General features: G+C 48.3%; 2 protein-coding genes across 4 annotated transcripts in view; one reads left to right on the top strand and one right to left on the bottom strand.

Annotated features, from left to right (window-relative positions):
- Nucleotides 1-19,688: 19,688 nt before the first annotated feature.
- Nucleotides 19,689-47,716, top strand: SLC37A2 (solute carrier family 37 member 2). 2 transcript variants are annotated; one of them, XM_040255800.1, is made up of 19 exons: nucleotides 19,689-19,845; nucleotides 34,627-34,708; nucleotides 35,195-35,288; nucleotides 35,404-35,482; nucleotides 37,642-37,777; nucleotides 38,158-38,234; nucleotides 39,154-39,320; nucleotides 39,840-39,877; nucleotides 40,113-40,265; nucleotides 40,592-40,682; nucleotides 42,154-42,216; nucleotides 42,506-42,591; nucleotides 43,055-43,103; nucleotides 43,273-43,346; nucleotides 43,632-43,710; nucleotides 43,830-43,927; nucleotides 44,157-44,221; nucleotides 44,430-44,486; nucleotides 46,446-47,716. In XM_040255800.1, the coding sequence occupies exons 1-18, from the start codon at nucleotides 19,787-19,789 to the stop codon at nucleotides 44,455-44,457; spliced, it is 1,518 nt and encodes a 505-aa protein (XP_040111734.1). In that variant the 5' UTR covers nucleotides 19,689-19,786; the 3' UTR covers nucleotides 44,458-44,486; nucleotides 46,446-47,716. The 2 variants fall into 2 exon arrangements, with proteins under 2 accessions (XP_040111734.1, XP_040111735.1); XM_040255801.1 differs by lacking the exon at nucleotides 44,430-44,486.
- Nucleotides 47,717-56,823: 9,107 nt separating this feature from the next.
- The window catches only part of TMEM218 (transmembrane protein 218), a 15,037-nt gene continuing 1,365 nt past the window's right edge, over nucleotides 56,824-70,495 (bottom strand). For both annotated transcript variants that reach the window (XM_040255803.1, XM_040255802.1), the window contains exons 2-4: nucleotides 63,171-63,363; nucleotides 61,991-62,093; nucleotides 56,824-58,103 (exon numbers count right to left, since the gene is read on the bottom strand). In XM_040255803.1, the coding sequence (XP_040111737.1) occupies nucleotides 57,969-58,103; nucleotides 61,991-62,093; nucleotides 63,171-63,280 (348 nt within the window). In that variant the 5' untranslated portion in view covers nucleotides 63,281-63,363 and the 3' untranslated portion in view covers nucleotides 56,824-57,968. The remainder of the gene's footprint in view (nucleotides 58,104-61,990; nucleotides 62,094-63,170; nucleotides 63,364-70,495) is intronic.

Here is a 70,495-nt window from a genome sequence, read left to right on the forward strand (position 1 = left end):
ATTCCCTTTATAGGAGATAGGGAGAGAGAGGGAAATGAATTCTACCATGAGAAAGCGGTTATCTAGAGGAGAGACCACTCTATAGGAAAATTCACCCAATTTCTTCAACAAGTTAATGGCTTGAATTTGAAAAATGGGAAGGTAGCTCTACATTAAGACAGATTCATAGAAATTACAACCCTCAAATATAATGTATGGACCTTGCTTAGATCCTGATGTAAAACAAAACAAGAGAGTCTGAAAAAGGTGTGTATGAAGCAATTTTGAATAGTCTAAGCTATTCATTTTGTTAAGATAACAGTAGTATTATAAGAAAATACCTATACAGGAATGGATACTGAAGTATACAGGGATGAAATAAAATTATGTTTGAGATTTGCTTTAGAATAATTCAGCAAAATGGGACAAAAGATACAGATAAAGTGCAGCAACACTTTGATAATAGTGAATCTAAGGGGCAGGTATATTAAGTTTTTATTATACTGTTCACTCTATTTTTGTATAATTTTTAAAATAATTTAAAAAAAACCTTGAGACTAAAATAAACTTATTAGCCTTATAAAATGTCCTTTCCTTTCCCCTTACCCTTCCACTGCCCTCCCCAATAATAGGAAGTTTAGGTAGGGAAGTAATATCCCTTAGTTGCATGACTTTTTAAAAATTAATTTTTATAGTTGTGTGACTTCTGACATGATCATTATTTTCAGGTGGTGATTAGAACCTAGAGGCTGCAGCATTTTGTGGTCTTTTATTTAAGATTTTTTTCTTTTTTTGATGTGGACCATTTTTAAGTCTATTGAATTTGTTACAATAGTGCTTCTGTTTTATGTTTGGTTTCTTGGCCACAAGGTATGTGGGATCTTAGCTTCCTGACCAGGGATTGAACCCCCTGGATTGGAAGGCAAAATCTTAACCACAGGACTGCCAGGGAATTCCCATTTTGTGGTCTTTCTATAAGAAAGACTGGGCAGTCAGTCACTTGGTTTTATTATTTGGTAAATTCCCAGGCATATAAAAGTTGGGAAAATCAGGGATGTAAGACCATGGAAAATAGAGTTGTTGTTCAGTCGATAAGTCGTGTCTCACTCTTTGTGACCCCGTGGACTGTAGCACTCCGGGTTCCTCTGTCCTCCACCGTCTCCCAGAATTTGCTCAGATTCATGTCCATTGAGTCAGTGATGCTATCTAACCATCTCATCCTCTGACAAAAACCTTCTCCTTCTGCCCTCAATCTTTCCCAGCATTAGGGTCTTTTCCAGTGAATCAGCTCTTCACATCAGGTGACCAAAGTATTAGCGTTTCAGCTTCAGCATCAGTCCTTCCAATGAATATTCAGGACTGATTTCCTTTAGGATGGACTGGTTGGATCTCCTTGCAGTCCAAGGAATTCTCAAGAGCCTTCTCCAATACCACAGTTCAAAAGCATCAATTCCTCAGTGTTCAGTCTTCTTTAGGGTCCAACTGTCACGTCTGTACATGACTACTTGGAAAACCATGGCTTTGACTAGATGGACCTTTGTCAGCCGAGTGAAAATAGGGTAGAAATTTTAAAAATTACAAAAGGAAATACGGTATAAATAACAAAAAGAACAAAATGGTAATTTAGTAAAAGAAGCTTTGAAATCTTAGGATAAAATGGGACTAAGAATATTTATGTGCTGTAAATCAGAGATGGGACAAGTCATTTATATTTCTATCCTGCCTCTGGATAGGATTTGCTAGAGATTGTCACACTGTTTTTTTGTAGTCAGATCCCTTTCTTGCTCTGTCTTCATAGGCCCTACTTCTATGGGATAGTTTGGGCTGTGGTTAAGGTCACAGTCACAGGTTCAATTCTTGTGGTACCACGTATCAGCTGTGTGACCTTAAGCAAGTTACTTGAGTTCTCTGGGCCTCCATTTCATCACCTGCAAAATGGGAATAATAATAGTACTTACTTCATAGAGTTGTGAAAATTCAATGGGATGGTTCAGACATTTCATTTGACTTTTCATATTAATGCTTAAGTGAAAAGATTTTCTAAGTCCCATGGTTATGATGACATTTACCTTTATTTGAAGTGAAGTGAAAGTTGCTCAGTCGTGTCCAACTCTTTGCGACCCCATGGATATACAGTCCATGGCATTCTCCAGGCCAGAATACTGGAGTGGGGAGCTGTTCCCTTCTCCAAGGGCCCTTCCCACTCCAGGGACGGAACTCAAGTCCCCTGTCTGCAGGTGGATTCTCTACCAGCTGAGCCACCAGGGAAGCTTTTGGGTATTTGATTGTATTCATTATTCCATCCTCCTGTGAGCCTGCTTACCACTGAAGCCAATTTTTTTTTTTTTTTTTTTTTGAGGTAGAGAATCAAGGAAAGAGAGTTTGCCTAGTTGCCAGATGGATGGGTGTGCCATTTAAGTTGTAAATTAGCACGCCTTGTTTATTGCTCAACCCAAGATGAGATGATGCCTACCTTGAAATCCTTCCTAGCTTAGCACTGCAGGTACCTCCTCTCACAGGATTTGGCCACCTTATCACACTGGCAAGACTGAGTTGCAGTTCAGCTGGAGAAGGAACATGTCTTACCCTGTTTACCCAGATGGATTGTGTGTTTCCTCGAAGGAGTTCAAAGCAATTGCCATTGAGCTGACTAACAACGCATCTCTTCCTGTCACTATTGAGACTTTATAGCCTACACATAAAACCTGACTGTCACACAGCTCAGTCTTTAAGCATTCAGCCTCATGAATCTTTTTTCACGTAAGTTAACTCTTTGTTCTTTTCTTACCAGTAACTTGGGTCAGGGATGGTAGACAAGGGCCTTTCTGCCTGTGAACCCTGCTCTGTAAAAAAACAAAAACATGGGAAAGGAGTTTGGGGGAGAATGGATACGTGTATATGTATGGCTGAGACCCTTTGCTGTCCACCTGAAACTATCACAACATTGTTAATCGGCTATACTCCAATATAAAATTAAAAAAAATTTTTTAAAGGAAGAAAACAATGGCAATACAACTAGAAATTTTTTCTAAAACAAAAGAAATTTAAATGACAGATGTACTCTATTTAGGGACTTCCCAGGTGGCACTAGTGGAAAAGAACCCTCCTGCTGCAGGAGACATGAGACTCGGGTTCAATCCCTGGGTTGGGAAGATCTGAAGGAGGAAATGGCAACCCAAACCATGAATCGCAGCACGCCAGGCCTCCCTGTCCATCACCAACTCCCGGAGTTCACTCAAACTCACATCCATCCAGTCAGTGATGCCATCCAGCCGTCTCATCCTTTGTCGTCCTCTTCTCCTCCTGCCCCCAATCCCTCCCAGCATCAGAGTCTTTTCCAATGAGTCAACTCTTCACATGAGGTGGCCGAAGTATCGGAGTTGGCCTGCATTAAGCTCCTAAAGAAGGCTGAGCACTGAAGAATTGATGCTTTTGAACTGTGGTGTTGGAGAAGACTCTTGAGAGTCCCTTGGACTGCAAGGAGATCCAACCAGTCCATTCTTAAGGAGATCAGTCCTGGGTGTTCTTTGGAAGGAATGATGCTAAAGGTGAAACTCCAATATTTTGGCCACCTCATGCAAAGAGTTGACTCATTGGAAAAGACTCTGATGCTGGGAGGGATTGGAGGCAGGAGAAGGGGACGACAGAGAATGAGATGGCTGGATGGCATCACCGACTCAATGGACATGAGTTTGGGTAGACTCTGGGAGTTGATGATGGACAGGGAGGCCTGGCATGCTGCAGTTCATGGGGTCGCAAAGAGTCAGACATGACTGAGCGACTGAACTGAACTGAAACTTACCTTAAGTCCTATTACATTTTCTGAACTCCTTACTTACCTCTTCCTCTTTACCATTGTCAAAACGGAAATGTATGGGTTAAAAGTCATTAATGAAACTAATTTGACTCCAGGAGTAAGCTGCAATTAGATCCATCCATACAACTACATCCCTGGCCTACGGATCTCAGTTACATCATGCCTCACACTCCTGCCAGGAGTCTTTCATCAGCTGAGCAGTGGGACTGTAAGCCTTGCCAGGTCAGATATACAGGGAGATTCCCTGATATTGTTTCCAAATTGGGAATTGCTCCTACATGAATCTCACAGGATTGAGTCTGGCCTTTCCTTGGGACACAAGGGTGCTGGGTCCTGACTCATAACATTTGGGTCAGGAGAATCCCTTAGGATTACTAGTCATTTTGTTTATTCTTCCAGTTCTCAGTCTTAAAATTTTACTCACCCTTAAAGCCAAGTATTACCTCCACGGGCATGCTTAATTTCGTACGACTTTTTGAGACCCGATGGACTATAGCCTGCCATGCTCCTCTTTCCGTGGGATAGTTCAGGTAAGAATACTGGAGTGGGTTGCCATTTCTTTCTCCAGGGGATCTTCCTTACCCAGAGATTGAATCCCTGTCTCCTGCATTGCCAGTGGATTCTTTACCTGCTGAGCCGTCAGGGAAGCCTATTACTACCACCTGCTCTATGAAGACATATCTCTTTTCTCTCAGTTCAGTTCAGTTCATTTCAGTCGCTCAGTTGTGTCTGACTCTTTGAGACCCCATGGACTGCAGCATGCCAGGCTTCCCTGTCCATCACCATCTCCTGGAGCTTGATCAAACTCATGTCCATCGAGTCAGTGATGCCATGAAACCATCTCATCCTCTGTCGTCCCCTTCTCCCACCTTCAATCTTTCCCAGCATCAGGGTCTTTTCCAATGAATCAGTTCTTCACATCAGGTGGCCAAAGTATTGAAGCTTCAGCATCAGTCCTTCCAATGAACACTCAGGATTGATTTCCTTTAGGATGGATTGGTTGGATCTCCTTGCAGTTCAAGGGACTCTCAAGAGTCTTCTCCAACCCCACAGTTCAAAAGCATCAATTCTTCAGTGCTCAGCTTTCTTTATAGCCCAACTCTCACATCCATACATGACTACTGGAAAAACCATAGCTTTGACTAGATGGACCTTTGTTGGCAAAGTAATGTCTCTGCTTTTTAATATGCTGTCTAGGTTGGTCATAACTTTCCTTCCAAGGAACAAGCGCCTTTTAATTTCATGGCTACAGCCACCATCTGCAGTGATTTTGGAGCCCCAGAAAATAGTCTGTCACTGTTTCCATTGTTTCCCCATCTATTTGCCATGAAGTGATGGGACCAGATGCCATGATCTTAGTTTTCTGAATATTTAAGCCAACTTTTTCACTCTCCTCTTTAACTGTCTTCAAAAGGCTCTTCAGTTCTTCTTCGCTTTCTGACATAATGGTTGTGTCATCTGCATATCTGAGGTTATTGATATTTCTCCAGGCAATCTTGATTCCAGCTGGTGCTTCATCCAGTTCAGCATTTCTCATGATGTACTCTGCATATAAGTTAAATAAGCAGGGTGACAATATACAACTTTGATGTACTCCTTTCCCAATTTGGAACCAGTCTGTTGTTCTATGTCCAGTTTTAACTGTTGCTTCTTGATCTACATACAGATTTCTCAGGCAGGTCAGGTGGACTGGTATTCCCATCTCTTTAAGAATTTTTCACAGTTTATTGTGATCCACACAGTCAAAGGGTTTGGCATAGTCAATAAAGCAGAAGTAGATGTTTTTCTGGAACTCTCTTGCTTTTTTGATGATCCAGCAGATGTTGGCAATTTGATCTCTGGTTCCTCTACCTTTTCTAAATCCAACTTGAACATCTGGAAGTTCACAGTCCATGTACTGTTGATGCCTGGCTTGAAGAATTTTGAGCATTACTTTGCTAGCGTATCAGATGATTATAATTATGTGGTAGTTTGAGCATTCTTTGGCATCTCCTTTCTTAGGGATTAGAATGAAAACTGACCTTTTCCAGTCCTGTGGCCACTGCTGAGTTTTCCAAATTTGCTGACATATTAAGTGCAACACTTTAACAGCATCATGTTTTAGGATTTGAAATAGCTCAGCTGGAATTTCCATCACCTCCACTAGCTTTGTTCTTAGTGATGCTTCCTAAGGCCCACTTGACTTCACATTACAGGATGTCTGGCTCTAGGTGAGTGATCACACCGTCGTGATTACTGGGTCGTGAAGATCTTTTTTGTACAGTTCCTCTGTGTATTCTTGCCACCTCTTCTTAATCTCTTCTGTTTCTGTTAGGTCTTTTATTTCTGTCCTTTATTGTTCCCACCTTTGCATGAAATGTTCCCTTGGTATTTCTAATTTTCTTGAAGAGACCTCTAGTCTTTTCCATTCTATTGTTTTCCTCTATAATCAGAAGCAAATATTCCTCCTGTCCAATTATGGATGTGTGCCTGCTAAGTCACTTCAGTCATATCCTATTCTTTGCGGTCCTATGGACTGTAGCCTTCCAGTCTCCTCTTTCCATGGGTTTCTCCAGGCAAGAATACTGGAGTGGGTTGCCATGCCCTCCTCCAGGAGATCTTCCCAACCCAGGGATTGAACCCACGTCACTTACGTCTCCTGCATAGGAGGCATGTCCTTAACCACTAGCGCCACCTGGGAAGCCCATCGTAGTATACTACTTGTAATTTTATGTAGTACATATTGTTCTCCCTTACATGGTAATTGTTTATATACATTAAAAGGCAATTTTCAGGAAAAAGTAAACTTATGCCTCTTATACAGATAATAAAATGAGCATGTTGATATTAAAATGAGCATGTGTTACAGACTGAAAATCCAAGGGAAATAAGCAGATGTTATAGCTAATTCCAAGAAAAAGTAAATGAAAAAAAAATTTATATGAATAAAAGAATGTTGTGAAATTTCAAATGGAGACAAACCTGATTTCTTTCTAAATAGTTATTTAAAATTTCCAGAACTGTAAATTAAATTGACTATAGGCTAAAATCAGATAACCGGAAGTCCTCTAAACCATATATAATTTTCCACTGAAGCATAACACTTTTTTCTACAGCCTCGTATGCTTTGATCAAAAATAGCCCTGAAGAAGGACTATTCTTGATCATAACCTAAAGCTCGTTTCGTTGGATTGTGTCTAGTTATTTATATAGGTACAGTAAGAGTGTTAATTCATGATCCAGGTATCCTTAAGATTGCTTTGTTGGTAGTTTTTATAAGGAATTTCATATTTGACTTTTTAAAATTTTTGTTAATTAACCAGACTGAATATTCATTCATAGTTCATCTGTTTTCATCCTGATTGTACTTTTAAATTTTGAGCCTTCTGTGTCTGTGCGTCCTTTGGGCTTCCCATGTGACTTTATCAGCTGAGCCACCAGAGAAGCCTGACTTGATGGACTTGACAAGGTAACACAAAGACTTTGAAAGAAACCGATGAATTGTCTGTTTTACTTTTTTTCTTTTTCCCAGAGATGTCTGGGCATACCCACCCCTACAACCAGTTGAAGCTCTGTCATTCTAAACTAGAAAGACCTACACAAAGTCATTAGTAGGAAAGTGGGGGAAAACGTTTAGAAACAGGGCTCAATCAATAGAAGTTGCTAGAGCACATTTTAGCATATGGTGAGCATTCAGATGATATTTGATTCTGAAAAGGGGAAGAATCAAACCCAGTTTTGGGGTTTAAAATAAGAGTTTCTGTGGGATTTCCCTGGTGGTCCAGTGCTTAAGATTTTGAGATTCCAATACACAGGCTGTGGATTCAAACCCTGGTTGGGGCAAGAAGATTCCACATGCCACAGGGTGCAGCCAAAAGATGAAAATAACCTAAGAGCTTCTCAGAAGCACGAGGATTCGGGCTGTCCCAGGAATTTCAGTCTCAAACACAATTCCTGCCTGTCCTTTACATATTTTACAAGGAATGCCAACAGTGTGCTAGGAACTAGGGATCTGACACCCGTAGGAAAGACTTTTGTGGGGAAACTGTAGGATGAAGGTATTTCTGGGCCAAAGGAGGTATAAGAGAGTTTGTCCAAATGTGGGGCCTGCCTTTGCTGCCATGGGCACCTAAGAGTAGCAAGAACATCTCCAGTTTTTATTGTATGAGACTAGTTTGTTTATCCAGGCTTCCTTTAATCTTACTAGTAAACTTTTCCCTAAAAGACCTTCCAATTCTTGTCTGCAAAAAGCATCATAGTTCTTTGAAGTCACATGCTTCTGATTTCTAAATCCAACTTCCAGTTTTCCTTTGTCCAACCTGTTCTCCCTGTTTCATTCCTCTAGTTTCACAACGATGCAGTAAAACTGTATTCCCAAGTATAGATTTAAGAGAGTAGCGGTGGAAGGCAGGAAGGCATCCCACAGTCACCCCAGGGGCTGAGAACAAAGGAATCTGATCTCCATATATTCGGAGTGGCCCTGGGGAACAGTTGATATCTTCTCTTGCCACCACCATCATCATGTGATTCAGTACATGCCTTTTTTCTTCTATAAGCTTAAATTTTCTCATCTTTGGAATGGGGAGGAGTATAATCTCCTAGCTGTGAAGTGGTACAGACAAAAGTGTTAGATAAAAACAGACCTGGAATCATTTGGAATCAAAGGAATAATGCTGAAATCATGAATAAGGAAAGTTAAATGTTAACTTGGATTAGCATGGACAGCTGACCTTGACACTCCACAGCATATTCTCAAAAGAAAAGATTTATATTAAAAGGTAAATTCATGGGACTTCCCTGGTGGTCCAGTGGCTAAGACTCCACGCTCCCAGTGCAGGGGGCCCAGGTTCAACCCTTGGCCAGGGAACTGAGATCCCCCACGCTACAACTAAAGATCTTGTGTGCTTACAACTAAGACCTAACATAGCCAAATAAATATATAAATATATATGTAGTTTTTTAAAAAGGTAGTCATACCATCCCATTTCCAGAATTAGCAAACTGAGGACTACTAGAAAGAATTTAAAAGTTGACAGAGTTGCTTTTTTTTCATGTTTTACAAAACTTTCTATAAAGTAATTATATATGGACTTCCTTTGTGGGGTTGGTAGAGAATCCACCTGCAGTGCTGGAGACCTGGGTTCGATTCCTGGGTTGGGAAGATTCCCTGGAGAAGGGAAAGGCTCCCCACTCCAGTATTCTGGCCTGGAGAATTCCAAGGACTTTATAGTCCAAGGGGTCGCAAAGAGTCAGACACGACTGAGCAACCTTCACTTTCATGTATATATAGGAAATTGCAAAAATAGTTCAGGGAGGAAATTTACCCATTTTACCCTAATGGTTCCTTTTAATATAACTATAGCTCAATATCAAAAGCAGAAAGCTGGCATTAGTACAGTTAGTATTGTAAGATGGTAGATAAACCCAAACAAACTTTTGGGCCAACCCAGTGTGTATGGTTCTATGTTGCCATTTCCACATGTGCCGATTATAAATACCACCATCGTCAAGACACAAAACTCTTCCATCACCATAGAGACCTCCCTCTCGTGTTACTCCTAGAGAGTTACCTTCCTACCCCGCTACACGATCCCTAACCCCTGGTCACTAATTCATTTCCTCGCTAGCTCTATAATTTTGTCATTTCGAGAATGTTATTTAAATGGAACCATACAGTATGTGGGGGCTTTCCTGGTGATTCAGACAGTAAAGAATCCACCTTTAATACGGGAGACCTGGGTTCAGTCTCTGGGTGGGGAAGTTCCCTTGGAGAAGGGAATGGCAACCCACTCCAGTATTCTTGCCTGGAGAATTTCATGGACAGAGGAGCCTGGTGGGCTACAGTCCACAGGGTCCCAAAGAATCGGACACGACTGAGCAACTACCACATTCACTTGGTTTGCATAGGCTACCCTTTTCTTGATCCTTTACTTAAATTGCCAGCTTTTCTTGGTGTTTTTTCTTTTTCCTTTCCTTCTCTTTTCTGTCTGTGCTGCTGTGCTTCTGGACTGCAGCCTTCTCCAGTACCCAGTCCAGAATAAAAAGAAACCTGGACAAATCACTGCTCTGTCTTCTCCCAGATCTTGAGGTTCCTAGTTAATCTTCCTTCTTCTCTCTACTTTTTCGGAGTTTTCTTACGGTGCTGTGTGTTTAATGCCCAGGGTTTTTAGCACTTAGCAATAGGCGTGGCTTCCTCCTGGTAGTTCAGTCGGTAAAGAATCTGCCTGCAATGCAGGAGACCCGGGTTCGATTCCTGGGTTGGGAAGATTCCTTGGAGATGGAAATGGCAACCCACTCCAGTATTCTTGCCTAGAGAATCCCAGGGACAGAGGAGCCTGGCAGGATATAGTCCATGGGGTCTCAAGAGTTGGCCACAACTTAGTGACTAAACCACCACCACCACCAAGTAGAATAGGGAGCAGTGGGTCTCTTCCATCTGATCCAAAAACCAGATGCCCACCAGGCCTTTAAAATGGCCATTTCTCCTCTAAGAACATAAATCTGATCACCTCTCAATCCGTTTTGAAAACCTTTTCTTTACATCCAGCTGTCCAAAGAACAAGATCCCAACCCCTTAACACTGACGTTTAAGATTATTTCACCACAAAGGACTGTGGTTGTACCCTCTGGAACACCTCACTGTGCAGGTGTGCTCTCCAGCTAACAGAGTTGTTTATGCACCACTTTTTGACCAGACCACGTTTTTTCCTGCTTTGTCATTTTGCACACACTGGTGTCCAGGCACTCTGCAGGTCCCAAGTTGTTTTTGTTCTCCACTTGGCCCACGCTCAGCTATAGTTCACGTCTGCTTCTCATACGAGGTACGGTGAACGCTCTCAGCTCTTCCAGTTATTGATCCTTTATCAGTGCCACCTTAAGAGTATGTTCATGTGAACACACCTGCATAAGCTATAGCTCTTCTCCTAGAGCTTCCCTCGTGGCTCAGTGGCAAAGAATCTGCCTGCCATCGAAGGAGACCTGGCTTCCATCCCTGGGTGGGGCAGATTTCCTGGAGGAGGAAATGGCAACCCGCTCTAGTATTCTTGCCTGGACATTTCCATGGACAGAGGAGCCTGGCAGGTTACAGTCCATGGGTCGCAAACAAGTTGGACTTAACTTAGCAACTAAACAACAGCTTCTCCTAGGACTCTGAGGGGGAGTTATATCTCTACACATCTTTGTCCCATTCAACTGTGACTTTGAGATTAGGGCCATGCCTCTCTTGCTCATCAGTATATCCTCAGTACAGGGCCCCACACCTGGTGCATACCTGCTGTTCAAAAAGTGTTGATTAAGTGAATAAAGGAATGAATTGTTACTTTCACATCCTAGAGCAACTGAAAGTTGTCCTCAGCTTGTGTGAGCAGACTACGGGAGGCTGCCTTTTATATATTCCTTTTTTATTTTCTCCCTTGAACAAAGTGAATTTTGGAGACCATGATACTTTTTAAATTATTTATTTAGTTAGTTATTTTTTGCTGTGCAGGAGCTTCATTGCTGCACACAGGCTTTCTCTAGCTGCATCAAACGGAAGCTGCTTTTCGTCATGGTGCACAGCCTTCTCACTGTGTTGGAGTCTCTTGTTGCAGAGCACAGGCTCCAGAGCATGGGCTCGGTAACTGTGGTACACAGCTTTAGTTGCTTCAAGGCACGTGGAATCTTCCTGGACTAGGGATTGAACCTGTGTTCCCTGAGTTGGCAGGCAGATTCTTATCTACTGGACCACCAGGGAAGTCCTGGGAGACCATAATAATTTAACCACTTCCCCAATCTGCTCCCTCCCTCCTGCAGTCTGTCTCCTTATATATATCTGCTGCCACTGGTTGATGGTTTAAGAGCAGGGCTTCCCGCTTGTTTGACTCTTAGTGGTCTCAAAAGCCCATTCTTAAGGCCATTGAGTCTTGAGTAGACTGAAGCTTCCCCTCCCTTTGACCAGTTTTATCAATGCTGGGGCTTTCTTTGCCAAGAGCTTCCAAACTATTGTCTTTTATTTGTTTATGTTTTGGATTTATTTCTTTTAATTTTTTAATGTAAAATTATTTTTAATTGGGGAATAATTGCTTTATAATATTGCATTGGCTTCTGCCATATATCAACATGAATCAGCCATAGGTATGCGTATGTCCCCTCCCTCTTGGGCCTCCCTCCCACCGCTCTAGGTTGTCATAGAGCACCAGATTTCAGCTCCCTGTGTCATACAGCAAATTTGCACTGGCTATCTAATCTTATACATGGTAATGTGATGTTTCGGTGCTGTTCTCTCAATTTGTCCCACTTCCCCACCATATCTGCAAGTCTGTGCTCTGTGTCTGTGTCTCCCTTGCTGCCCTGCAGATCGTTCCATCAGTACCGTCTTTCTAGATTCCATGTGTGCTAAGTTGCTTCAGTTGTGTCCGACTCTTTGTGACCCTATGGACTCTAGCCCACTAGACTCCTCTGTCCCTGGGATTCTCTAGGCAAGAATATTGGACTGGGTTGCCATGCTCTTCTCTAGGGGATCTTCCTGACCCAGGGGTCAAACCTGTCTGTATCTTTTGCAATTGGCAGGTGGGTTCTTCCCCACTAGGGCCACCTGGGAAGCTCATATATGCATTAATATATGATATTTATCTCTTTCTGACTTACTTCAACCTGTATAATAGGTTCTAGGTTCATCTACCCCATTAGAACTGACTAAATGTGTTCCTTTTTATGGCTGAGTAATATTCCATTGTGTATATGTACCACAACTTCTTTATCCATTCATCTGTCAATGGACATCCATGTCTTAGCAATATAGTGCTACAATGAATATTGGGGTGCATGTGTCTTTTTCACTTATGGTTTCCTCAGAGCATATGCCCAGTAGTGGGACTGAACTATACAAAGAAGATCTTAATGACCTGGATAACCACGATGGTGTGATCACTCACCTAGAGCCAGATGTCTTGGAATATGAAGCATCACTACAAACAAAGCTAATGGAGGTGATGGAATTCCAGCTGAGTTATTTCAAATCCTAAAAGATGATGCTGTTAAAGTGCTGTACTCAATATGAAAGCAAATTTGGAAAACTCAGCGGTGGTTGGTCACAGGAGTGGAAAAGGTCAGTTTTTGTTTCAGTCCCAAAGAAGGACAATGTCAAAGGATGTTCAGACTATTGCACAGTTGCCCTCATTTCATATGCTAGCAAGGCAATACTCAAAATCCTTCTAGCTACGCTTCAACAGTACATGAACTGAGAACTGCTAGATGTACAAGTTAGATTAAGAAAAGGCAGAGGCACCAGAGGTCAAATTGCTAACATCTGTTGGATCATAGAAAAAACAAGAGAGTTCTAGAAAAACATCTGCTTCATTGACTATGCCAAAGCCTTTGTGTGGATCACAACAAACTGTGGGAAATTCTTAAAAGAGATGGGAATACCAGATCACCTTACCTGCCTTCTGAGAAATCTGTATGCAGGTCAAGAAGCAACAATTGGAACCATACATGGAACAATGGAGTGGTTCAAAATTGGGAAAGGAGTATGTCAAGGCTGTATATTGTCACCCTGCTTATTTAATTTCTGTGCAGAGTACGTCATGTGAAATGTCAGGCTGGATGAATCACAAGCTGGAATCAAGATTGCCGGGAGAAATATCAATAACCTTAGATATACAGATGACGCCACCCTAGATGGCAGAAAGCAAAGAGGAACTAAAGAGCTTCTTGATGAAAGTGAAAGAGGAGAGTGAAAAAGCTGGCTTAAAAGTCAGCATTCAAATAACTGAGAACATAGCATCTGGTCCCATCACTTTATGGCAAATAAATGCAGAAAAAGTGGTAACAGTGACAAACTTTATTTTCTTGGTCTTCAGAATCACTGCAGATGGTGATTACAGCCATGAAATTAAAAGACCCTTGTTCCTTGGAAGAAAAGCTATGACAAAGCTAGACAGTATATTAAAAAAGCAGAGACATTACTTTGCCAACAAAGGTCCATATAGTCAAAGTTGTGGTTTTTCCAGTAGTCATGTATGGATGTGAGAGTAGGACCCTAAAGAAGGCCAAGCACTGAAGAATTGATGCTTTCAAACTATGGTGTTGGAGAAGACTCTTGAGAATCCCTTAGACAGCAAGGAGACCAAAGCAGTCAATCCTAAAGGAAATCAGTTCAGTTCAGTAGCTCAGTCGTGTCCAACTCTTTGCGACCCCATGAATCGCAGCACGCCAGGCCTCCCTGTCCATCACCATCTCCCAGAGTTCACTCAGACTCACGTCCATCAAGTCCGTGATGCCATCCAGCCATCTCATCCTCTGTCGTCCCCTTCTCCTCCTGCTCCCAATCCCTCCCAGCATAAGAGTCTTTTCCAGTGAGTCAACTCTTTGCATGAGGTGGCCAAAGTACTGGAGTTTCAGCTTTAGCATCATTCCTTCCAAAGAAATCCCAGGGTTGATCTCCTTCAGAATGGACTGGTTGGATCTCCTTGCAGTCCAAGGGGCTCTCAAGAGTCTTCTCCAACACCACAGTTCAAAAGCATCAATTCTTCGGTGCTCAGCCTTCTTCACTGAATATTCATTGGAAGGACTGATGCTGAAGCTGTAGCTCCAATACTTTGGCCACCCTATGTGAAGAGCTGACTCATGGAAAAGACCCTGGTGATGGGAAAGATTGAAAGCAGGAGAAGAAGGGGATGGGAGAGGATGAGATGGTTGGATGACATCACTGACTCAACGTACATGAGTTTGAGCACCTTCAGGAGATGGTGAAGGACAGGGAAGCCTGGTGTGCTGCAATCCATGGGGTCGCCAAGAGTCAGACATGACTGAGCGACTGAACAACAACATGGTAGTTTTACTCCTAGTGTTTTTTTTTTGTTGTTGTTGTTGTTGTTGTTTTCTTAGCGATCTCCATAGTGTTATCCATAGTAGCTGTATCAATTTGCATTCCCACCAACAGTGCAAGAAAGTTCCCAAAACATTGTCTTTTATTGAAAAACAAAATCTTTTTGGATACACAGCCACCTTGTTTATCTATTTTTTTATTGTATTGGCTGGAAGAAGTTTAAAAGCAACTCTTCCTAAGATTTCAGCAGCTTTCATTTTCATGACACTTTACTCAACCCATAAATCCATTCTTGTTACCCCCCAATTACTCTATGTGTGTTGTCATATGCTTACAGTTGTACACACTCACAGAGATACACACATGCCTATACATTCATACCTATACACACATGCACACAGGATATTAAAGACTTTTTAGATGAATCTATTCGGTTATATCCACCAACACTTTTTTTTTTAATTGAAGGCTACAATATTGTGGTGGTTTTTGACATACATTCACATGAATCAGCCATGGGTGTACATGTATTCCCCATCCTGACCCTCCCTCCCACCTCCCTCCCCATCCCATCCCTCAGGATCATCCCAGTACACCAGCCCTGAGCACCCTGTCTCATGCGCTGAACCTGGACTGGTGATCTATTTCACGTATGGTAATATACATGTTTCACTGCTATTCTCTCAAATCATCCCACCCTCGCCTTCTCCCACAGTCCAGCAGTCTGTTCTTTACATCTGTGTCTCTTTTGCTGTCTTGCATATAGGGTCATCATTACCATCTTTCTAAATTCCATATATATGCATTAATATACAGTATTGGTGTTTTTCTTTCTGACTTACTTCACTCTATATAATAGGCTCCAGTTTCATCCACCTCATTAGAACTGATTAAAATGCATTCTTTTTAATAGCTGAGTAATATTCCATCGTGTATATGTACCACAGCTTTCTTATCCATTCGTCTGCCAATGGACTTCTAGGTTGCTTCCATGTCCTGGCTATTGTAAACAGTGCTGCGATTAACATTGGGGTACACGTGTCTCTTTCAATTCTGGTTTCCTCAGTGTGTAGGCCTAGCAGTGGGATTGCTGGGTCGTGTGGCAGTTCTATTTCCAGTTTTTTAAGGAATCTCCACACTGTTCTGCATAGTGGCTGTACTAGTTTGCATTCCCACCAACAGTGTAAGAGGGTTCCTTTTTCTCCACACCCTCTCCAGCATTTATTGTTTGTAGACTTTTTAATAGCAACCATTCTGACAAGCATGAGATGGTACGTCATTGTCCACCAACACTTTTTAAGTACTCTGATCCTCTGGTGTCTGTATTTTTTCCACATGTATAAAGGCCATTGGTTTCTAAACAGTATCTGTAGTCAGTATCTGTTCCTAATGCTAAATATAAGCTCATGCACATATAATAATTGTTCCACCAGCCTTATTTAATGTGGCCATACACTTTTTATATGCATAATTTTAAATTCTTACAGCTCCCCTGCAAGACAGATGTTATTATCCAAATTTTACAGAGGAGAGAACTGAGGTTCAGAGAAGCAGCTGAGACAGAGGTGGCTCTCCTGCAAAGCCCATGTTCTTTTCACTACACTTGGCCTCTCAATAAAAAGGCCTGAGTGAAATAGAATCTTTAAGGACTTCCCTTGTGGTCCATGGTTAAGAATGCGTGTTTCCACCGCAGGGGGTGTAGGTTAGATCCCTGGTGGGGAAACCAAGATCCTACATGGGCGTGGCCAAAGGAAAAAGAAAATGAATTTTTAAAATGTTGAATAATCTCTAGTTCTCCTAATATCTCAACTCCTACCCCGTTAATCAAGGGCCTGGGCTTTGATTCTATCACAGAAATTGTGCTATTCTCTGTTTAGTAAGACAGAAGTGGGAGGGGAAAAATGTGTTCGAATAATGATGCTTGTGTGTGTGCAGGGAAATGTGAAGCTTCTGCCACCTGATGCTTTTCCTCATGGTCTGTTCTCACAGACTTTCTCAAGAATTCAGGTCCCTGGGTCCCTCTGAAATACCAGAAAGGACACTCATTGCCCTATCTGGAAGGATCCAAACAAATAACTGACCACCCAAAAAGCTCTGTGGATGGCCAAAGAAACTTGCTAGCAATAGGAACTGGTGACTGATGGACAAAAAAGCCATGAACTGCCAGCACCAGGGGAATGGCTACCCACTCCAGTATTCTTGCTTGGAGAATCCCATGGACAGAGGAGCCTGGTGGGCTACAGTCCATGGGCTTGCAAAGATGCAACTGAGCGTCTTTCACTCACTCGATACCAAACTATAGTGAACGTTTTTTTTAAAAGTCTTATTTTGTATTGGGGTATAGCCGATTAACAATGTTGTGATAGTTTTAGGTGAACATCAAAGGGACTCATCTATAACATATAGCTGTATCTGTTCTCCCCTAAACTCCTTCCCATCCAGGCTGCCACATAACCTTGAGCAGAGTGCCCTGTGCTGTATGGTAGGTCCTTGTTGGTTAGCCATTTTAAATAGAGTGTCATGGTGAGCGTTTTTGACCAATTATAAGTCTATCCGTGGGACCTCCTGATGTTCCAGTGGTTAAACCTCGTGCTCCCACTGTAGGGGTCAAGGGTCTAAGACCTCATATGCCAGAAATTAAAAAATAAACTAAAAGTATTTAAACATTTTAAAAATTTAATTTAATTTAATCACTACCCGCAGTGAGAACTAAGGCTCTTTTCCTTTAGTGTGTGACTCCATAGCTCACCCCTTCCCTCCTGATTTCCTTTAGATACTACTACCCACACCTGGCCAGGTTTGAGCAGGTAGTGTGTGAGGGGGCCGATAACAGGAAGGTGAGCCAAGGGTAGGATGCTTGGGTAGGTGAGTGCAAGGAATATCCTCTTTCGTCACTCCCTTAAGCAAGGAAGCGAGGAGACGACTGTCAGCTCCCCTACGGGAGCAAGGGAGGAACACTGGTTGGGGTGTCCCCACTGCCATCCTGGCCCCTTGAACAGGGAGGTAAGGTTGAATTCCCAGGAAGGAACTAGGACAAGGCAAAGGCTGTCTCAGGACTGGCCCTGCCCCCAACAGCTCAGGAGCCATACCACCGACAGGGAATGGTCTCTGTGCCTCTCTGAGGGTTCCAGCCACAGACGAGCGTGCTCTCCCGAGGGACAGAAACACATCTTATCCAGAGGGGCATGTGAAATGAGTAGCAATGAGTCTTATTCCTTGGCTTCTCTCTCTCTGCAATGGAAAGCTAGCGATTCCACACAGCTGAGGTCTGGATAGCACCCCTGGAGGCCTGTGTGTGTGCTAAGTCGCTTCAGTGATGTCCAACTTTTTGCGACACCACGGACTGTAGCTCGCCCAGCTCCTCTGTCCATGGGATTCTCCAGGCATGAATACTGGAATGGGTTGCCAAGCCTTCTTCCAGGGGATTTTCCCGACCCAGGGATTAAACCCAGGTCTCTAATGTCTCCTGCATTGGGAGGCAGTTTCTTTACCACTAGCGCCACCTGGGAAGCCCCCTGGAGGCCTGGTGGTCAGTTCTTCCCTTCCCCTGCTGACACCCATGTACTCCTCCCATGTAGCATCAAGTGAGCTCAGCTGCTTCCTTGGCTCCTTTGTATCCAACTTTATTCTTCCCTCTAGTCCCTGGGACACAAGCAGCTGTCTTCCTGGTGATATCAGCTCATTATTCCAGTGTCTTTTCCACCCTTAATATGCCTTCTCTCAGGCCCAATGTCTTTTGGGTGTTACTGACCTCAGAGCTGTCCATTGTGCATTCTGGGGAAGCAGGTGTCTCCTGGGGTTGTCCCAGGCAAACCAGCATATGTGGTTAGCCTTCCCAGATGGATCATGCCTGCCTCACTGACTTGTAAGAATGAATGGAATAAATGTACATCTGGGCACTGAGTATGGTGTAATTTAAGGGCTGAGTAAGCTACTGGTAGCTGAGCTCTTCCTCAGGTGTCTCAGCTCCATACCTTACACATCCTAGCCGGCTCCTTCCTGTTCACTCTCTCCTTTCATTTCTAGTCCCCCACCTCCTGTGCTCTGCTTGTTGGCATCTCCATCTCTGCGGCTAGATACTGGCTCCCAGACTTCCTGGTGTTAAGGGAGGGTTTTACAACTCTGTTTACCTCTTTTTGCCTGATTCTGGGACTGGTAGGGGCCAAGCCCACTCTCCTGGGTCCGATCCTGTTTGGTATATCCCTTCCCGGCAAGTCTCTGACCTTGAACTTTGGGCCTGGGCACTCCTAGGAGTGAGGGGCAGGGTGGGGTTAGAGCTGAAATCTATTTGCACAGGGACGTTCCTAGTTTATGTCCTAATAACAATTTTATTCTCCAGGCCACGCTTCCCTCTCCACCCCGCTATAGTTCACCCTTGGTTTCACAGCCAACGATCTCACAATAACTCCTTTTTTATAGGTGGAAACGTGCCCTGGAACTCTTCAGGCTAGAGGTGTGCAGAATTCTGTGCCTGCGAGGGGCCCTTCACTGTTGCATGGCTGTGGGCCTGCAGATGGGAGAGCAGGGGTGGCCGCGACCCTGTCCCCGTGGGGAGTAGAGTGGTGGCGGAGAGGATCAGAAGGTCCTTCTGGCTCAGCGCAGGGGCTGGAATCTGAATGGGACAGCAAGTCCCTGCTGGGACCTGGGAAGTGTGTTTGGGGCCAGGGGGCGCTCGCACTCAGATCGCGGTCCTGTGGTGGGGTGGGAGAGGGGGGTGGCGGGCGGCGGGGTGTTAGTCCTGGCCCTCCAGCCGGCCTCAGTTTCCCCGGTGTCGGGGTCACTAGTAACCAGGGTAGGAAGGCGCGGCAGGAGCCGCTGCGGGTAGACAGAAGGTCGCTCAGAGCCGGCTGCATGTGTGATCGCAGCTTTCGGTTCCCCGAGGGAAGTGAGCCGGCAAGTTCGGGCTGAAGGAGGGGCCCACAGAGGCGCGGAGGGCCGCGGGTCCACTGCCCGAGGCGAAGCACGGGAAATTCGCGTGCGAGCGGACGGACCAGAGGATGGGCAGGCCGTGCGCGCTCTGCACAGCGCCCGGCGGCCCCGAGGGCGGTCAGGTGCAAGGGGGCGGGGGCTAAAGGCCACGGGTTGCGGGGTCGGGGCGGGCCGGCCGGCGGGGCATTTAAACCCCGGGGATTGTCAGCTCGGGACGCGTGCCCAGCTCCGCGTCCTCCTCCGTTCCGCCTTCGCTTCGGGTACCGCCGGGCAAGATGCGGTCCTCTCTGGCGCCCGGCTTCTGGTTCCTCCGCGCCTTCTCCAGGGACAGCAAGTGAGCGGGGCTGGGGCGTGGGGGCACGGAGAGCGCCGGGCCCCGCGGCTTCGCTACTGAGACCCGACTCCGGGAGTCCCAGAGCGCTTGTTGGGGTGAGGCTGGGGGGTTCTGGTAGCATCTGGCCGGCGGTCGGCGGGGAGGTGAGGTGGCACGTGCTCACTCCGCCTCTCCTGAACCCCTCCCTGGGACGCTGCCCAGGAGCGTCTCGCATCCTCACCTCCGCGCACACACACTCCCCCCTGGGGGAGACCCGATTCAGAGCGCCTCCTTTATCACCCGGGGGACCCCCGGTTTGTGGACTAGGGAACCGAGGTCAGGGCGTGGCTGCTGCTACGAGAAAGTGGCCGTTGGAGTTGCCGAGTGTCCCATTTGGTCTCTTTTAGCCCTTGGATAGCTCCAAGACCAGAACCTAGTGGTCCTGGGAGCTTGCCTTGAGCGGCTCCAGGCCCTAAGGGACACCCCAAGGGAGGGTACACCTCTCAGATCAGGGGGCAGCTGCTCCTCAACTGGCTGGTCACCCCAGCAGCCGGCCAGCGACTTCCTCCTGACCAAGGAGGCTTGAGGAGGCCACCGGACCATCAGGTGTGTGGTGGGCTGGAGAGTTTTCAACCCACTCTTCATCAGAGGCCACACAGTGGAACACTTTGCTTGGTCTGCACCGTGTCTTTGTTTCGTTCCGTTTCACTTTGTGTTACTTGCCATCACTTGCAAATGATAAAACTTAACCTTGATAGCCAGACTCCTCCTTCCTCTGATCTAGCAATATCAGGCCTAAATTCTCAAATTTTATCATTAAGAGTATTAACATCACCCTTTAGATGGGGTGCAAGCTCTTAGTAGGACCCAGCTTTGTTTTCAAACAAAATCCTGCACCCACCCCCCTCAGTCCTAGGCAAATCAGGATGGTCACCCGAGGCACTTTCCAATTAGTGACAGTCCTCCTTGGGGACCTTCCTCATCACTGCCAGACTTCCTCATTCATTTATTTATTTGGTATTTTTCAGAAAAAAGTCAGATGACTCTTGTAAGGATATAAAAATGAACATGTGTTAAAAAGATTTTATTTCACTTGTGATGAGGGTGCCAGAAGATGGTATAATTGGCACAAAAGAAAATCCAGGGAGGGGAGAATGGGGAGTTACTGTTTAATGGGTACAGCGTTTCAGTTTAGGAAGATGAGAAGGTTCTGGAGATGAATGGTGAGGGTTTCACAAGAATGTGAAGGTATAAAATGCCACTGAACTGTGCACTTAAAAATAGTTAAATTTTATGTTACAGACGTTTTACCACAATTTTAAAAAGAATACAAAGAAGATGCCCATTTAAGTCAGGAATATTGAGACAAAACTGGTTGAGAGGGAAGATTATTGAAACTCTGTCAATTCATGGACATATTTTATATGACTTATTTGTTACTTGGGCTTCCCTGGTAGCTTGGATGGTAAAGCGTCTGCTTACAACGCGGGAGACCCAGGGTCGATCCCTGGGTCGGAACCCACTCCAGTATTCATGCCTGGAAAATCCCATGGACCGAGGAGCCTGGTGGGCTACAGTCCATGGGGTCGCAAAGAGTCGGACACGACTGAGCGACTTCTCTTCACTTCTTCTTCATTTGTTACTTACTGTTTGATGAAATTCAAGGTCAGGGAAAGGCATGAATCAGATAACTTGGAGGGGAGGGCTGTCCTCTAGGCAATGCACAGTTTTCCAGAGAAGCACACACACATTTTTTTTTTCTCTCCTATACTTTTCTCTGCTAGGATAAAAAATAGTCTCAAAGAATGATTATTCTTGGTCACAAAATAAGGTTGGTCGTATTAGGTTTGATCTGATTATCTTTATACATAATTTACTATGTTAAGTTCACTTGGCTGGAAGTTTTCATAAAGGTTCTGAGACTGGACTTTTAAAAGCCTTCTATTATTTACTGTTCTGAGATTAGGAAGCCAAGCCAAGAAATTGTCTCCACTAGGTTTTACCTGCTATACCTATACATTTATTAATAGACAAATTACCCTCTTCTTGAGGTCCCCAAAATATCCTAAAGTTCCTGGGCCTGCCAGGGAGTGAAGTCCTGATTTGCCTGGAAGGGAAGACAGTAAGCCAGTTTTCTTGGGAGGGTTTGTATTGGCTGTCAATCTTAATTCCTTAAGAGTGGCATCAATATCTGATTAAACGAGTATCATTGTCAAATACAATATTCCAGGCAAGGCCTTGGTTGCAAAACCAAGTTTTCATATTGTTGTTGTTGAGTTGCTAGGTCATGTCTGACTCTTTACAAGCACATGGACTGTAGTCCCCCAGGCTTTTCTGTCCAGTGGGATTTCCCAGGCAAGAACACTGGAGTGGATTGCCATTTCCTTCTCCAGAGGATCTTCCTGACCCAGAAATCAAACCCACGCCTCCTGCATTGGCAGGTGGATTCTTTACTGCTGAGACACCTGGTAAACTCGTTTTCAAATATGTCCTGATAAAACAAAGAGGACGGATTCGTATTGAACTTTTGCAAATAACCATATTTTATAAAAAGCAAGGAGACAGTAAAAGTTTCTAAATTCTGGGGAGTCAGGTAGAGAGAATAAAGTATTTACAAATATTTCATTTCAGTTCACAAAAAGAGAATCTCCTAAATTGTTATGGGTTACAGATATATTAAGAAGAAAGAAGAAAGAGCTTTCTTATATATTCAGAACACTGAACGCTATAATGTCACTGACATTCCAAATGTCAGTGATAATCATCCTCATCAGTTCATTCAGTTATAAGTGATTAATTCTTGTTCTGCTGAATCTTGGGTCAGCAACCTCATAAACCTGTCAGCATTTTTACCTAAGTTTTGGAAATCCTGACTCAGGCCACAGGTGTGTTCTTAAAGATACCTGAATGATATCACCAGGAGTCTGTACCCACGAATGTGTACCTGGTCCACTGATTTCATGAGACAGTGCTCGGCTGTTAAAGATAAAACCTTCGGCTTATAGATGATTGCAGGGCCTTTAGGGAGCATCCAGAATAGAACAGAAACTATCTGTAAGGGTCAGAAACCTGAAAAGGTATGGATTAATTTATTAATGATAATTTTCAAAAGTGAATGATCTGATGAGAAGTCATGACAAGAAAAATGCAGCTAACAGTGAAGTCTGGTTGTTCCTTAGGTATGTAACACACACAAAGCCAACCCAGAAAATATTAGACAGTGTCTAAAAACACACTTAAGGTTAATCTCAAAGAAGATGGTGAACACAATATCCGATTTTTAAGAATGTATAATTTTTATAGAGGAAAAAATCTCAAGATTTTTTGTATCTCAGTATATATACTTTTATGTATTTAGAGATATATAGAAGTCTCAAGACATAATTTGCATAATATACCAAGGGAATACCAAGAATGTCAACTTAGATTTAGTAAGTCCGGGTGACTCAGTGGTAAAGAATCTGCCTGCTAATGCAGGAGACATGGGTTTGATCCCTAGGTCGGGAAGATCCCCTGGAGGAGGAAATGGCAACGCACTCCAATATTCTTGCTTGGAGAATTCCATGTACAGAGGAGCCTGGCTGGCTACAGTCCATGGGTTGCAAAGAGTCGGGCACAACTGTGCATGAACATACAACAGCAAGTCCTAAACATCTATGTTTTAATAAAGCTCCATAGGAAAGTCTGATGTACCTCCCCAGTTGAAAGCCACTGACCTAGAAGATGCTAGACTCCAAATAAAGAAGTAAAGTTGCAGCTTGGATAAGATTAGCTGAAGTCATGACTGGTAATACTGTCATCATTAGGCAAAGAACACCAGGATACTGATCCATAGAGACAGATCATGGACCAAGAGGGTATTGAGAAGTCTATAGAAATTTCTCATGCAGCAAAAGTTTCTGAGATACTTATATAAATAATCATATTCTACTTCTCTTTTTTCTCTTAATAAACAAAAATACATCTCATTACTGTATATACAAAATTGTACCTCTCTGCCACTTATTGTTCCTAGGAGAGTCTTATTCATATATATTAACTATACCTTTTAACCAAACTATACCTTTTAACTTGTATTTCAGAGAAAATGAGGGGGCAGAGAGACTGGGTCATTGGAAGTAGCCTGTCCCACACCAGCATTTTAGAAGCGCTCAGAAACACACATAACTTTCTACAGCTGCACATGTCATTGAGACACTTCTTAAAGTGTGAATCCAACCACGTCTCCCAGGTTTAAGACAGATCTGAACTGAAATCCTCTCACCACTGTGTGTTTTTGTATAGTTAACTTCTCTGAGCGCCACCCCCTACTGCCCCCGCATCAGTAAAAGTTGGGTGGGTTCTTGGGGGCAAAAGTGATCCATGAACGCTCTTGAGCTCCCGTGGCTGATGGAGAGCCCACGGCAAGTGTTCCTTCACTTCTTCCTTGATGTGTGTAGGTTCGGACTCCTAACAAACACCCAACATCACTGTAGTTCTTACTGTAGGCACATGATTATTTTGAACTCTCAGGCTTACAAAGATGATTAAGACACGGTCCTACTTTCTCGGAATTAAGGATTAAGCTAGAGGGAGGGCGTGTCCTCTCATTATCAAACTGGGGGCTTCCACACGTTCCCAGGGAGGGCTTTTAAACAGAAGAGAAGAAAGCAGGCGTTCTGGAGTGGGACCTTGGCGGGTGGGCTTCCCCCGAGCTTTGGCTTTGCCTGTCTGTACAGCAAGGATATTTGTAACACCTGCCTCATTCCATAGTTGTGAGGATTAAAGATTGTCGCAAGGTGAAGCAGGTAAAATACTTAGATGAGTGCCAGGCTCATGGTAAGCACTGACTAAACATTAATTATTGACTATTATTCTACTTGCTCTTCCTACCACTCTGTACCAGGCATTGTGTTTGTGGTTCACTGCAAGATCTTTGTTTGTTTCCCGGCCTAATTCCCCATTATAAGGACATAATGAGGCACAGAGAAGTTATGTAACTTGTCCAGCACCACATAGCTAGTCAATGATTGAGCTGAATTTGAATCCAGGTTAGCTGGACTCCCAAGTCCCTGGTCTTTTCCGACTGATTAGAGGGTGGGAGGGGAAAAGAAAACAGAGGCGTTTTGCTTGAGACAGATCACTAGATTTCTGAGGCTTCAGGTCCTTGTCTTTAAAATGGAAATAACAATGTACCTCTAGCCCAGGTCTTTGGTGAAATTAAGTGAGAAGACATTGAAAGCACTTAGCCCGGTGTCTGGAGCACACTTAGTCCTTGGGAATGGCTTGGTGCTTGTCAGTTTCTGGAGGTGGGATTCATCTTCATTAGAAAGGAAAGGTAGCATTTGACTGGCTGGATCGGGAGGTATTCTGAGCAGAGGCCGTGGAGTGGCAGTCAGGGCAGGGAGGTCACAGCCTGTCCCTTCGGCACTGGTCACCTGCTGGCGGGAGCCTGAGGGTCTGAAGGCATGGCCCCCCGGATAGGAGGCTGAGAGGCAGGTGGCATGAGCTGTGCCAACAGAAGGCAGAGACTCGGAGGAGTTTCTGCCCAGGAAGATGGTACCCCCCACTTCCTCCTCCAGTCAGACCCCTGCTGTGTCCGGCGGCCCCTCCGAGTCCTCCCCAGTGCTGGGCCTAGTCTAGCCGGTGCCCTCCCCCTGTGCCAGCCTCTGAGTGGGCCTGTCTGGGGGCAGATGGCAATGTGGGCATCTTGCCAGAGAGATGACTATGGCTGCTGCACATGGGGCTGGGCCCATTTTCCTGGGACCTGTGGCGGGGAGAGGAGCCTGTGGGAGGAGGAGCAGGAGCCGGATGAGCAGGAATGGGATGAGACACCGGACGGGCAGGAAAGCAGGAGCGGGTGAACTCCCTCATGGCACACAGTCTAGTGCTCCCGTGGGAGCTGGAACGGTGAGGCAGGTGGTAGTTGCAGCAGGGACCGGAGGATCTGTCTGCCAGAGCTTGCTGAGGACCTGCTGCCACGTCCCCCGAAGCTCATGGTCCTTATGGACATCTCCTGTAATGCTCAGTCCCTCAGTCGTGTCCAGCTCTGTGCAACCCCGTGGACTGCAGCGCGCCAGGCTTCCCTGTCCTTCACTCTCTCCCTGGAGTCTGCTCAAATTCATGTCCATTGAGTTGATGATGCCATCCAACCATATTAGTCTCTGTCGCCCCCTCTCTGATAGGAATTCACTGTCTTATTTATTTATTTGGCTGTGCCCAGTCTTAGTTGGGGCATGCTGGGTCTTTAGCTGTGGCATGCGAACTCTTAGCTGTGGCCTATGGGATCTAGTTCCCTGACCAGGGATCGAACCCCGGGGCCCCTGCATTGGGAGTGCAGAGTCTTAGCCACTGGACCACAAGGAAGTCCCTTAGTATCTCATTTAAAGGAAGATCGAAGTGAGACTGAGAGGTGAAATGTTCTCTGCATTAATCCCTAGGGCCACCTTGATGACAGTTTACTGTCTCATTTAAAAGAAGCTCAAGCAGAGGCCGAAGGTGAGACAGCTGGCCCAGGGTCACAGTCACAGGACCAGAAGTTAAGACTCAGCCTCTTGTTGGTCTAACGAACTTTTCCCTGATCTGCTGTGGCTTCAGACCAGGGGTCCCAGACGCTGCCAAAGCACTTTTCTCTTATTTTCCTGGTACCCAGTAAGGATGAGCTGTGATAGTGAGAGGCAGCTCTGAGAAGGAATGAGAGATCCTGGCAGAGGACCTGGAGGGCTGAGCCTGTCCCCTGTCCCCACTCTCACAGCCCCTGCCCCCACCCCGGTCCTCAGGCTGATCCCCAGAGAGCATGTGACCCTGGTTGCTCCCCTCCCCCACCCACCCATGATCACTGTCTTCTCCCCCAGCTGTTCTGCTTCCTCTTCCTCTCTGCTGTTTCCCCTTTACGGAGCAGACTGATGAGCACTTCCTTGGCTCTGGGTGGGGGAGTCTGCCCCAGGGGCCGCCGGCTAATCTAAAAGGCAGCAGGGGTTTGGGGATGGTCTGTATGGATGGCCCAGGCCTTATGTCTTCCAGTCGGTGGTACCACCTGAGCACTGAATTTGGGGTTGAGCAGTTCTCAAGTGACACCAAACTGGGGCCAGACATCAAGGGTGGAGTCGGTGAAGCCCACAACCCCCAACCCCCATCTCACAGCCCCCCGAGTTGGTATGTGGGGTAGAGGCGAGATGGACAGCTTTGCTGCTCCCGTTTTGGCCTCTGGCTCATGCCTCACCCCCTGGATCCTTCATGCTGGGGAGAAGGCATAGAGGAGGGTGAGCCAGGGGCCAGGCCTCCAGAGACTCTCCAGAGGAGGGCCCCCATCCTGATGCCCTGGCAGGACCACAGCCCTGCCACCATCAGTGCATTCCACTGTTGCTGTTTGCATAACCTCTCTGCAGAAGAGAGACCAGCTCCCTGCCCACTTCTCCCAAACCCTGCCAGCTCTCACACGCTCCCAGAGGTTTTCCAGGCACCCACACGACACCTCATGCTATAGCTGAAAGCCAGGTCTTTTCATTCTGTCTGAACACTCGGGGTTCTCCTGCTTAGATTCCTTCTCAAAACAAAGCAGTCTGGCAATCTAGCCTATAGTTTCCACTCTCCTAAAAAAAGATTATGATGCACTCGTTCCTTCTAGAAAGTCCTGGGCTGCTTGTGCTACTAACCAATGACTCCCTTCTCCAGAAGTACCTTGGGACCGAGCCCAGAGTCCCCGCAATCCCTCTGGGCAAGTGCCTGAGTCCCAGCTGGAGGAAAGGGCACCCCGTGGAGGATCCGACGGTCAGGCTGCCCTCAGCTCCAGGAGGGCTTTGTTCCTCAGAGGCCGTCACGGACCTGGCCCGTCCCGTATGGCCTGTCTCCATCCCCTCCTGTCAGTGGAAAGCCCGGCTCGGGGGCTCTGCCCTGTGCGGTCTGTTCCAGCCAGGCCTTTCCCTACCAGGCTGTGTCCCAGTGGTAGTGGAGGACTTGGCAGGAAGCGCAGTGATGGCATCGCCACCACTGCCCTGGTTCTTACCATCCCCAGCCCTCTCTCCCTTTCAGATCTGCTGAGTCCCAAAACTGGCACATCCAAGGACCGGCCACCAAGTTCATTTCCTTGGCAGGTGCCAAGGTCACCACCAGCCCAGTCTGTCACGTGGCCAACCCGAATGGCCCTATACGTCTACTAGCTACCCCAGAATCCGGTGAAGGGCTGGGCTGAGGCAGGAAGTGATAGGAGTGGGTCAATGAGGGAGCTCAAGTCCCCCTTGACCTGGGGCCTGAAATGGGAATGGGAACCATCCACAATGTGGTTGCAAAGCCAGGAGGGGGATGCAAGGACCGGGGGATGACCCGGTAGACGCTGGACGAAAGGGACCTCCCGCCACTGTCTCCTAAGGTCCCTCTCCTGGACGAAAGGGACCTCCCGCCACTGTCTCCTAAGGTCCCTCTCCTGGGCTCTTTCTTATTTTCTATTGTTGCGCTGCTGGCGGTAGCAGGTCCTTGGGGTTTCGTTTGTTATCGGTCACTCCTTTGGCAGACATTGTTCTTTGTCCCTACCTCAGAAGCATTTCTAGTGCAAAGTCTTAACGAGGTCCATAAAGCTATTAGCATGCTCATTTGAAAGAGTATGTTGGACTGTCAGCTAATAGTTAAGAGATAGCCAGTCCACCTCTCTATCTGACTTGGTTACTCAGTAACCAGTGCTGGGCAAGGGGAGGTGAGACTCTCGGAAGTGACATTTCTCACTAACACAGACTTGGAGGGTCCTGGGATAGGCGCTAGGCCTGGAACAGTCTGTGGGCCTTGCTGTGCAGGTTCCGGGGTCCCTGGCTCGCTTGTCCAGCCTGCCCAGCCCCTGGGTTGCCTTCCCTCCCCTCTGCAGCTGCCCTGGGGCCAGCTGGGTAAGGCCAGGCTCTGTGTGTGTTTTGCCCCTGCCCCCCTTTCTGGGGCCCTTTCGTTCTGAAAGAAGGGCTTGTGAGAGCAGAAGTGAAACTTGCGGCTTCCACAGGCGTCAGGAGCCCGTCAGCTATCTTCCAGTGAGCTACTGTGAGGTCGCTGGCCTCAGCCCAGCCCTTCACTCCACCCATGTCCCCAGTCCCCTTTGAACTATGGCACCTTGGTCTTTTTCTTTAAGAGATGTCAAAGTGGAATGGAAAGCGAACTGGACCAAGGAGAGGCCCGGCTCCAAGCATGCTCTGCCCAGCTAGCCGGGCCCCTCTGGGCTCCTCCTGCCATCATGCTGGAATCTAGGCAAGCAGTCCCAGAGGAGGCCAGTGCCCAGCCCGGCATCACACAGCACTCTGAGGGCCTTCTGCCCCATAGCCTCCCTCCCTCTGACTCTCCTGCTCTCTTGGGCGTCAGGCTCTCTACGGAGGGATGCGGTCAGAGCTGGGAGAAAGGTCAGCCAGGCCTCTGGGCAGGGCTGGAATCTGGCCGATCGGCATGTCTATGGACCTCTGCTAAGCTTCTCCATCTACTCCCAAGGGAGTGCAGGGGCGGGCCCAGCGGACCAGCCTGTGCTCTGTTCCCTTACAGGCTCCCCCGTGGCACTTGTGGCCTCAGGCGTCTGCAAAGACGCCTCCAGCCTAGGTCTGCATACTGGGCCGGTGGGGAGGAGTGGACTAGCCAGCCTCCAGACCCCTACCTTACAGGCACATCCAGGGCCTGGAGCCCCCACTACTCAGAGCAGCTTGGTACCCACCGCCACCCTGCTCACCTCCCACCCGCTCCAGTTTTCCTTCCTCAAAACCTGAAATCACCATCGCTGTCATTTTTAAGTGTGGACTGCGTGTCAGAAACCTGTAAGAGGTATGCATCATCTCATCAACCTATCAACAGCCCTGTGAGAGAGGTGATAAACTGTACTTTCAGATGACACACAGGTGTAAGGAATGAAAGCAGGTTTCACTTGATTCCTGAGTCCAGGGCACCACCGAGGGTCTCCCCAGGGGTGGCCTGTGCCTGGGGAGTGGCTGGCAGGATGGACGAGGCAGAGGAAGCCGACCCTGCCTTCTTTGAGGAAGCCCGTCTGGAGTTTTCCCAACTCACCAGCAGGGCAGCGCCCTGGGTCCCCACCTGGCTGGTGCCCAGAACTCTGTGACCTAGAAAATCCCATCCCTCTTCAGTGACGTCCCGTCACCCCAAGAAACAGTCCAATCTCGCCCAAGGCCCTCCGTGACCTGTCCCTTTCCTCCTTCCCAGCGCCCTCACCTGCCGTGCTTGGCTCAGCCCCACCTTCCAGACACCCTGAACTACACCCTGAACCATACAGAGTTCCCCAAACAGGTAGTGATATTCACGCCTCCACGCTTCTGCACACGCACTTCCCCTCTCCCTGGCCCTGCTCCCGCCCCAGCCCTGGTGAACCTGGCTGCCTCCTGCTAGTTTGTGAAGACTGTGCTGAGACCTCACCTCCAGGATTCTTTCTTTCTTTCTTTTTTTAAAAAATTTTATCGGAGTATAGTTGCTTTACAATATTGTACCAGTTTCTGCTGTATGACAAAGTGAATCAGCTATATATATATATCCTCTCTTTTTTGCATTTCCTTTCTGGTTAAGTCACCACAGAGCACTGAGTAGAGTTTCCCGTGCTCTACAGTAGGCTCTCTTTAGTTACCTATGTTACACTTAGGGCTTCCCAGGGAGCACTGGTGGTAAAGAACCCACTTGCCAGTGCAGGAGATTCAAGAGAGCTGTGTCCGGAAGATCCCCTGGGGGAGGGCAGGGCACCCCACTCCAGTATTCCTGCCTGGAGAATTCCCATGGACAGAGGAGCCTGGCGGGCTACGGTGTATAAGGTTGCAGAAGAGTTGAGCACGAGTGACGCGAATTAGCACACCCATCAATAGTGCGTACACATCAATCCCAGTCTCCCGATTCATCCCAGCCTCCGCTTCCCCTCTGGTATCCATACTTTTGTTCTCTAAGTCTTTGTCTCTTTGCAAACACCCTTTTTCTAGCTTCTACACATACAGGTTAATATACGATGTTTGTTTTTCTCTTTCTGGCTTCCTTCACCCTGTAGGACAGTCTCAGGTCCGTTCACGGATTCCTCTCCTACCCCTGCCCTCATCCCAGCCGGTCTGGGCATCTCTGCTTGGAGTCGCGCGGGGCTGGCAGCCCTCTTTTGTAGCACAGTCACGCTGGCCCTGCTGTCACCCTGCTGCCCCGTGACCCCGGCGGGCAGCGGTCTCTCCTATGGTTGGTCTCCCCAGGCCCCTGGCTCAGGGCCGGGCACGTGGTGGGATGTGCGTGGGGGTGGGCGGTCCTGGCTCCAGCTCAGGGAGACCATATGTCCGCAGCGGGGCCTGGATGTGCTCGCCATTCCGTCACAGCTTCCCCCACCCGAGGGAGAGGACCCAAGTGGGGGCAGATAAGGAAGAGCACCGGGGGCCACAGGCCGGAGAAAGTCCAGGGCGGCGCTCTGAGGTGCCGCCCAGGTGGGCGGGTGCTGGCCCCTGGGGCAGAAGCCGTGTGGTGGGGAGCACAGGGGGCCGGGGGTGGGGAGGAGAAGGGTGGCTGCCAGCGGGGCTGTGCCTTTTGACCCCTCACTGACTCCGACCAGCTCCCGAGGGCTCAGCGCGGCTGAGGGCAGCCTGGGCCTCATGGCCAGGCCTGTCAAGGGAGGACAGTCAGTGCCGGGGCCTCAGTGGGGCCCCGGGGATCTATGAGGCCCAGCGGGCGTGCTCAGTCACTCAGTCCTGCCTGACTCTTTACGACTCTATGGACAGTACCTGCCAGGCTCCTCTGTCCATGGGGTTTCCCTCTGTCCATGGGATTTCCCAGGCAAGAATACTGGAGCAGGTTGCCATTTTCTTCCCTAGGATGTCTTCCCCATCCGGGGATCGAAAGTACATCTCCGGAGTCTCCTGCATTGTCAGGCAAATTCTTTACCATGGCACCATCTGGGAAGCCAAGGAGATCTAATTTGTCACCAGGGTCACTGCATCCGTGTAGCAGTGAAAAGAGACTTGGCTGAGCCGGGGAGTGGAGGTCTTAAGGGTAGCACAGCAGAGACCTAGGGACCAGGGTGAGAGTTACATTGTATTCACCTGTCTTTGACTCAGATGTGGTTGATGCTGTTCTCCCTGTACATCTGATGAGGAAACCAGAGGCAAAAAAATAAAGAATTTGCATCTGGTTGCACAATTAATTAGAGGCTTCCCAGTTGGCTCAGTGGTAAAGAATCCACCTGCCAATACGGGAGACCCAGGAGACACGGGTTCAATTCCTGGGTTGGGAAGATCACTTGGAGCAGGAAATGGCAACCCACTCCAGTATTCTTGCCTGGAAAATTCCATGGACAGAGGAGTCATGGAGTTGCAAAGAGTCAGACATGACACACGTCTACAAAACTTGAAGCTTTTTTCCAGACAGGACACTGATGAGTGTTAATCTGCAGGGCTGTGGTTTTTTTCTTCCATCCTTTGCTTTCTGAAGAAGCCCAGTTGGGCACAGTCTCCAAATCCTTCCACCCCTCCCCCCACCCGCTGCCAGATTCTGAAAGTCCCTGATTCAGGAGTCATGAGCCATTTACCAGTTGGAAAACATTGCTGCCACCAAGCTTGTCTATGTGGGTCACTGTGACAGTCCCTGGGAACCCCAGATTCCCTGGAGAATCCCTTGTGACTCCCTGCCCCTGTGCACCCCGTGTCTGGAAGTAGGAGCCAGACAGGCCACACAGTAGAGGAGCCTGAAAGCCAGGCTAAAGAGTTGGAGCTTCATTCTTTTCTTCTCCCAAGCTTTAAGCTTTTTATTTTGTATGGAGCTTCGTACTTAACAGAATGGAGAGCCACTGAGAAATATTCAGCCTGGTGATGGCAGGGTACATATACCTTCATTCTCTTCAGAAGATGAACTATGAGGTAGTGGAGAGATGGAGGTAGACCAGAAGTCCAGGGACGAAGTGCGAAGGGTCCTGGCAGCCCAACCTGATTTCAGCCTCTGATGTGACACCCTTCATTTCACAAACCCGAGCCTTCGTAACATGCCTGTGGGGAAGTGATTTGGGGTTTGGAGGCAGAGCGCTAGAGAGGGCAGAACGAGCCTCCAGTGTCCTGGCTCTTTGATTCAAGGAGCCCAGGCATAGAATGGGGTTTCCGGGCCCCCTCCCCTCCTTCCCCACCTTCTCCAGGGGATCTTTAAGAAACCAAGGCTCTGGCCTTTCTCCTGGGCTGGAGTCCATGCTGAGCTCTCTTTTTCCATGTACTTCCTGGCTCCTGGATGCTGAGTCGGCTCAGCTGAGGCTCTGCTGGGGAAGCAGTGACTCAGGAAGACATGGGGGCCCTCCCCTAGATCCTCAGGAGAAAGGGGAGAGTGGAGCGGGCAGTGGAAACTTCAGTGGTGCCTGGCTGACCTGTGTTTTCCACCCCAGATCAGAGCACGGGATGAGAAGCGGGGGTGGGAGAGGGCTGTGTGATGCGTGAGCCACAGTGGAAAGAGTGACCCTTCTGTCTGGAGGAATGGACTAGAATGGAGCAGGCAGAGGACCTGGTCCTGTCAACTGGCTTTTCCTCTGCTGCCGCATTTCCCTCTATGTTTTGGACTCTGCTCCTACTGGACTGTAGCAGGTGCCGTATCTGCAGTGTTCTCGGCTTCTCTGGTGGCTCAGACAGTAAAGAATCTGCCTGCAACGCAGGAGACCTGAGTTCGGTCCCTGGGTGGGGAAGATCCCCTGGAGAAGGGAATGACTACCCATTTCAGTATTCATACCTGGAGAATCTCACAGACAGAGGAGCCTGGAGGGCTATAGTCCATGGGGTGGCAAAGAGTCAGACATGACTGAGCGACCAACTCGGCTTACGAGGAGTAGTTGACCTCGCTTTAAAGATAGACCCTTTCTGGAAGTTTGGAATCAACATGTACACACTGATATATTTAAAACGGGTGATGTATATGTACAGCTCAATCCCTTCGCTGTTCACTTGAAACTACCTCAACATTGTTAATCAACTGTACCCCAATACAAAATGTTTCTGGTGTTAAAAATAATAAAAAAATTTAAAAGTAAAATAAAATGGATAACCAGCAAGGACCTACTGTATAGACAGAGAACTCTGCTCAATGTTATGTCGCAGGCTGGATAGGAGGGGAGTGTGGGGGAGAATGGATGCATGTATATGTATGGCTGAGTCCCTTCTCTGTTAACCTGAAACTATCACCACATTGTTCATCAGCTGTGGCTCAGACGGTAAAGCGTCTGTCTGCAATACGGGAGACCCAGGTTCGAGCCCAGGGTTGGGAAGATCCCCTGGAGAAGGAAATGGCAAGCCACTCCAGTACTATTGCCTGGAAAATCCCATGGACAGAGAAGCCTGGTAGGCTACAGTCTGTGGGGTCACAAAGAGTCAGACACGACTGAGCAACGTCACTTTCACTTTCTTTCACCCCAATACAAAACAAAAAGTTTTTTAAACAAAGAGACACTTGGCATGCATCATCCTCCTCCTGGCTCCCACCATTTCCAGTATTTAAACACAGTTCTGTCTCCCTGCGCCCCTATCTCTCTCACACACACGCACACAGAGGCACCCTGATCTTAGGGAGGACAGGGAGAAGTAGAGGCAATGGGCAGTGACAAGAGCTGCAGAGGGCACTTTGGTGCCGTCTAGGACGCCGCCGCTGGCCCAGCTCTGTTGGGAGGCCTCTGCTGTCAGGAGCAGGAACTCTGAGCACTCTGGCCTCTGGGCACCTGTCCCTCCCCTCCCCGTGGCCTCTGCCCCAAGCAGCTTATGTCTGGAGGGGAGCGTTGGTGGTGCTGCCAGAACGGGCACAGGCGGACTGCTTCCTGGACACAGTGGAGACAGTAGGCCTGGACTCCCTGCTCACCCAGATGCCCACCTTCCCCTGCAGGTACCGAGCCTTCATCCTGCTCATCACCTTCTTAATCTACACCTGCTATCACATGTCCCGGAAGCCCATCAGCGTCGTCAAGGTGAGCCTGGCCTGGGGGTAAGGAAGAAGGCAGGACTGCTGGCCTCAGCAGAAATACGGAAATACTTCAGTAGAACAGCCCGGAGCTCAGTGAAGCACCATCCTTGTCCCTTATCTTGGTCACCAAGTCTGTCTCTTCCCCCTTGGCTGACTCCCACTTTTAGCAGTTCTTTTTCCCAGGAGAGTTTCCTGGGTTTCTTCACCAAGAGAGTGGTGTTGGGGAACTGGGGGTGGAACCAGAGAGCAGGCACCTTGGGTCCCCTGGGTGCTGCTCATAGACACCCCTTGCCCTTCACCGAGGCTCTGCCGCGGCCCCTTGTCCCCAGAGCCATACCTGCCAGGCCGGGTGTCAGAGGAAGATGCAGGGAGTCCAGTGGGGAGGGGCAGTGGGCTGCTGTGGTGGGGGAGGTTACTGGCTCCCTTGCAGGCTGGGTTGACTCTGGGGCCACCAGCTAACCCCTGACCTGCGCGCCCATCGCCTCTCCAGAGCCGTCTGCACCACAACTGCTCAGAGGTGATCCAGCCCCTCAATAGCACCCACAGTCTCAACGACACCACATGGTGCAACTGGGCCCCCTTTGGTAAGAGCTGGGTGAGCTGCTCCTCCCCCTGCCTGCTCGCCATCCAGGCCCAGGAAGGGCTTCTTGCTTGGGGCATCCAGACAGCCAGCTTTCTGTCTCCCCCATCTGCCTTCAGATAAGAGCAACTACAAGGAGCTACTGGGGGCTGTGGATAATGCCTTCCTCGTGGCCTATGCCATCGGCATGTTCATCAGGTAAGGGGCAAAGCCTACGCTGTCCTGCAGGATAGCTCAGGCTGCTGTCTTCTCTACACCAACCTGGGGCAGCGGGGTCAAAGAGAGAAAGTTGTTGGAAATGAGACAAGCCTTCCACACATCCCGTCACCCGTAGCTGGCATGTTGCCACTATCACCCAGCCTGCTCCTTCACCTGGATGACTCCCTCTTTTAGTATCTCTCCTGCAAAGGCCTTCCTGGATCTTCTTTTGAGTTTATTCACTCAGATGGCGTGTCAGTGGTGTGGCTGGAATATGGTCTATCCTGGACAGGGGTCCTTGACAGATAACCGAAAAGCTGAAAGCCCAGCACGGCTTTTATGTAGCAAGCATGATGTTTGTTCCCAGGAGTTGAGGGTGGCTGAGGCTGGGTACTACCTCTAGAGAGCTCACAGCCTAATGGAGTGACCGATACTCCAGCAGCTACGTTATAAACAGTGTGGTGGCTCTGGGACAGACATGGCTACGTACGGAGCTCCAGGGAGTCACTTTGTCTGAGCTGGGATTAGAAAAGAGGGGTCAGGAAAGGCTTCTTGGAGGAGATGACATTTGAACTGATGAAGAGAAATGGAACTTGACTCATTCGAAAAGACCCTGATGCTGGGAAGGATTGAAGGTGGGAGGAGAAGGGGACGACAGAGGATGAGATGGTTGCATGGCATCACCGACTCAATGGACATGAGTTTGGGTAAACTCCGGGAGTTGGTGATGGAGAGGGAGGCCTGGAATGCTGTAGTCCATGGGGTCACAAAGAGTCGGACACAACTGAGCGACCGGACTGAACTGAATAGAGACGAGAGTCTTTCCCAGTGGCTCAGTGGGTAAAGAATCCACCTGCAAGGCAAGAGACAAAGGAGACTCGGGTTTGACCCTCGGTGGGGCAGATTTTCTCGAAGAGGAAATGGCAACCGTCTCCCATATTCTTGTCTAAAAAACTCCTTGGACAGAGGAGCCTGGCGGGCTACAGTCCACAGGGTGGCAGAAAGTTAGACATGGCTGAGCACACTCACACAATGGAGTCATGGCTTGGTGAAATAAGGCAGGTGTAATTTGAAGCAGCATGACTGCACAGAGGGCAGGGGGTGGACTGGGGGACTCGCCACAGGCTTCCCAGCGTGTGAAATGCAGGAGACGGGGCTGAAGCATGAGGTCATTGTGTACTAGGCTGTGAGCACAGGAGAGCCGCTGAGTGGGCGGCTCGGTGGGTGTAATGTTCAGATCTACATGCCAGACCGATACTGAGAGGCTGACGGAGGTGGGCTTGAAGGGGAGAAGGGCCGATCGGCTTTTTTTGGTAACTCAGACACTAAAGAATCTGCCTGCAGTGTGGAAGGTCCCCTGCAGAAGTGAATGGCAACCCACTCCAGTATTCTTGCCCATGGACAGAGGAGCCCAACTGGCTATAGTCCATGGGGTCACAAAGAGTTGGACACAACGGAGTGCCTAACACTTCACTTCAGGGCTGACTAGCAGGTCAAACTAAGGAACAGATTTGATAGTAGCTCCAGCTGGGCTTGGAGGAAAGCTTGAGTTAGAACGGTATTATTAATAACAGAGATGGAGAGAAATGATGCGCTGGAGAGAAATAAGAGGAGCAGCGGGCAGGTCTTGGAGGTCGCTTGTGGAGGGTGGGCTGCAGGGACAGGAGACTGAGGTAGCTCGTTTCTGGCTTGAGTGGCCAGACGTGGGGGTGCCATCCAGTCCACTGAGGGGCACAGACATGGGTCAGGGTCTGTGAGGGAGGCAGAGGAGTCCAGTCTTTGGAGCTGTTGATTAGCAACTGTTTGGGAGGCACCACAGTCAGGGTGTCCAGAAGCAATGTGGATATGATCCTGGGAGAAAGTTCAGGGCTGTAGACATACAGCTGGGCCATGTACGTGTACATACGTGGCAGGTAAAACCATAAAGGTGATGCAAGAGAAAATGCATGAGATGGACTGGTCAGCCAAGGGGGAAGGAGAGGGTCACGGGGATGTTACAGAGGCCACTTTGCCAGGCACGTTGTGAGGCACGTCGTCAACAAAGCAGAGGCGCCTAGTGGCAACACAGAGGTCGCTGGTGGGGCCCCGGGGGAGCCAGGAGGCGGGAGGCAGGGGTGCGAGGTAGTAGAGATTAACCACGAATCCAACTCTCTCTGCAGCGGCATTTTTGGGGAGCGGCTCCCCCTCCGGTACTACCTCACAGCTGGAATGCTGCTCAGTGGCCTTTTCACCTCACTGTTGGGCCTGGGGTATTTCTGGAACATCCACGTGCTCTGGTACTTTGTGCTGGTGCAGGTACGAGCCTCCTCCGTCTTGCACTCGGGCCTCTGTTCCTGCACAGAAGGATCATAGAGGCTGTGAGTCCTTCCCAGTCGCTCCACGTCACGGCAGATCCCGACTCAGGCTCCTTTATCCCAATGCGGGGTCCCCTGCCCATAGCCAGGGCGGCCTCGCCAGCTCAGGGAGTCTGCACTGAGCGTCAGCCTGAGGTCCCTGGAGGAGCCTGTGAGGCCCAGTCTCTGCTGTGGGGACCTCGGGTCAGAGGGGCATCAGCTGGTGGGTGTGTGCACGCATGTGAAGGAACGGGGCGCATAGTGTGGATTCTGGAGGGCTCCCCCATCCCAGAGGCTGCACCACTCAATCCAGGGGCCTCTGTCCCCCCACTTTCCCTGCAGATCTTCAATGGACTAGTGCAGACCACGGGCTGGCCCGCCGTGGTGAGCTGCGTGGGCAACTGGTTCGGGAAGGGCAAGTGAGTGTGACCAGGGAGGAGGTGGGCATTGCCTCAGGGTGCTGGCTGGGCTGGTGTGGGGGCAGGAGGTCCCTTGTGGCCTCTGATACGATTTTAGGAACAAAGATTAGAAATAAGCCTCTGTCCTGCTGACTTTCACAGGCTGGGATACAAATGTTTTAGTGACTAAAAGCAGTGATTTTTTTCATTGCTGAGATTTTAATCCTTAAACCCTGCCATCTTCATTATGCCTTTTCCTCATAATAGATGAATTTCCATTTTGCATGAAGACAAAAATGAAGCCTATAAAACTCTGTGTGTGTGTATATATATAAATACATATACCCATATATTTTTAATTCATATATATGTATATGTCTTATATATTTATTTATTTTTCCCTTGAACTGGCTTTTGTGCAAAAAAAAAAAAAGTTTCTTTTGGGCAGAGTTTCTCAGCCCTGGCACTGTTAACACTGTGGGCTACATTTGGGGCTGTGTAATTCTTTGTTGAGGGGCCGTCCTATACATTGTAGTATTTAGCAGCCTCTACCTGCTAGACACCACCAGCACACTCTGGGCTGGATCACCAGAACCCTCCAGACAGTGTCCCTGTCCCCTGGGGGCAGTCACCCTTAGCTGAGGCCTTCAGAGACACAGCCTCAGGGCAAGAGAAGAAAGGGTGGGGCTGCGGCCCTGGGATGGAGGGGAGGCAGGGCTTGCTCAGGGAGCTGGCTGGGGAGCAGGACACCGCAGGCCTGGCTGTCACTCACCTGATGCCAGCCAGCCCTGCCCCTCCTCCCCGACTGGGGTCTTATGGCACAGAGGCTGCAGGCAGCCAGCTGTTCGCACTTGGCCGGGGCGGGCTCCGTGAGCCCGGGGCTTCTCTTCTTACCTTTCCTGCCCTTGCCTCCCTGCCTCCCTCCCCGCCTCCCCTCCAGGCGGGGGCTCATCATGGGCATCTGGAACTCCCACACATCCGTGGGCAACATCCTGGGCTCCCTGCTGGCTGGCGTGTGGGTGGATCAGCAGTGGGGCCTGTCCTTCGTGGTGCCCGGCGTCATCACTGCCATCATGGGCATCATCACCTTCTTCTTCCTCATCGAATGTGAGTGCACCCCTCTCCCTCCGTCCCCACAGGGCCAGAGCGAAGCCTCCCAGTTAGGTTCTGGGAGAAGGCGGCTGGTCCCGTGGGGGTCGCGGAGTTGGAGGCCTAGACGTGTGACTCAGAGGACAACCTCTCTGAGTCTCGATTTCTCACGTGGGACACCTGCTTTCCTGGGCTGTGGAGAGTGTCTATGAGACGTATGTCAGGATGCCCAGAAAATGCTGGCTCCTCTGAGCCTGACTCCGGAGAAGTGGGTTGGACAGCACCCTCTCCATGCTTGCTGCTTTTTTCCTGGCTCCCTGACAGATGGCCCCTGGAGTCATGGCCACGGTCACTTGTAAGCAAGAGAACGAAAGTCCACGAGGCTCTCGTGGTTAGGAGACCCAGGCCTCAAAGGTGGTCTCCGGAGCCCCGGCTCCCTTGTGCTGGAAACTCCATGGGCCCCCTTGCGGGGGTCACATGCCGTGCAGGGTGAGGGCCTGGTCTGCTGGCAAGCTTCTTAGAAGGTTTTCCTTTCAGACCCAGAAGACGTGGACTGCTCCCCGCCTCAGCACCATGTGAGTGTTGCCTCCAGCCCCACTCCACCAGGGGCTAGTCCCAGAGAGGCCTGGGGAGTTGAGGAGGGGCCTGTGTGTCCCAAATTGGGCCCGTGGGCGGCTCCCTGGCAGGTGGTGAGTCCGGCCCAGGAGGGGAGTACATACCTCATGCAACTCATTTCACGTGGGTTGTCCCTCTAGCTGGTGGGGGAGTAGTATGTGGACGTGCCCCCAGTAAGGGCTCTTCTCTGCTCAGGGTAATCCAGAAGAGAGCCAAGACCACCCCGAGGACCCCGCAAATGGACCCAGCTGTAACAAAGAGAGCAGCCTGGAGTCAGCTGTCACCTGCTCCAAGGAAGCAAGTGCTCAGCCTTCCGCCATCAGCTTCTTCGGGGCCCTGCGCATCCCAGTGAGTCATCTGTGGACCAGAAGGAAGAGAGAGGCTCTCTAGATTTTTCTGTTGGGTCTCAGGAGATGGGGACACTCAGGGTGATCCATGGTTTTTGGAGTTTCTTTACGAGCAACGCTTAGGGCAGGGGCCCTCCTGGGGAGGGTAATGTGGCCGGACATTACCCTAGCATTCAGGCAGCAGGCACGTTGCTGTACCTGAGACTGGAGGTGTTCTAGAGGCTGCTCCGTGTGGTGGGCAGTGGAAAGTGCTGGCACAGGGCTCGGAGGCCGCAGGCCCCAGGCTGTCCTGCCCACCTTCCCATCTGCCTTCTGCTGTGCTCACAGGGCGTGGTCGAGTTCTCCTTGTGTCTGCTCTTCGCCAAGCTGGTCAGTTACACATTCCTCTACTGGCTGCCCCTGTACATTTCCAATGTGGGTGAGTACACGGGGAAGAAGAGGGGAGATAGGAGCAGGGGGGCCTCCAAGGAAGAAACCCGCCACGTGATGCTTATGACTCCACGAATAGGCAGAATTTCTGCTGATCCTCTCCTAGCACAGAAGGAAAATTTTTTCTTTCATGGGAAGCTAAATTTTGCAGAAACCCTCCTAGTCCCTGACTAATTCCAGCCACTTTTCCTCACTTGGCACTCAGTCGAGGTTAGGAACTCAAATCCTCTCTAACGTCTACTCTGGCCTCAAGTGTAGGCAAAACCCTGCTTCAGGCCCATTGGCTTATAGATGGGTGGGACTGGAGGGTCCTGGAGAAATGGTCTGCCTTCTAAATGCCTCCAGGAGTCTCTCAAGCCTCCCCCAGCCCAAGGAAGAGGGCCTGATGAGCTGCCCCCGCTGCTGGTAGCCTGGTGGGAAACACCATTCTCTTCCCAGGGGCTGCCGGGATACTTGGGTCACCGATGCCCAGTGCCCAGGTCTGCTGGGCCGCCTGCCTTGTGGACTTCCTGTCCCCTGCCTCTGTCCCTGCCCAAGGATGGACAGATGAGGAGAGATCACTTCAGTGGTTAGAAAAGGATGTTTATATCCTCCCGTCCTGGGCCTCTGGTTTTCCCCAGGTGGGGCTGCTCTATCAAGGAGCAGCTCTGCCCCCAGAGCCCAGAGCCCCAGAGCCCTGCCAGGGTCAAGGACCTCTCAGTTAGGCCACCGGCCTCCTTCCAGGGCCCTGGGGGAACAAGCTGCCGTCCACACGGTACACTGGGCCACAGGATGCCGTTTGGATGAGTCAGGGCCAAATCTCAAGTCGTAACCTGCCCCCTCCCACCCTCATCCTGTCTGCAACTGAGGGGCCTCCACCAAAGACAGGGCTAGTGCCCAGGGCGGCCCTGTGGACACTGATTCTTTGTTCTGTGGCCTTGATGCTGGCTACAGAGCGTGAGTCAACCTTGAGGGCTGGGCTGCCAGTCATGGTGCTGGGCGTCCCTCTTTCTAATCCCAGGGCAAGGTCAGGGGCCTGAGGTGCCCATTATCCCAGGGAGCCTCCTTCCTGTTTATCAGTAGGGACCTCAGAAGGAAGTGACAAGCTCCTGTGCAGGCGTGCTGCTCCATCAGGGGCGGGCAGGCATGTGGTTGGATGGGATGAGGCTCAGACAGTGCTGGGGTGCCCCCCGGTGGGACAGGGTCCTTGGGGGCCAGATCCCTGTGCTCTTGGAGGTCAAGGCGATCCGACAGGGGAAGAAGGTAGTACAGGCCTGGGGGCCAGAAAGGGTTTCCCGTCCCAAACTGCTGCAGACTTACCTGTGACCTAGGCCAGTTGCTTCCCTAGGCCCCCGACTCCTTCCTCTGAAGAAGTGGGCAGTGATCCCAGACTGGGAGTCTGCCGGGACGCTTCCAGCAGTGGCCCTCCACGCTGTCTGCCCTGAGTCCCCAGGTCTGAGCATGTGCTTCGTTTTCCACAGTTCATTTCACTGCCAAAGAGGCTGGGGACCTGTCCACACTGTTCGATGTTGGTGGCATCATAGGTAAGGCCACGCCCTGCCGTGCCTCTCAGCTGGATCCACCTCTTCTCCTGTCGGGTTGCAGAGAGAAGGGACAGGTTCCAGCAGGACGTGACCTAGGCAGGTGGCCTCAGAGGGAAAAGGTGGCACCCTGCCCAGGTGGCCCTCCCGTGAGCCATGGGTACGGGGATGGTTGCAGAGGGAGACAGTCTGCTGGCCCGGGGTGCCCGGTCAGGCTCGTGCTGGGTAGACTGCTGGGGTGGTGCTCGGGGGTGCCCGTGCCTGGGGCGGCAGTGTGCACGTTGTATTCCAGGCGGCATCTTGGCGGGGCTCGTCTCTGACTACATCAACGGCAGGGCCACCACCTGCTGCGTCATGCTGATCTTGGCTGCCCCCATGGTGCGTAGAACCTCAAGGTCGAGGGCCAGGAGCTGTGTGCACGCCCGGGCATCACACACACACACCTGTCTCTTTGCGTGTGTGCAGCCCTGTGCACGGCCCGGGGAGGAGAAGCCGGGATCAGCACAGGGAAAGGGATCCAAACTGAGAATTTTGGAAAAGGACTAGTGGCTCCTCGACCTCAGTTAGAGCAGGGAATGTCAGCTGCTAAACTTCCTGACCAAAGAAAGAATGAGAGGCTGAGGTGTGATAGGAGAGGAGACTTCGGGGGCAAAGCGAAACAATGGATTACTGTCATAGACTCTGCCTCCCTGGGACACTTGAGGACCAAGAGGCCAGGGTATGAGAGGAAAGAAGGGAAAGCGGGCTTCTGGGGTCTCCAGTCTTCTGGGCTCCGGGCTGATGGAGACGGCCCACGGGGAAGCCAGCGTGTGACCCTGCCCCACTGCTTCTCCTCTCTCAGATGTTCCTATACAACCACGTTGGCCAGAGAGGAATCGGCATCTCCATAGGTGGGGAGCTGGCACTGCCCTGGGGACCACACGAGGCTGGCTTGGGGGCACGGTGGGCAGCCTGGGCAAGTGGAGTTCTTGGCCTGGAGCCTGGGGGACTCACCCACTTTGGGGCAGAGGAAGATGGTGGCCTCTCCTCTCTAACTGGCCGTCTCCATCACCACCTCAGTCATGCTGCTTATCTGTGGAGCCCTGGTCAACGGCCCTTACGCGCTCATCACCACCGCTGTCTCGGCTGACCTGGTAAGCAGGGCCACCTCGGGGCCTGGGCAGGGCCTCTGTCTCCAGCCTCATCTTCCCCATGCCTTTCCCCTTCTCCCAGCCTCCAGAGACGAGATCCTCAAAGTCCTTCAGAGTCCTTCAGACTCCTTCAGAGTCCTCCCTGGTTCCCCGTTTCTTCCCAACTCCAAGCCTTTATTGCTCCCTTTCCCTGAGCCAGCCGCTTTCTCAGTCCTGGTCTTGCTCAGGGCACTGCCTCTTAGTTCGGCCCCTACCCCCACCCACTCCAACTCTGCTGTCTCTCTCCAGGGGACGCACAAGAGCCTGAAGGGCAACGCCAAGGCGCTGTCCACTGTCACAGCCATCATCGACGGCACTGGATCCATAGGTCTGTAACTTTCACCCTGCGCTCTCCCAACAGACCCCCGAGCCTGGTCTTGGGCGGAGTTTAGGATGGAGGGCAGGGCCCCTGCTCCGGGCCCTTCTCTGACACTGTGCTCTGCACAGGTGCGGCTCTGGGGCCTCTGTTGGCTGGGCTCATATCCCCCACGGGCTGGAACAACGTCTTCTACATGCTCATCGCTGCCGACGTCCTGGCCTGCTTGGTAAGAGTTTGAGGGCACACAGATGGGTAGGGGGAGGGGTCCCCTCCTGCAGTCCTGGAACCTGGGCTCCAAAGTGTCCGGACGATGAGGACCGCTTTCTTTGCATGAAGCACTCTGCCTCCCGTGGGTGACCCCCTGCGGAATGGCACTGTGAACAGCCAGCCCAGCGGTCACCTAGCATTAGCGACTGGTGCTCCATGATCGTGTCTCCCTCCTCTCCTCCCCCCAGCTCCTCTGCCGGCTGGTGTACAAAGAGATCCTGGCCTGGAAGTCATCCCTGAGCAAAGACAGAGGGTAAGTCCTTCAGAGGGAGTGCTGGAGCCCTGTCCACCTGGCCTCACTCCTCCTGGGAGTGAAATCCATCGCTTGGGGGCTCTGCAAAGAGTCTGCTCCAGCCCAGACCTCAGGGACGCGGCCCGTGGACCCCGAACGTGCTCCGTGAGCCCCGGCCCGGCCCCCACCTCCACTAACCTGTCGTCTGTTGTCCCGTGTGTCTCCATAGCTCTAATGTGGCCCTAACCCACGCGTGATAGTCTTTTCCTCAAGTCCCATGACTTTTGTGAGTATTTCCTTCAAGTCTGTGACTACTGTGCTCTTAAGAGTGCATGCAAAGCCTCTCTCTCCTCCAGTGTGATTTTTCTGATTTTCCTGACTTTTCTGACTTTCGCTTTTTCCTTGGGGGCCAGTTCCAAAGATTCGGACTCTGGGCTGAATATGGTGCTTGGGAAGTATTTCCTCAGAGGCCAGAGCCGCTGGGAAGGTCGGCAGCCTCTCCTTACGGAGAGTGACAGGGTTTGGGACGGACCCCGTCCCCCAGGACAGAAGAGATAGCGTCTGGGGAAATAGTTTTTCCTCTGAACTCGGACGCTGAGCTGTCTGCACCTCCCAGAGTTCAGAAGCCGAGGGTGTCTGGCCTATCTGCCTGGGGTATACAGAAAAAAAGCAAGTGCCAAGCGAAGCCTCTGGAACAAAACCCCAAGCTGACCTGAGGTGCAGTCTGCCTGTCGCCCAGAGGTGGTGGGTGCGGAGGTGGCTCAGACAGGCTCACGGCTGAGGTTGGGCGTGAAAGGCTGGGCGGTGCAGCTGGTGCTGAGGCTGGGAATATTCTCTCGCCGCCTTTCTGGCTTTCCTTAGGAAGCTCTTGCTCGTGAGAAGCGGCCTGAGCGATGGACCTGGTCTGGATGGTAAACGTGAGGAAGGACCCACCGGGGGCCTGGGAACCAGCACCATATCTGGGGAAGCACTTCCCTTTAAGGAAGGCGCCATCCCGGCTCAGGGAGAGCAATCCGCGGGGCAGGAGGCATCAGCGGGGTCTCTGTCCTGCCCTGCCCTGGAGGGGGAGCAGAGGATGGCACCTCAAGACCAGTGCTGCTTCCACCTGCTGCCCCCCGCCCCCCAGGCCAGGCCTGCGGGGACCCGGGGAGGAGAGGGACTGAGGCAGGAGAGGAGGAGAATGATGCATAGTGAGCGTCTGCTCTGGCCATTCACTTGAGTCCGTCTAGCCGTACTGGCGTCCCTCTCAGCAGCCCCGAGAGGCTCAGAGCTCACGGGACACACCTCAGGCCTTTAGGTCGTCCCAGCAGAGCCCGCCTTTGGACCTAGCTGTGCGAGTTCACTGCCATCTGCATCGTCAGCGGGTCTTTCTCTGAGGAAGGCCTGTGTCGGGGGCACAGAGGCACAGAGCCAGGGCTCCGCACCAGAAACTCTGGACAGTCTTGACTTCTCTGCTCGCCTGCTTCTGTCCAACCTTGGCACCTTCTCCGAATGTCCGCGTCCTTGTGTGTCCAGTGGGGGTGCTCGTTCCTAAATATCTGATTGGGTTGGTCTCAGGCTGAGACACGTTGGGATAAAATGTGACGTGGCTTTGCAAAGCTGTCAGACGTGGTACAAACACTGTAAAGTTTTTTGAAACATGATTCTGGCTTGGTGCTCCCTGCTGAAGAGGTGACGGGGAGCCCTAATGACAATGAATGGGATGAAAAGCAATTATTGGGTTGGCCAAAAAGTTCATTCGGGTTTCCGTACAATGTTACCTGTTCAGTTCAGTCGCTGAGTCGTGTCCGACTCTTTGTGACCCCATGGACTGCAGCACGCCAAGCTTCCCTGTCCATCACCGACTCCTGGAATTTGCTCCAACTCCTGTCCATTGAGTCAGTGATGCCATCCAATCATCTCATCTTCTGTTGTCCCCTTCTCCTCCTGCCTTCAATTTTACCCAGCATTAGGGTCTTTTCTAATGAGTTAGTTCTTTGCATCAGATGGCCAAAGTATTGGAGTTTCAGCTTCAGTCCTTTCAATGAATGTTCAGGACTGATTTCCTTTAGGATTGACCAGTTTGATCTCCTTCATATGATGTTATGGGGAAACCCAAACTAACTTTTTGGCCAGGCTAGTATTAAGGCACCCAGTATTAAGGCAAGGGGACTTGCCTTCCCTGTTCCCACTGTTGGGACGGGAGCCACCACTTGTTAACCTGTGTCTCACCTTCTCTTCCACTGCCTCTGTCCTCCTCATGCAGGTATAGAGAAATGTGAGGCCCCTGATCAGAGCAGAAACATGGAGGGACCTTGCCGGGTCCCAACGTGCCCCCCCCACACAGATGGCTGAGGCAAAAAGCCCCTTGACCCAGCACCAGCCAGCCCAACCCGCGGGGCTTCCAAGGGCTAGGAGATGCTCCACGGGAAAGGACCGCCAAGTTCGAGGACATGGAAAACTCAAGGGCCTTGTTGGAGAATGGAGGGAACGCAGAGTGCTCACCATCCTGAAAAGGCATCTTGAGACCAAAACAAAACGCTCAGGCAGCTCCATGCCATCAGTGAATCAGCTTATTACAGGGTCACTTAACAGGATGGGATAGGCTGGACAGCAATCCGGGAGCACCCCCATGCCACCCAGGGGCTGTGCGGACGATTCTATGGCTAACCTGGGGGACGGGGAGGCAGGACATGCATTCCTAAGTGAAAATTTATGAACACGTAACCAGTCTTGTGGGTGCTGGGAACATGTCAGAGAAGATTTCCATCATTGTTTGAGGACTAACAGAGCATAGAGGCTTACCTGATCCTAATGGTTATTAAACAATATCTATTAACTTCCAAAGCCCTTGATAACAGGACAATGATTCAGCATACCGTACAGTCCTGAGTAGGCCCAGCGGAAGGAGAGGAGAGACTGTGAGGATCCCTGATGGTGTCAGTTTCGCTGATCCAGGCCTGAACTCTGGAGACCGCGGGCCGGAGGGATTGGGGCTGAGGGCTGTCAGCATTTTGGTACAAGGAAGGGTCTGCTCAGACTCTTTCTTGTTCAGATTCCAAGATGGATAGCTGAGGTTTGGTGAGGCCAAGGCCTGGAAAGAGTGTGTCTCTCCTTCTCATGTTAAACTGGAACCTCTGTAATCAGCCTCTACCTGAAAGTGTGTATTTCAGAGCCACCAGACCTCTCCTTGTCCCTTATGTCCACAAGCCTGTTTCTCCATGTATTTCCCCACATTGGCACCCCTGCTTCTACCCTCCATCTGATCCTGTTTCTAACTTCTGACCCATTTTGATTAAAACATTATTGCTGTATCCTCCAGGGACCAGGGAGAGGCAGGGCGGGGTGGGGGTGTCACTCCCAGGCGTGGCCAGCCCCTGAGTGTGAGGGCACCTTGCCTCACTCTTGTCCCAGCCCTCTGTGTCCCCAGGGCAGATGGCTTATCAGGGCAGTGCTGTTGGGGAAGTGTGTAGGGCGGTGGGGCGGGGGGGCATGACCCAAAGTCCCAGTATGTTATTAAATATTTTGATAATGAAATGCCAGTGGTTACTGAGTGCTCACTTTGGCCACCCTGAACCCTTCGGTCTGCCAGGCAAGCTCTTGGCATCTCTGTCTGCCCTCTGACACTGCCCATCAGCCCCTGTGCCAATGTCTGTTGCCAGCTGCTCCTGTGCTCATTGGGGATCATGTGAGCCATTGGCACAGCATCCCAGGACCTCGGAGCGGTGTGCTGGGTGCTCCAAACTGGGGTGCTCATGGCAGGCATGCCTAGAGGAGGCAGTTCAGTCAGTTCAGTTACGCAGTTGTGTCCGACTCTTTGTGACCCCGTGGACTGCAGCACACCAGGCTTCCCTGTCCATCACAAACTCCCGAAGCTTGCTCAAACTTAGGTCCATTGAGTCAGTGATGCCATCCAACCATCTCATCCTCTGTCATCCCCTTCTCTTCCCACCTTCAATCTTTTCCAGCATCAGGGTTTTTTTCCAATGAGTCAGTTGTTTGCATCAGGTGGCCATAGTATTGGAACTTCAGCTTCAGCATCAATCCTTCCAATGAATATTCAGGACTGATTTCCTTTAGGATTGACTGGTTTGATCTCCTTGCAGTCCAAGGGACTCTCAAGAGTCTTCTCCAACATTATGGTTCAAAAGCATCCATTCTTTGGTGCTCAGCTTTCTTTATGGTCCAACTCTCACATTCATACATGACTACTGGAAAAACCATAGTCTTGACTACACGGACCTTTGTTGGCAAAGTAATGTCTCTGCTTTTTAATATGCTGTCTAGGTTGGTCATAACTTTTCCTCCAAGGAGTAAGCGTCTTTTAATTTCATGGCTACAGTCACCACCTGCAGTGATTTTGGAGCCCAAGAAAATAAAGTCTCTCACTGTTTCCATTGTTTCCTCATCTATTTGGCATGAAGTGATAGGACTGGATGCCATGATCTTCGTTTACTGAATGTTGAGTTTTAAGCCATTTTTTTCACTCTCGTCTTTCACTTTTATCAAGAGGCGCTTTAGTTCTGCCATAAGGGTGGTGTCATCTGCCTATCTGAGGTTATTGATACTTCTCCCAGTAATCTTGATTCCAGCTTGTGCTTCATTCAGCCTGGCATTTCGAATGATGTACTCTGCATGTAAGTTAAATAAGCAGAGTGACAATATAAAGCTTTTGTGTACTCCTTTCCTCAGCAGTGGGGATACTGATAACCCAAGGGTATGCCTGGAGGCTAGTTCATTCTTTGGATACAAATCCCTCCACCCTGAGACAGGTTGTAGACACACCAGTGGTGACAAACAGTAAGTCTCAAACTACTAAGACTCACTCCAGCTTGAAAAGCAGGAGCCAGTTGAAATGTCTTTTTTTCTTGGGGATGGTCTTGCTCCCTCAAGACCATCCCCAAGAAAAATAAATGCAAAACAGCAAAATGGCTGTCTGGGGAGGCCTTACAAATAGCTGTGAAAACGAAGAAGCAAAAAGTAAAGGAGAAAAGGAAAGATATAACCATCTGAATGCAGAGTTCCAAAGAATACCAAGGAAAGATAAGAAAGTCTACCTCAGGGATCAATGCAAAGAAATAGAGGAAAACAATAGAATGGGAAAGACTAGAGATCTCTTCAAGAAAATTAGAGATACCAAGGGAATATTTCATGCAAAGATGGGCTCGATAAAGGACAGAAATGGTAGGGACCTAACAGAAGCAGAAGATATTAAGAAGAGGTGGCAAGAATACACAGAAGAACTGTACAAAAAAGATCTTCACGACCAAGATAATCATGATGGTGTGATCACTCACCTAGAGCCAGACATCCTGGAATGTGAAGTCAAGTGGGCCTTAGAAAGCATCACTACGAACAAAGCTAGTGGAGGTGATGGAATTCCAGTTGAGCTATTTCAAATCCTAAAAGATGATGCTATGAAAGTGCTGCACTCAATATGCCAGCAAATTTGGAAAACTCAGCAGTGGCCACAGGACTGGAAAAGGTCAGTTTCATTCCAATCCCTAAGAAAGGCAATGCCAAAGAATGCTCAAACTACCGCACAATTGCACTCATCTCACATGCTAGTAAAGTAATGCTCAAAGTTCTCCAAGCCAGGCTGCAGCAATACGTGAACCGTGAACTTCCAGATGTTCAAGCTCATTTTAGAAGGCAGAGGAACCAGAGATCAAATTGCCAACATCCACTGGATCATGGAAAAAGCAAGAGAGTTCCAGAAGAACATCTATTTCTGCTTTATTGACTATACCAAAGCCTTTGACTGTGTGGATCACAATAAACTGTGGAAAATTCTGAAAGAGATGGTAATCCCAGACCACCTGACCTGCCTCTTGAGAAATCTGTATGCAGGTCAGGAAGCAAGTTAGAACTGGACATGGAACAACAGACTGGTTCCAAATAGGAAAAGGAGTACGTCAAGGCTATATATTGTCACCATGCTTATTTAACTTACATGCAGAGTACATCATGAGAAATGCTGGACTGGATGAAGCACAAGCTGGAATCAAGATTTCCAGGAGAAATATCAGTAACCTCAGATATGCAGATGACACCACCCTTATGGCAGAAAGTGAAGAAGAACTAAGGAGCCTCTTGATGAAAGTGAGAGAGGAGAGTGAAAAAGTTGGCTTAAAGCTCAACATTCAGAAAACTAAGATCATGGCATCCAGTCCCATCACTTCATGGCAAATAGATGAAGAAACAGTGGAAAAAGTGGCAGACTATTTTGGGGGGCTCCAAAACCACTGCAGGTGGTGACTACAGCCATGAAATGAAAAGACGCTTACTCCTTGGAAGGAAAGTTAGGACCAACCTAGATAGCATATTAAAAAGCAGAAACATTACTTTACCAACAAAGGTCCATCTAGTCAAGGCTATGGTTTTTCCAGTGGTCATGTACAGATGTGAGAGTTGGACTATAAAGAAAGCTGAGCACCAAAAAATTGATGCTTCTGAACTGTGGTGTTGGAGAAAACTCTTGAGAGTCCCTTGGACTGCAAGGAGATCCAACCAGTCCATCCTAAAGGATATCAATCCTGAGTGTTCACTGGAAGGACTGATGTTGAAGCTGAAACTTGAATACTTTGGCCACCTGATGCGAAGAGCTGACTCATTGGAAAAGACCCTGATGCTGGGAAACATTGAAGGCAGGAGGAGAAGGGGACAACAGAGGATGAGATGGTTGGATAGCATCACTGACTCAATGGACGTGAGTCTGAATAAACTCCGGGAGTTGGTGATGGACAGGGAGGCCTGGTGTGCTGCAGTCCATGGGGTGGCAAAGAGTCGGACATGACTGACCGACTGAACTGAACTGAGTTGAGTTGTCTTGGTCCTCAGGCCCCCAGGGCGGAGCTGCAATTCAGGTTCTAGAAGGCGTCTTTCAGCACCAGGTTTAGGACCTTCCCTGGTGGCCCAGTGGTTAAGAACCCACCTTGCAGTGCCACGTGGAATCCACAGGTCTGATTCCTGGTTATGGGACTAGGATCCCACATGCAGTGGGGCAACTAAGCCCGTGTGTTGGAGCCCCGTGCGCTACAAGTAGAGAGTCGGTGTGCAGCAATGAAGACCTGATGTGGCACAACTAAGACCCAACGCAGCCAGATAAATAATAAAAAGTAAAAATAGATAAACCGCCCCCCATCACTGTCTTTTAAGAAACAACAAAGCAGCCACACTCAGGGAAGCCACTAGATGGCGCCTTCACTCCATGGTAGCCTGTGGCCAGCGCTCCCTTTAGGCTTCCAGAGGCTTCCTCATCTGCTTGCCTTTCCTCTGGAGGTCTCCTCTTCCCAGCCTCAATTTGAACCTTCTTATTAGAAAACTAGTAATGTCACGTCCTTCAGAGGATCCCTGTGAGTGAAGGAGACAAGTTAAACACATGCCCTGCTCTCAGGGGCTTGTCTAGTTAGGGGATGAGACAGGAATAGGGAAGCGTTTAAACAATGCAAGAGAAAAACAGCAGGGTGGTGACGCAAGAGACTTTGCCATCTGCCTGTCCAGCCCTGAAGGGGCGGGGCCAGGGAGGGCGACCCCAGTGGCAGAGGACGAACAAATGTGACCATCCAGAAGGAAGAATGAACAGGACGGAAGTTAAAAGGAACAGGCACGAAGCCCCTAACATGTGAGCGCAGGAACTGGAAAACCCACAGGACACGGTCATCAGCTCAGCGTGGTGCTGTGGAGACGCTAAGCGCGTGTGGGCGCTTGGGGCCAGCCTCAGAAATGAGGGCTGGGGTGAAGGTGGGAGTTTGGGGCCCCCTCACCTCGAGATCTGCCCTGGCACAGCTGGCTCCCCGGCCCAGGGTCCCTGCTCCCCTGCAGCCCTGGGCACCAGCTGTCTGTCCCTGGAGGCCTGGGACCTACCTGGCTCCTCTCTGGGCCTCCATACTCACTAGGGGCTAATGCGGGAGCATCACGTTAATTAGTTATTCATTTAATTTAACTTCACATTTGGTCTCAATTAAGCTTAAAGTGTTCTTCCTTATAGATGTTACAATAGCACTTGTAATTAAAAAGCAGTAACTCTTCGCATTCCTCCTTTGGAGATCCATGGGGAGGCTGGGCTAATGAGGGGGAGTGGGGATAAGCCAAGAAAAGGAAAGCCACTCTCTCGGCGATCTCCACACTCTGAGGGGGGCCATCAGGAGTGAGGTCGGGGAAGGAATGGACACATTGTGGGGTTGGTGGGCACCCTGGGAACTGGAAAGTGGACCTGGAGCTAAGGGGCCAGCCTTGGCTATGCAGGCGTGGGGTATGGGGAGGATGGCGGAGGGACGGTAGAAGGAGGTGGTCCTTAGGGGTGGAGGATGGGGCCCTACATTGGGGGGGAGGGCGCAGAATAATGCCCCCCTCCTCCACAGAGGTCCGAATCCCGAGTGCCAGAATCAGTGAATGTTATCTTTCACAGTAAATGAGACTCTGCAGATGCGGTTAAGGACCATGACGTTGGGAGACTACTCTGGGTTGGGGGTGGGCCCAATGTAATCACAGCTGCTCCTGATAAATCGGAGAGGGAGGCAGGAGTGTCAGGTGTCAGATTAGATGACGCTGGCCTTTTTAAACATTTAATTAGTTACTTGATTTATTATTGGCGGCGGCGGGCCTTAGTTGTAGCACACGGGACCTTTTCCTTGTGGCACGCGGGCTTCTCTCTCTAGCTGTGGTGGGCAGGCTCAGTTGTCCCGATGTGGGATCTTAGTTTTCTGACCAGGGATTGAACCCATGTCTTCTGTGTTGGAAGGCAGATTCCTAACCACTGGACCACCAGGGAAGTCCCTGATGCTGGCTTTTAAAAAAATATTTTAAATTTAATTTTTGGCTTCCACCTTGCTACTTGCATGCGAGATCTTAGTTCCCTGACTGGGAATTGAACCTGCATCCTCTGCAGTGAAAGTGCCCAGTCCTAACCACTGGATCACCAGGGAATTCCCAGAAGATGCTGGCTTTGAAGATGGAGGCAAGGCCAAGGAATATGGGCAGCCTCCAGAGGCTGGAAAAGGCAAGGAAACAGGATTCTTCCCTGGAACCTCCAAAACCTTGATTTTAGCCTTGTGAACTCATTTCAGATATCTGACCTCAAAAGCACTATAAGGTAATAAATTCATATTGTTCTAAATTACTAGTGAAAAAAAGTGAAAGTGTTAGTTGTTCAGTTGTGTCCGACTCTTTGCCATTCCATGGACTGTAGCCCACCAGGATCCTCTGTCCATGGGATTCTCCAGGCAAGAACACTGGAGTGAGTTGCCATTTTCTTCTCCAGGGATACTCCCAACTGAGGGATCACACCTGGGTTTCCTGCATTGCAGGAAGTTTCTTTACCGTCTGAGCCACCAAGGAAGCCCTCTTTACTACTAAGTTTGTAGTAATTTGTTACAGCAGCAATAGGAAAGTATTACACATCCCCAGGGTAAAAGGGGGCCAATATCAATCTGAAGATAGCAAAACCAAAGAAATCCTCAACAATTAAAAAAAAAAAAAAGTGGAGAGGATGGCCATAGGGCATTTAAGTACCAAATAAATGCCACCAAATACCAAATAAATGTGTAACAACCCTGAGTTCCCTGAGGGCAGGACCTGGGCTAAATACACATCTTTTACATCAGTGGTCCTCAACTTTTTTGGCTCCAGGGCCCGGTTTTGTGGAAGACAATTTTTCCACGGACCAAGGGGCTGGGTGGATGGTTTCAGGATGATTCAAGTGCATTACCTGTATTGTGCACTTTATTTCTTGGATTACATTAGCTCCACCTCAGATCGTCAGGCATTAGATCACAGAGGTCGGGGGACCCCTGCTTCACGGTATCCAATGTGTGTAAGGAAAACCAGAAGATGAACTTTTCATTCTGTCTGTGCTGCTGGGCCCTGGTTTTGATCCCTGCTGTCATTTCTTAGGTCCCAGGAAACTGAGGCAGGAGGGTGTGTGTTGAGTGGGTGGGTGGGTGGGGAGGGGCTTGGAAATATTTTCCTTGAGTAAACAGCAACTGATGTGGCTTGCTAGAGACAGAGGTCAAGAAACGCACACACATTCTCGCCTTGTGGCTTTGGTTCTTCCATTGGCGCCTCTGAAAACCAACCCAAGTATCCATTTTTCCAGGCAGGCAGTGCTGAAGAGAGAGATGGTCGTTGTGTGTCCTTGACAGGGAATCCACCAGTCGCTCCATCAGTGAGGAGCTTTCCTTGAGGGGGAAGCTGAAGTCTTATAGCGCAGGGTCCCCCAAACCAGAGCTGATCAGTGAAGCTGTCCCTGAGTCCATGTGGCTTCTGATTGCATAGCCCTGGATTCCTGAGATTCCAGATATTGCAGTAGACTCAACTGCATTTCCTTGCTACTTCCTGTCTCCTCCCTTTTCCTTTGTTTTCACCTTACAGGGCAACGTGGTAAAAGACAGTGAAGAGCTGAGACTGCCTGACTTTAGTCCTGGTTCCTGTTTAACTCCTAGCTGAGTGACCTCAAGCAAACCACCTTGCCCTCTGTTCCCTGTTTGTGAAATGGGGGTATTAAGAATACTTAAGAGTTGCTATAAGGATGCTGTTAGTTAATACTTAAGGGGTGCTTAGAAAAGCACCTCGTACGTGTTTGCTAAATACAATAAAAATTGTGAGTTCAGCAGGTAAATAAGAGAATATTCCCAAGTATCTGGGCTGGAAATAGAGATGAAAGGTTGAATTCTGTGGGTGATAAAATCTCTTCCAATCCTGAGTTTTTATGCTCCTGTGAGGATAATCACTTCTTCAGATTCATACTCGTGGGGTTCCCATTCCCACGTCTGGAAAGTTGCTCCTATGTGGTAAGAACCAAATATTTAAAGCTTCATGCCAAGAAGTCCTGATAAAATGTTTTTTATTTGTACTAGAAATGTTAACTGGTTGAGCTTCCCTGGCAGCTCAGATGGTAAAGAATCTGTCTGCAATGCAGGAGACCCAGGTTTGATCTTGGGTAAGGAAGATCCCCTGGAGAAGGAAATGGCAGTCCACTCCAGTATTCTTGCCTGGAGAAGCCCACGGACAGAGGAGCCTGGTGGGCTACAGACCACTCTGGTGGGCACAGAGTCGGACACAACTGGGTGACTAATACCTAAGTGTTAATTAGGAATTCTTTAATGAGACCTTTACCTGTTCTGGATATGGGTCAGAGGAATGGTGGGTGTAAGTAGTTAGGAAAAATAAGGAGTTTCCTGAAAGCCAAAACTGATCATTAAACTGTTTGAGAAATGAGATACCAGGATCCCAGTGTCAAGTGGGAGCCTCGTTACTACTTGTGCAACTTTTACAATCCCCTTCTCTCTCTGCTTGTCTCTCAGCTGTGAAATAATCGCAGCAGGTTTCTTTTGTATTTGTATTTATTTTTGGCTGTGCCGAGTCTTTGTTGCTGAGTGGGGGCTACTCTTTGTTGGGGTACCAGGACTTCTCATTGCAGTGAGATTCATACCCATGGGGTAGTGGCACACAGGCCAACTGAGGTGGCACATGGGTTCATGGCTCCATGGCATGTGGGGTCGTCCTGGATCAGGCATGGAACCTGTGTCCCCTGCATTGGCAGTCGGATTCTTTAACCACTGGACCACCAGGGATGTCCCCACAGCACGTTTCCTGACCCATCGATGCAAATCAAAGCAAAACAAAATCGTTCAGCTGCAGCAATGACAGGACAGAGCTGATAGAAAAGTCTGTCTCAGAGAACAGAACAAGAAATGGCTTACTTTATGTGAGAATAAAAACACTTAGAAATGATTTGGATGTCTTCATCCCAGGACAGAGTCAGGAAGGCAGCCAGGAAGCCTCAGAGCCTCGTTCTCGAGTGGATTTATTCCACAAGGACCATGCTTCACACCCTGTGGGCTCACAGTGAGCTCGGAGTGAACGTTTTTACCTGCTGTGTGCAACATGAGTGAATGATAGTGCATTTCCTAGCAACTCAACAGCGTACAATAACTCTGATGAATTTTTAGATTAAATATCTGATACTGTGCATCAGTAAAGAATGTTAGCTTTACCTCTATTTTATGAGACACAGAAAGAACTTGTCAAAAAATTACCTAGCGTGTTCTGCCAGCTTGAGACAGCGCCACCTAGTGGATTAGTGGGGGGTAATGTCCTGATGTAGTCTTGGTCAGGATACAATTTTAAGAGGCTATGCTGCAGTCCATGGGTCACAAAGAGTCAGACACAACTGAGTGACTGAATTGAACTGAACTGAAATAACCTGTTTTCTTACATAGAAGCCCTGACTTGCTCTCCTCCCACCTCCCAAACAGTGGGTTCACCAGTTTCTTTGCCACAGGATTCCCTCTGAGTAGCACAACCTGTGCTGAGGCCATTGATCAAAGAACAACGAATGGCAACACTGAGATGATTTCTGTTTGTATTTAAGGGACACCCTCTAAGCTCTGTCTCCAGGAAGGCTTGAGCACAAGGGGTACCATATTAACCATTGATATCAGGGGTCCCCCCCATAGAGCTTAGTGAAATTCATTTTGTGATTTTGTGCCCTCTCAGCCTTCTATTTCTCATCCCAATCCTGTGGTTTCTTTTTTTTTTCCTTAAGGGTTGGACATGATTGCTTTGAGCATAAAGATATAAAGTGATCCAGCATTCACTTCACCACTGCCGGTAGTTATGGGATCTACAGAAGACAGGCCGAGTTAAAATACCCTTTGTATGAAAGTTTATTTTTGCCCTTAACACACAGGCTTGTGATTTACATTTGTGGAGGGAGGAAAAAAAAGACTTGTGCACTACTGGCACATAGCATGTACTCTATCAAAGTTCTTTTTCCAACTTGTTTTCTGGTTCTTAATTTTCAGCCAGAAGGTCCTTCAAATAGTTTTTGGGTGCCAGGTTGAGACTCCCAAAGTGGAAACAGCCTAGAGCTGCCCGCCCCCACCCACCATTTAATGACAGATTTCACTTGGTCTGGGAACTTACGTATAAAGTTATATCTAAGCCTGGGGATAGACATTCCTCATCAGCTTTGGAGAAAGAGCTACAAAGATGAAAGAGATGACAATAACTCAACATGGACACTTACACTAAATAAAGGAACAAAGACCACCAAATACCGGGAGAAGAATCTAGAGAGAGCCGCAGGACACACAACTGATGTTTCCAAACTCTGCCTCTAATCCCTCCATGGACCTGAACTACTGAAATGCTAGATTCAGGAAGCTGTGTCCAGGAGTTCGAGGTGAAAGTCAGTCCTCTGGCTGCTGTTGACTGCTTTCTCAAGGCAGCGGAAAGTGATACCGAGGCCTTTGTGGAGCCCCGTGGTGTGACATGCACAGGGCTGCATAGCTGGCATCTGATATACGTCTCCAAGTCACCATATTAAAATAGTCTTTTGAACTTGGAGGGCTTTTCTTTCCCAAATGATCTTGACCTTGAAATTAAGTATTTCACATATCAAAAAGGACCAAGTTCTTCCATCCGTTGGACAGGACAAGCTAAAGTACCCTTTTTCTCAAAATTCACTTGCTGATGTCTTGACTGAAAAACCTAAGCAGATCGCTGTTGCTATTTCCTTTTCAAAAGAGGTGCAAAACCTGAGGTACAGGTGCTGAGAAGACAGTGATATCCCCCTTAAGCTGGTGAGAAATCTCTCCTCAGGGGCAATTCTGCAATCCTGTTTCTGGAAGCCAGGACTCAACGGATTTGTCTTCGTGATGAAGAGATGATCCTCTGATCTTAAGGCAGGAAGGCTGTCAACACAAAGCTCTGAACAGTACCTTGCTGCTCACCAGTGACATCAAAGCGCGGGGGAGAACAAGGTCTTGGTTTTCCTGAAGACGACTCAGTAGGACCGCAGTGGTTTGGCATAGATTGGCTCCAGGATGTGATGGATTAGAACCAAGAAAAGGCTTCCAAGGAAGGCAGCAGTGAGGAAAGCCAGCAGGACATAGCGGCCAATGAAAAAGGCATCTACAATCTGGAGAAAGAAACATTAAAAGTGAAATTACTGTCACGTCTGCGCCTTGACTGGGCTCAACTGGAATCTCTGATGAGTGGGCCCAGGATCTGTCCATATTCGTACTTCCAGTAACATCCTGCAAATGGATAAGAACCTTTTTCTCAACATGCTGAGCCAGAAATACAAGATAAAGAGAAGCTTCATGAAAAGGTTTAATAAAGTACAGGGAACAAACATAGGCTTGATGTAGGAGATGCATAAACACTCTGAAGGAAAGTTCTTTTCTGTTCTGAAATGAGTTATCTGAAAGAATGAATGAGAACCTTGCTTGCTTGGTCTCAGAAAGGCTTATTTTGTGGCTGTCAATTTTTCATTATGGAGAACTTTAAACATGTATAAAAACACAATAGTATAGTAATCCCCCACATACTCAAGATTCAAACCCCCATTCCATCAACCCATGGCCAACTTAGGAGGGGTCATTTTCAAAATGACAACGGGACCCTAAAACTTTTACCAGAGGAGTTCTGAACCCTAACATAACCCAGCAATCCAAGGGCTGGGGAAATGGCCATTTACCTGCGGTCCTGAAACACTAAGAGGAAAGGAAACTTGTCCCAGTTTGTACAGTTGGCTGCCTGGCAACCAGCCGTAATTGAGGCCAGAGCTGCTGGTCTTTGCTGACAGAGGCCTGTCATTCATATTGGCTCTTCTCACTTGTCTACCGTTCACTGCTGGAACTCTGTTTTCCACAGATCCAACGGGTGCTGCCTAAGTTTGGGCAGGAAAAAGCAGTTTAATCTACAGACTTAACAGAGCAGGAACACAAACCAAGTGACCAGGGACATTGCAACTTCCCGAAGCTTTCAGAACCTAGTACCTGAAGACATTCCCAAATACCTGCAGGGCTGTGGTTGATGGGATAATGGCCCTACAATGTCCACATCCTGATCTCCAGAAACTCTGAATGGGTTAAATTGCATGACAAAGGAGAATTAAGGTTGTAGATGGAATTACAGTTGTTAATCCATTGACCTTAAATAGGGAGACTGTCCATTCTCTGTCCATACCTCTGTGCCTCTATTCCTGCCCTGCAAACAGGTTCATCTGTATCATTTTTCTGGATTTCACATATATGCGTTAATATACGATATTTGTTTTTCTCTTTCTGACTCAGTTCGTGCTGTATGACAGACTCTGGGTCCATCCTTGTCTCTACAAATGCCTTACCTTTGTTCCTTTTTAGGGGTAATAATGTTCCATTGTATTTATGTTTTGGGGGGAAGTAGAGAGTAGGACAAACTGGGAGGTTGGGATTGACATATATTCACCACCATGTGTAAAACAGACAGCTAGTGGGAAGCCGCTCTATAGCACAGGGAGTTTTGACGCTCTGTGATGACCCAGAGGAGTGGGATGGGGGTGGGGTGGGAGGGAGGTCCAAGAGGGAGGGGATATCTGTGTACATACGGCTGATTCACGTCACTGCACAGCGGAATCTAACACATCATAAAGTAATTATACTCCAATAAAAAAATAAGGAGGCTGGCCTGAACTGTTTAATACATGTGGCCCAGTGTAATCACAGGGCTCTTCAGAAGACGTTGAGGGAGGCGGGAGAGAGGGTCAGAGACACAGAGATGTGAGGATGGAGGCAGACACAGAGAGATGCTATTTTGCTGTCTCTGAAGAGGGAGCAAGAGGTCCACAAGCCCAAGGGTGGCCCCTGGAAGCGGAAAAGGCAAGGAAACATTTCTCCCCAGAACCTCCAGAAAGAAAGACAGCCCTGCCAACCCCTTGATTTTAGCCCAAGGAGGCTGATTTTGGGATTCTAGCCTGTGGAACTCTAAGATAGTAAATGACTGTTGTAGGCCACTGATCTTGCAGTAATTTGTTACAGCAGCAGTAGGAAACTAATACAGCAGAGATGCACAAAGCACCTGTCAAGTCCAAGCTCTGCTGTGATCACTGAGATCCAAGGACACCAGGGGAGAGAGCTGCTCTGGAGATTACCCCAACAGCCAGCTTACAACAAAGGTCAGTTGGATGAAACGGCTCTGACATGACTTTGGCCTTGGCTCCAGGACTGAACACGTCTCTCGCGGGCTACATGTTTGCTCGTTCGACACGGCTCACTTTTTAATTAGCCAATTAGCAGGCCTTGGGTATGGAAGGCCCAGGCCATGTATTATTGATACAGTATTGAGCCGGGCTGCTTACAGGGGCTGGGACTCCAAACCTGAGAATGAGAACTCCAGTCTCTGCTGGCCGCACTGATGAACAGATTTTGCTCTAAAGGCTGATCTGCTCTCCTGGTCTGAAACTGGGTCTGAAACTCACATGACAGAGCAAAGAGGGAAGAGGGATTGAGTTCAAGACAGGGTTTGCTCTGGGCCCTTCTTCCAATGTCCACATCCCCAGTGATTCAAAAATACCCAGACTTCATCGCTTTCCCCATTTAAGACAGGGAAACTGGTCACCGTCCTGGCATGGTCAGAGTGGTTTGTCAGATGCTGACCAAAAAACCCAGCAGGTATGAAAACAGCGCCTTAGTTTTGTGTGGCTAAGTATTATTTCCCTTGGAATTTTCAGAATGAATTTCTTCCCTTTTACCATGGTCAGTCCTACACAGTGCTAGAAAGGGGTGCCAAGTCTAGTTCAGAAGTTATAACATAGGTTTGCATACTGTTGTCTGGTGTCAAAACAGTTGCCTTTAAACTCTCGGTGATGGCCCCTGATATTCTGCTGGGTCCCCAGTATGAAGGTATTGAAGACAGGCCTCAGCTTGCATCCTTGCTCGGCCTCTTCCTGGGTAAGGTACCCTAGCCCCTCCCAGCCTTAGCATCCTGACCTATGAAACAGGACACTAACGGTACCTGTGTCGTGCTACTTAGGGTTGTCCTGAGGTTTGAATGAGAGCATGTAAATAACATGCTTAGCACAGGACCCCACACATAGTGATGCCTTAAACAGTGTTAGCTATTATCACCATTACTTCTTTTTTGTTTGTTTTTTTTTTCTTTTTGGTGATGTGGAGCATTTTTAAAGTCTTTATTGAATTTATTACAACACTGTTTTGATTTTTTGGCCACGAGGCATGTGGGATCTTAGTTACCTGATCAGGGATTGGATCAGGGAAGGTGAAGTCTTAACCATTGGACCTCCAAGGAAGTGCCACCATTATAGCTTAAAAAATTAAAATAGCGGAAAGAAGTTGCTAGAAGGAGTAATGGGCCACAGGATGTCAAGACTGTAGAGATTATCAAGACTGTAGAGATCTGAAACCATGGTAAAGCCAGAGCCCCAGTCAGGAAGGAACCAGGATGGGGGGCGTCTATGAGAGAGATGATAAAACTCCATTTACACAGGTAGGTGCTGGAAGATCCGGTTCTGGAAATGAGGCCGGAAGGGACTCCCCGAAGGCTGTGAGTGTGAAGTGCATCTCTGGCTACACTGTCCACGCTCCGCAGCGGTGTTCCTCCCTCCCCTCTGCTCTTCTCTATAGAGAATACTCCCTCCTCACCGCCAGCGGGAAAATCCAAACACACGATGAAAAACCATGTCGATTAGCGCCTCAGGGCACTACCTAAGTGTCACCTGGGATCGGAGTTTCGGAGCCCAGGCGACCAGGAGTGGGAGCCTGCCTGCTCGTCTCTGGCCCCACGGTAATGCTCGCTCAGAAGCCAAATCCAGGCAAACAGCTGCCTCGAGGTGTTGCCAGTGGGCACGGAAACAAGCAGGAGGGAGTTTAAAATTCACCCTGAGCCGCCCCCATGCCCCATCCTGGTTTCAACTTTATAATTTTTTGAACACACTTTAGCCCTCCTGGCATTGGGGACCACGCGGGGCAGGGCAGAGGTCTAGACCAGGAGAAAGAGGACGACAAAACAAACCCAGGTTTTTACCTTCATCTCTGCCTCAGGGGCTGGGGCGTCACTGGCTCGAGGGAAGAGCAACAGAACGGCTGTGATGATCAGAGCACCGAGGAACACGAAAACGGCAGAGAACCTGTGGCCCAAAGACAGGGGGTTAACAGCACGGTTTCGTGTTAGGCTGCGCCTGGCTTTGCCCTGGGGCCCATATTCTGTCTCGATCCACTAACAGGGCCCAGTGTGCTGCACCAGCGCCACAGGAATTCAGAAACGTTTCCCCTTCCTCCCAAAACCCGTCTTCCCAGACAGGCACCAGCAGAACGCATTCCTGTTATTCCCGGGAGTTCCAAGTCCCTAAGAATGGGAATTGGTGGGATTTTTGAAATTTATTTTTAATTGGAGGGTAATTGCTTTACAATGCTGTGTTGGTTTCTAACATACAACAAGGTGAATCAGCTTTATGTACACATCTATCCCCTCCCTCTTAAGCCTTCCACATCTCCCCGCTCTAGGTCAGCACAGAGCACCGAGCTGGGCTCCCTGTTATACAGCAGCTTCCCACGAGTCAGTTTTACACACAGAAGTGTATATATGCCAACCGTACTCTGTCAGGAATAGGTAGCTTTTATTTTGACCTCTGTGTGGTCACATGGAAACCCGAAGTGGTCCTTCCCTGATCCCCCACTGCTGGGTTTGAAACCAAAAACCTTTAGTAAATGCTGTAACTTGTTTTGTACCTACACAATCTGGCCAGGGAGGATGACTCTACAGTGTCCTTAAGAGTCAGCTTATGCTCTGATTCTTTAAGTCAACACCAGCCCAAGTCATCCACGACCCTTCAGCTTCCCGGGGCCCTGGGCTGGAGCCTCAGGGGCTGGACCCAGCACCTGCCATGAATCTCACCAATTAAGAAACATGCACACGCGTGACCCCAAGAAACTCAAGCGACAGCAAAAGCAGATTCTCTTTTCATCTCCCATGTCCTCATCTCCTGTGTGCTGCGAGCTGACATGTACCCCCTCCCTTCTCCTCCCACCTCTGCTTCCGAGTATAAATAACACAGTCAGTGCTTATGATAAAGAGGTTAAAATGCAACTCCTTCCAACTGCCGGTAATGACAATGAGCTCCTGAATTCTAAATGTTTCATGAGCTTCAGCGATTTCGCATCTGATTGCTTTTAGCTCGGACTCCCAGCTAGAGAGAAGGCCTTACCTCGCTGCCCCCGAGGCTCTGGACAGCAGGGCACACAGCAGCAGCACCAACACCCAGAGCAGGGCGAGGATGAACACGCCCGGCCCCACGCCGAGCACCGTGCCGGCCATGCGCAGCACAGCACCGGGCACAGTGCGACGAGCTGGTCCTGCTGTTAGCGGTGCTGCTGCGCTTCTCGGTGCTCCTGGGTTTCCTAGGGGGTGACACACAAAGTCTGAATTCATTCTGGGAAACTTCTGATGATTGGGGTGGGAGGAGGATTCATCAATGCAGGTCTTAATAGGTCTCTCTCAGAAACTGACAGATCAAGCAGCTAAGAATAAACCCTTGACAGAGGATATACAAATGGCCAATATATATGTGAAAAGTGCTCAACTTCATTAATCGCTCACTTCAGTTCAGTTGCTCAGTTGTGTCCAACTCTTTGCGACCCCATGAACTGCAGCACGCCAGGCCTCCCTGTCCATCACCAGCTCCCGGAGTTCACTCAAACTCACGTCCATTGAGTTGGTGATGCCATCCAGCCATCTCATCCTCTGTCATCCCCTTCTCCTCCTGCCCTCAATCTTTCCCAGCATCAGGGTCTTTTCAAATGAGTCAGCTCTTTGCATCAGGTGGCCAAAGTATTGGAGTTTCAGCTTTAGCATCAGTCCTTCCATTGAACACCCAGGACTGATCTCCTTTAGAATGGACTAGTTGGATCTCCCTGCAGTCCAAGGGACTCTCAAGAGTCTTCTCCAACACCACAGTTCAAAAGCATCAATTCTTCGGCGCTCAGCTTTCTTCACAGTCCAACTCTCACATCCATACATGACCACTGGAAAAACCACAGCCTTAACTAGATGGACCTTTGTTGGCAAAGTAATGTCTCTGCTTTTGAATATGCTGTCTAGGTTGGTCATAACTCTCCTTCCAAGGAGTAAGCATCTTTTAATTTCATGGCTGCAGTCACCATCTGCAGTGATCTTGGAGCCCAGAAAAATAAAAAGTCAGCCACCATTTCCACTGTTTCCCCATCTATTTGCCATGAAGTGATGGGACCAGATACCATGATCTTAGTTTTCTGAATGTTGAGCTTTAAGCCAACTTTTTCACTCTCTTCTTTTACCTTTATCAAGAAGCTCTTTAGATCTTCTTCACTTTCTGCCATAAGGGTGGTGTCATCTGCATATCTGAGGTTATTGATATTTCTCCTGGCAATCTTGATTCCAGCTTGTGTTTTATCCAGCCTAGAGTTTCTCATGATGTACTCTGCATATAAGTTAAATAAGTAGCGTGACAATATACAGCCTTGACGTACTCCTTTCCCGATTTGGAACCAGTCTGTTGTTCCATGTCCAGTTCTAACTGTTGCTTCCTGACTTGCATACAGGTTTCTCAAGAGGCAGGTCAGATGGTCTGGTATTCCCATCTCCTTCATTAGAAAACTGGAAATAAAATACAGTACCTCTAGACACTTACCAGAATGGCTAAAATGAAAATGATGGACAACTCCAAGTGTTGACCAAAATGTGGAGAAACTGGAAGCCTTGTACTCTGCTGGTGAGAGTGTAAGTTCTTATTAGCACTTTGGAGACTCTTTGGCTATATCTAATAAAGCTAAATATGTGAACCCTAGATCCAGCTGTTCTCTTGCTGGGTGTGTCCCCAACAGACATGTCATAAGTTCACTAAAAGATGCACAGAAGTTCAGGGCAGACCTATTAGAAATAGTTACAAACTGAAATGACCTAAATATACCTCAACTGAATAGATAAGGTGAGCTTTCTCAGGTGGCACTAGTGTTAAAGAATCTTCCTGCTAATGCAGGAGATGCAGAAGACCCAGGTTCGATCCCTGGGTCGGGAAGATCCCCTGGAGGAGCAAATTGCAACCCATTCCAGTATTCTTGCCTGGAAAATTCCATGGACAGAGGAGCCTTGTGGGCTACAGTCCTTAGGGTTGCAAAGAGTTGGTATTATAGATACAATTTATTCATTCATACAATGAAAGAGTAAAAAGAAGTAAGAATGAACAGACCACAACTATATCCAGCAATGTGGGTAAGTTTTGAAAATATTAAATATAAAAAGCTAGAGGCAAAAGAGTTCACACTGTGTAATAACATGTATATAATGTTCAAAAACAGTTCAAACTAATTTGGGGGTTAGAAGTCAGGAGTGTGGTTGCCGTGAAGAAAGAAGTGACTAAAGGGGCTTCTGGGGTACTTATGAAATTTTGTTTCTTCAGCTAGATGTGGGTTACACAGCTTTGTTAATTCTGCTAAACTGTATCTAGCTGTACACGTCTGATTTGCATATTTTTCATTATGTGTCTTTTACTCTTCCAAAAAAAGTTTACTTCAAAGCAAGTCTGAAGAGACATACCAGACAAATGTAATATATGGGCCTTGTTTGGTTCCTGACTCAAACAAACCTGCTATACAAAACCTTTTATGAGATGACTGGAGAAATCTGAACAGTATCTGGGAAAAATTTGATGATGTTAGGGAATCACTGTTTATTTTTTAAGTGAAAAATAATGTTTTTTTTAATGTGATGATGTGGTTATATTACAAAAGATTACTTTTAATATACAAATACACAAACACACACAACACAAATAATAGAAAATGATGTCTAAGAATTTTATAATCATCTAGGACAGAGGAGAAAGGGGTCAATATAAAACAAGGCTAGTCCTGAATTCACTGTTGAAGCTGGAGTGGTGAATATATGAATTTTCCTACACTGTTTCCTATACTTTTGAATATATTTGAAACTTTTGCAATAAAAGGGTTGTGTGTATGAATAAGAATATATGGGGAAGTAGGAATAAATCCAACAAAAGATGTGAAGATTTTTATGGCAAAAAGTATAAAACTTTATTCAAAGATATATATATATATATATATATTTTTTTTTTTAAAGGCCTGAATAGAGAAATAACCCCTGTTCCTGAAAGGATGAGATGGTTTAATATTTAAACTCAATTTTCCTTAAGTTATCAGCTCAATGCAATTCTAACCAAAATCTCAAAATCGTTTTTTATGGAACTTGAAAACCAATCCTAAATTCACATGCAAAAGCAAAAACCCAAGAATAGCAAAAACAATTTTGGGAACTAGGATGGAAAACTCGCCTTTCATGTTACCAACTGCCGCAAGACACATTATAGAACCACGGTAATTAAAACAGCGTGATAGTGGCATAGAGACACATGGGCCAGTGGAACAAAACAGAAAGCCCAGAAGCAGAGCCACGCATTCAGGAGAACTTTGCACAGGACAGAGTTGGCTTTATAGTCAATGGGTAGAGGATTTTATAGACAGTGTTGGGATACGTGATTATCCAATCAGACAATAATAAAACCAGATCTCTGCTTTATATCATACGCACAAGCCAATTTTAAATGGAAAGTTATTCGTAATAAAACAGCATATGTTTAAATATACAAACGTTCAGGCTGACTACACTAGAATACGTAATGAAGGACTGTACTCAGATGCTCGCACCTAAACTTAGAATCGGCATGAATGCAAAAACTACAAATGCAGGCTGATGCAGGTGTGTTTTACAGCAGCTCAAATACCACGGGCTGGGCTGCCTTCACTTACGGGGTTTTCTACAGTGATGAACGACTCTGTTAAGAGTTCCAAACTACAAATAAGTATAATTTCCCCCTGATTTACATTAGAGTTGCATTCCTGGAAATTTTACTATGTTCAACTGTGCCAAAAGATACATTATGCTTATATAAAAAATGGAGTTAGATTCTGGGTTCATATTAGAAATGAGTAACCTGTGAGACACTTGGGATGTTTTGCAGGATGAAGGACAATTCTTCATGGTGAGGGGCTGTCCAGTGTATCACGGGACTTCCAGCAGCCCCAGTCCTGCTCTGTAAACCCTAGGAGTGCCTCCAAAATCACACTAATAACCAAAGGTGCCCTCACAAACTCCAAATGACCAAAGGGGCAGTTCAGTTCAGTTCAGTCGCTCAGTCGTGTCCGACTCTTTGCGACCCCATGAACCACAACACGCCAGGCCTCCATGTCCATCACCAACTCCCGGAGTCCACCCAAACCCATATCCATCGAGTCGGTGATGCCATCCAACCATCTCATCCTTTGTCATCCCCTTCTCCTCCTGCCCTCAATCTTTCCCAGCATCAGGGTCTTTTCAAATGAGTCAGCTCTTTGCGTCAGGTAGCCCAAGTACTGGAGTTTCAGCTTCAACATCAGTCCTTCCAATGAACACCCAGGACCGATCTCCTTTAGGATGGACTGGTTGGATTTCCTTGCAGTCCAAGGGACTCTCAAGAGTCTTCTCCAACACCACAGTTCAAAAGCATCAATTCTTCGGCGCTCAGCTTTCTTTATAGTCCAACTCTCACATCCGTACATGACCACTGGAAAAACCATAGCCTTGACTAGACGGACATTATTTGTTGGCAAAGTAATGTCTCTACTTTTGAATATGCTGTCTAGGTTGGTCATAACTTTCCTTTCAAAGAGTAAGCATCTTTTAATTTCATAGCTGCAGTCACCATCTGCAGTCATCTTGGAGCCCAGAAAAATAAAGTCAGCCACCATTTCCACTGTTTCCCCATCTATCTGCCATAAGTGATGGGACCGGATGCCATGATCTTGGTTTTCTGAACGTTGAGCTTTAAGCCAACTTTTCACTCTCCTCTTTCATTTTCATCAAGAGGCTCTTTAGTTCTTCTTCACTTTCTGCCATAAGGGTGATGTCATCTGCGTATCTGAGGTTATTGATATTTCTCCCGGCAATCTTGACTCCAGCTTGTGCTTCCTCCAGCCCAGCGTTTCTCATGATGTACTCTGCATATAAGTGCCACTGCCTTAAAGAACCATGTGGAGGTTTAGTCACTAAGTCACATTTGACTCTTGCAACCCCATGGACTGTAGCCTGCCAGGATCTCCTGTCCATGGGATTCTCCAGGCAAGAACTGGAGTGGGTTGCCATTTCCTTCTTCAGGGGATCTTCCCGACCCAGGGATTGAACCTGGGTGTCCTGCATTGCAGGCAGAGTCTTCCCCAACTGAGCTATGAGAGAAGCCCAAGCCTAGATAAATAAACTCTGGCATAAACAGATGTGAACAAAGGTGTTCATGATAGCAAAACATCTGAGAAAATCTAAATGTCCATCAGTAGGGGGAGGGGTATTATATACTCATGACAACTTAAAATCAATGAACTTGAGCTAGCTGTACTGACATGAATGTATCTACTGGTTTGGCCAAAAAGTGTGTTCCATAACATCTTATGGAAAAACACAAATGATCTTTTTGGCCAACCCAAAAAAAACAATATTGAGTCTAAAAGCAAGCTGCAGAACGAAGCCCACAACACTATACTATTTGTATCTTTAAAATTAAAAAAATACCTAAATCATTATATATTTATGACATACACATATGCAGTAAACATAAAACCATGGGCATAAATGGCACAAAACAATTTCAGGAGATTGTATGTCTCTGGGGAGGGAGGAAGGAAGGAGAATGGGGCCAGGAGAGAGAACAAAGGGATCTGAACTAAATCTGTGATGGTTTATTTCTTGAAAATAAAAAACTTAAGCAGATGAGCAGAAAAAAGTTAATGTTTATTAATCTAGTTGTTTGTGCATAGGTCTTTGTTATAATTTCCTGGGCAATATTCACTGTTTTTGAAATTTTTGAGATAAATATTAATTTTTAAAAAGGTAATTGGTAGCAGGGTACATATGAGCTGAGATCAGAGAACAGAGACTAGTGACCAGTTAGGAGACTACTGCAATTCTCCAGATAAGAGATGAGGCAGGTCTGGGCTTCATCTTAGCTGTGCAAATGGGAAGGGGCTTAGGAAGGTGGCATTAGAGGTGACTCAGGTTTCCTGCTTGGTTGACTGTACTGCCCTTAGCAAGATAACTAGTTAAGTGCAGTTGCTGCTGTTTTGGATATTACGTAAATTACCTGTAAGACTTGTACCAACTCTAACACCTAGAATACAGGGCAAATGGTACTTGAAGCTGGTATCATTAGAAATATTGCCCTTCACTCCTCCAGAGAAACATGGAAGTTCATGAGACACTGGGTTCTGTACATGGGACAGCTTTCAAGTATTGAGATGAATATCCCCAACCTCCTATAAGAATGAAGTTTGTCACTTCATAACCAAAAAACCATACATTTTCTTACTAAGCATAGAAAGGAAGGGCTGGATAAAGTACAGAATGTTTTTGTGGGGAAAGAGTGAACATCTAGTCAGTTTATCTTGTTAACTGAGTGTGGGCATAATGCTTGTGATTATTTCCCTTATTGGAATAGCTAAATTATTGAGTAAAGCTTGATTTAAAAAAATATAAAAAGAATTTTCCAGGCAAGAATATGGGAGTGGGTTACCATTTCCTTCCCCAAGGGATCTTCCCAATCCACTGATCGCACTGGTGTCTCTGTGTCTCCTGTACTGGCAGGTGGACTCTTTACCACTGTGCCACCTGGGAAGCCTCTTATTTAATATTCAAGGCTTTTTCAACCCTCTTCTAAGAATTGGGCTTCCCTGGTGGTTAGCCATCTTCCTCAGATGGTAAAAAAATCTGCCTGCAATGCAGAAGACCCGGGTTCGATCCCTGGGTCAGGAAGATCCCCTGGGGAAGGGAATGGCTACCCATTCTCCAGTATTCTTGCCTGGAGAATTCCATGGACAGAGAAGCCTTAGAGCTACAGTCCATAAGGTCGCAAAGAGTCAGACATGACTTAGTGACGGAGCATGCAGGCACTATGGAAGACAGTATGGAGATTCCTCAAAATATTAAGAATACAACTACCAAAAACCCCAGCTATCCCATTTCTGGGCATTTATCTAAAGAACATGAAAACACCCATTTGAAAAGATATATGTGACTCTGTGTTCACCACAGCATTATTTACAATATCTAAAATATGGAAACAAGTTCAGTGCCCATCAACAGGTGAATGGATAAAGAAGTTGGGTGTATATATATATATATATATATATATAGAGAGAGAGAGAGAGAGAGAGAAATAGATACACGTGAAGTGAAAGTGTTAGTCTCTCAATCGTGTCCAACTCTTTGGGACCCTGTGGACTACAGCCCTCCAGGGTCTTCTGTCCATGGAATTCTCCAGGCCAAGAATATTGGAGTGGGTAGTCATTCCTTTCTCCAGGGGATCTTCCCAACCCAGGGATCAAACCCTGGTCTCCCGCATTGAGGGTAGATTCTTTACCGTTTGAGCCACCAATATATATACATATATAAAATGGAACATTATTGAACCATTAAAAAAGATGAAATCTTGCCAGGCCAACATGAATCGCTCTT

Source organism: Oryx dammah, unplaced genomic scaffold (assembly GCF_014754425.2).
Source record: "Oryx dammah isolate SB20612 unplaced genomic scaffold, SCBI_Odam_1.1 HiC_scaffold_15, whole genome shotgun sequence".
In the NCBI taxonomy this organism is placed as follows: Eukaryota; Metazoa; Chordata; class Mammalia; order Artiodactyla; family Bovidae; genus Oryx; species Oryx dammah.

What these genes read in the sequence shown, in the direction of transcription:
- SLC37A2 (XM_040255800.1), top strand. Translation starts at nt 19,787, where the DNA reads ATGCGGTCCTCTCTGGCGCCCGGCTTCTGGTTCCTCCGCGCCTTCTCC. An exon ending in TCGGGGCCCTGCGCATCCCA is followed by an intron (nt 40,266 to 40,591) that starts GTGAGTCATCTG and finishes CTGTGCTCACAG; the next exon opens with GGCGTGGTCGAGTTCTCCTT. An exon ending in CCGCTGTCTCGGCTGACCTG is followed by an intron (nt 43,347 to 43,631) that starts GTAAGCAGGGCC and finishes GTCTCTCTCCAG; the next exon opens with GGGACGCACAAGAGCCTGAA.